The sequence below is a fragment of the Marmota flaviventris genome, chromosome 12 (genome assembly GCF_047511675.1).
Source record: "Marmota flaviventris isolate mMarFla1 chromosome 12, mMarFla1.hap1, whole genome shotgun sequence".
Classification (NCBI taxonomy): Eukaryota; Metazoa; Chordata; class Mammalia; order Rodentia; family Sciuridae; genus Marmota; species Marmota flaviventris.
The window spans coordinates 88,378,262-88,450,350 of NC_092509.1; positions in this window are offsets into that span (position 1 = coordinate 88,378,262).

A 72,089-nucleotide genomic window follows, 5' to 3' on the forward strand; every position below is an offset into this window, starting at 1 on the left:
AAAAGCTGAGTAGCCCCCTGCTTATGCATACTCAAAGAGATTTTTCATTTCTTCTTAAATATTTGGAGCTATCTATGACTAAAGGATCTCAATGTAATTTTTTATTAAAATTTTAATAGATATGGATTAATTATGTTATCAATACTCCCTTTGTGAGTTTTGGAGGTTTGTGTCTTTCAAGTTATAAAACTATATTAAATTTTGTTACTCTGTGCTCAGCTCTTCTGGAGTAGATAAGCTTTCAACACAAGGGAATTGTCTATTGAAGTCTCAGTTATGACATTGCTGGAAGCAATATAGTGTGCTACTAAAATGTCACATTAAAGAAAGTTTATATAATTTCAATCAATGACTAATATGTGTTGCTTTTATCCAAAAAATAAAATTAATATAGTTAGAAACCAATTCTATAAATGGAATTATTTCTATTTGTGAGATTTGAAGTTTAGTGCTTTTTGAAGTATTCAATTCATATAAATAATCACAGATTTGTTTATAGTATCCACTTATTATGTTTTTTATATCCATTAGATGACTAATATTAACACTGATAACCTCTGTTTTATGTTGGATATTGGTAATTTATGCTATGACTCTTCCTCTCTTCCCATTTTTTTCCAAAAAAACCCATCTTTTAATTTTTCTAACTTTACTATCCATTTTTGTCAATTTTGAATTCTCCATTTTTTATTTCATTTTTTTCTACCTGCCTTCATGTACATTTGCTGTTCTTCCTCAAATTTTATGTATGAAAGTTTATATTTTTATGTGAAAATTTTCTCAAAAATATGCATTATTTAAATTTTTATTTAGCTCTTTCTTTTATTGCAATACTTTTTAATTTTTTTTTTGTAGTCTGATTTTCATTTAGCTCAAAATGTTCTTTTCTATGATGACATTTTTTTGACCACATGAAAAGTACAAATGTGTCTTTTAGTTTCCTAATATTTGGGAATTTCCCCGCTATCTTTCTGTTATTTGATTTCAAGTTTAATTGCCTCATGATCTAAGGACATATTTTGCTTTTTCCATTACATTAGTTAGTGTGTGTTTTCCAGCTCAAATGTGGTCCATCTTGTTAAATGTGCCATGAGAGCTTGAGAAGAATGACACTGGATGGAAAACCCAATAAATGCCAGTTAGATCAAGTTGACTGAAAATGCTCCTCGGGACAAATATATCCTTATCAGTTTTCTGTGTGCTTTTCAGTTATTGAAAGAAGAGTGGCAAATTCTTCAATTACAATTGGAGATTTCTCCTTGCAGTTCTATCAGTTTCCCTCAAATATTTATATACAATGTCGTTATTGCCTACAAGTTTTCAATCTTTATATCCTAAATAGGGAGAATTGATTTCTTTATTCTTAAGTATTATCCCTCTTTATTCTTAATAAAGTTTCATTCCTTTGAATTCTGCTTTTTCTAAAATTATATATCTACTTCAGTTTCCTTTAATTAGAGTTAGCACTTCTAAATGTCAAAGCAACTGAGCATTTTCAAATTATTCTTTTGTAACTTGATATCTTACTTGACTCACTAGAAAATATATACACTGAAGGATTTCAAGCTTTGAATTGTGTTTTTTTTTTCTCTAATGTAACCAATTTTATGTTTTCTCTATATATCTTTGTTAAAGAAACTTTCCTTAAGTAATTTGTAATATTTGTTCACATTATTTTATATTGTTTTGTAAGTGATACTTTGCTTTATCTATAAAGCACTTTGCATTCTCTATAAAGTAGAAAAATAAATTAATTATTAAGATTGATTGCCTTAACTTTATATATTACCCACATATCTTTATCCACTATTTGACAAATGTTATATATTAATTGCTCACAATCATGAGGTTGTTCCTAATCTCAATATAATTTCATATTAAATTACTTTATTTATATAAATTATTTATATGCCTCTATACTTACAGGTAATTAGTAGAATGATTTCCATAATTCAAAATATTCTATTCCTAATTTGTTATATAGTGCATGAAATGTGTAATTTTTTATATTTAAGAATGCAGTCTCTCTTATCTTCATGCTATTTTATGACTTTCAAGAAAGTTTGGGCAATTTTAATTCAAGATTTTGAAATTATTCTCATTCAATTTTTGAATCTGTATCTATTTTATGTTCTATATTTATTGTTGGTATTTATATAAATACTGTGTTATATTGAAATGCTTTTAGGTCTTTTCTTAGTTCTACAGCTATTAATTGATGGCATTACATTTTATAAGATTACATGTTCTTGATTAGTCAAGTTCCTTACATGTATAGTTTATATTTTTTCCCTGTTCTTCCTTCATTATATCCTATTATATTAAGATGGCATCCTACCTGTCTCTTTGCTTTTTTTCTTTCCCCCCACCTTGGCATTGGGGATTGAACCCAGGGGCACTTAACAACTGCGCCACATCCCCAGAACTTTTTTTAAAAATATTTTTATTAGGGATAGAGTCTCACTGAGTTGCTTAGGGTCTTGCTAAGTTGCTTAGGATGTCTTTGAATTTAAGATCCTCATGCCTCAGCCTCCTGAGTTATTGCTGGGTTTACAGGTATATGTCACCATGCCTGGCTCTTTGCTTCATTCTTGATGATAGAAATACCACTTACTTTTGCATATAATCCTTTCTTCAAACTGTACAGTATATTCAGATGACTTAGCATTTTCCCCATTTTCTTTACAGTAAATGAGTTAGATGAAAGCAATGTATTGGCCGTCTGGGGGATCTTGGTTGATTTATTTCACATTTAAGGAGACAGCAGCCACCTTAAATGTGAGCGTATTTGTTGATGATTCTCACAACTGATCTATGCATCTTTCAATTATAAAGTGAGACAATCTGAGAGCAAAGATGGTCTTTCAGAAGTGGCAATACTGCAGTGCCTCGGTTCTCCAAAATAGCTGGCTTCTCCACCACCCAGCTCATACACAATGGAGAGCTGCTTCCATATCCAAGACTCACAGTGCACCATGGTCAGCACTACTAGATAGCTGCTGCCTCCCCAGAAAACCTCTTAGGTGGTGGAGTAACACCTCTAGTACACAGCTCCCCTGAACTCTAGAGGGCCTACATGTTAGCAAGATTTACTAGGCAAGCACTACAACAACATCTCTACTAACCCATAAGTCATAGCCATGTTCTCTCCAGCAGGCCTAGACTTCTGCCTTGGTGGGGAAAAGACAATTCTTCTTTGAGTGTTATCCCTACTCTTTGGGATTCTTATATTCTTTGGGGTTCTCTTATTTCTTAATAATTAATCCCTATTGTTTTATTCTTTTAAAAATATTATTATTATTATTATTATTATTATTATTATTATTATTATGTGTGTGTGTTGCTAGGAATTGAACCCAGGATCTTGTGCATGCAAGGCAAGCACTCTACCATTGAGCTATATCCCCAGCCCCTTGTTTTATTCTTTTTACTATATGTAATTATATTAAATTTTCCCTGTTCAAGTTACTATATGGCTCATATCTCCTGATTGTTGCATGTAAAATATGTTAATTTTGCTTTTTGATATTTATTTCCTTTTAATTTTAAACACTTCTACAATTATCTAGTTTTGTTCCTTTATGAATTTCTTGCTTTTAATTAGAGGTGGTCAAAATTATCCTGGAAATTTATTTTTATTCAGGAATTACAATCTTGTCTGCTATGAGAAAAGTTTTGCCTCATATTTCATTCCTGTTTACAGTGTCATGGCCCATGTTGCTGGCCATGACTCTATAATACTTAATTCCCCTCAACAAGTGCATTCATTTAAAAAAAAAATTGACCCAAGTCTCATTAGAGAAATGTATGTCCTGGAAATTATTAGTGACAAGAAAGGATTCCCAGTAGTCATAGCATTTAATTTTTTTGGTGTTCAGAAAGTGTTACTTTCAACATTTATTTCTGGTATAATGTCTATTTTTCTCTAAGTTCTTATAAGTGTTTTTGAAATATTGAGTGACTGTTGTATACCCATGTAATGTTTTCTCATATTCCCACTTTAAAAAAAATAAAATGCTTCCCAGTTAGGATTTTCACATACAATTTCTCATTTTAAACCATAAATGTCCGAACATCCTACTGAGCATTAGTCCTCTATTTAATGTCTACCTATTTGTTCTGTATGGCACACTCAAAAATGCCAATGAAAATTCATCACTTTCTCTTCAAAATATGTCTCTCATACTCCAGATTGACAAAATCACCCGAACTGGGAAATGTCTTAATATTACTCCCTTAATCTAACCACAGTGTCATATGTATTACACATTCTTTGCATTTTACATGTTGTCTATGATTTTCCTTCACCTGATTTAATTAATGTTCTCATTATTAATTGTATTACTCATCCTTCACTGTATCTCTAGTGATTCCAGGGCAGTATTTCCTAAAGTAAATGCAACCATGTGATTTTTCCTTCCCAAGGAGTTCTTGGGATAAAATTTGCAATTCTTAACAAATTAATTCAAATTGTGGTATCTGATTCCTTCTTTTGGCGAGTCTTCGTGTAGGTGTACTTATGGGGCACACTTTCATTTAGGAACACTAAGATTTTCTTAAAACAAATTCTCAGGATATGTTGCAATTTCTCAAGCCTCTTCATTATGCCATGCTCTGGCCTAACAGCCTTCTGAACCGTCTTGCTGTTCTTCAACTCTGCTACTGTGGAATGCTCTTAATGTTACACCCATCACAAATTCTATTCCTGCTCACCTCCTTTTTGAGATTTTTATATGTATTTTAAAGAGATAATATCACCTAGGGATAGGTCTATTGATGTACTTATCAAAGGATACTTATTACATTTTGCCATTTAAATGTCTCCCCACCTCCCTTTTGGATCATCTTTAAGGAGAACCAATTTTAATAGAAGTTGAAATGCTAGCATTTAACAAAATATATTCCACACAGTGTCATGTTTTAAAAATACTCTTTTGATGAATAATCTTAAAAGGCTTGGAGACATAATAACATAATACAACCTATCAAATGTATAGTAATATTTTCATCCTTTACACCAAAATAACTAGAAGTCTGTTTAAAGTGTCCTAATACATGCCCTCTACTATATTTAGTCACTATTAAACAGTTAGGCTTTAAAAATAATCCTCCATAGAGAAGATAAATAGGACTGTGGCAGACTCCTGTAGGGCACTAAGGTGCCATAAAATAGATTAAATGAGAGACAAACTTTCAAAGAACATAGAAGGTGAAGGACAGTACCAAGTTTTGAAGAGGAAAAAACTGTTTGTTTATTCCTTACAATGTGTTCCCCGGAGACAACAAACATCTCAAGCTTGATCTATATATTAGGGGAAAGAAACAGAAACTGCATGCTCAGGAGGATTTAGCCATAAGCAAATAAATTGGTGATGTCTATTTTAAAACACATTCTCTATCTCTTTGGTGGACTTTTGATTCCCTCTACGACATTACATGTGGTAGTTTACAACTTTTCAGTCACTGACCTCAAATTGCATGGCTCATGAGTATCAGAACAGAAAGAAAAAGCATTAGGGCATTGCTCTCTATAGCCTGATACTAAGTATAAACAAATATGTAAATCTGAAAAGCAAATATTTTTCTTTATATTTATCTCAAGTCACTGAGCTTTCTTACATGCCCCATATACTGGGTAATAGGAAAATAAACTAATCTTAGACCAACCATTTTAAATTCAGTGGAGACAGATGTAATCAGTTAAAATTATTCTCATACTTATTAGGGTTATATTTAGCTATAAAGGCAAACAAAAATACTATAAAAATATGTGAGTAAGGAACAGAGTAAGAGTTGCTTTCTTTTCCACCTGTAGTGTCAAGAGTTAAGCAGCGGCCTGGCTTGGAGGTGCTGGACCACTAGGAGCCCAGGCTTTTCCTTCAGGGCTGTTTGCTAAACTCAGTCATGTGGTCTTCTCAGGTAGAATGGATGAATGGAGCTTGTAGGAATTCTTTTTTTAACCTGTATTTTTTTTTTATTTTTTAAAATATTTTTGGACTAAACCAGGTGTAGTGACACATGCCTGTAATCCCAGAGATCGGGGAGGCTAAGGCAGGAGGATATGGAGTTCAAAGCCAGCCTCAGCAACTTAGCAAGGACCCAAGCAACTCAGTGAGACCCAGTCTCTAATAAAATATATTTAAAAAGAAAGGGCTGGAGATGTGACTTAGTGGTTAAGCACCCTTGGTTCAATCCCTGGAACCCCTTTTCCCAAAAATTTTGTTTGGACTATATGCAACACTATAAATCAGACTATTTTAAAGAAGGGGAGGATTGGTATTGAAGAACGAATTTTATTTAAATTCTCTTGAGTCAAAAAGTTCTTTCCCTTTGAATTCATACCTTCTTTTCCTTTATTCTAGAAAGTGGGTATTTGTTTGGTTATAGTGTGGGAAATCTAAGGTAACCTCATAGAAGAGAGGAATTTTCTGTGACTGCTGTAAAGATATTAGGTACCTTTATGAGATTTTGCTGAGACGTGGTTGTTATGGGTGATCTCCTGAACTGGTGATGGTGGGGGGCCAGGAGCATACTCTGTTAACATACTACACTGAATTTAAATCAGCTGTAATACTGAGCCTAGCTGCTAGAGTTTGGGCACAGTTTGAGTTTATATCAGTCATACTTCTTTGCCTGATTCCCTCAGGCTAGAGAGAGAGCAAGTTCACCTCTTTGCTTCTTATACTCTAGAAATATAATAAAAAGTAAACCAGTCCACAACCTCTATCAGATTCTAAGTTTCTGCTCTCATTAACTAATCCAAAGGACCATATTCCCTTTGTGTATTATGGATCATTTTCCCTATTTTTACCAATGTTTTTCAAAAACTCTAATTACTATCTTTAAGTAGTTGAATTTTATTCATAGACATCTATTTTGTCATTGAAGAAGCAAAGATTAGAATGTAACATTTTCGTCTTCAATTCCTTTTTTCCCTATTTCAAATTTTTACAAATATAAAAACATAGAAGGGCTATATACACATCATCAGAAAAGTAGTTACCTTTAGAAAACAGTTTGGAAAAGAATTTATACGTAGGTAAAATGTCACTTCTATTGTAATATTCTATGTCCCTCACAATAAAATAATGAAAAAAAAATTGAAGCAAATAGAGGTAAATGTTAACACTTATAAAATATGTTGATTGATAAATATGCATTATTTCCAAACAGTTAAAACAAACATAAAATGTCTTCTACTTATTATTTGTGACACTTTGTGTGTAGCACTGGCCTCTTTGCCCTTTATTTTTTAAAAAGAGTGTAGTATTTTACTGAATTACAGCCTTTATTATTACACACACACACACACACACACACATTAATTAGTGAGCTTGAAAGCCAACCTCATACACCATACAAAATGTTTCTTTGGAGACAGTCGTTATGCTTAAACTATTGATTTTTAGAATAATTATTGGTAACATATTTTATTTTCTATTTATCCCAATTTCTCCTGGCAACCTCCAACTTCTAAATTATCCTTTCCCTTGTTAAACTGAATATATTTTTCTTGCCTTTTTTTAACACTATCACTTTTTTTTTAGAGAGAGAGAGAGAGAATTTCAGTGTTACACAAAATTACATATAAGAGGTTGTGAGGGGAAAGAGGGGGGAAACAAGGGAGAAAATTGAACAACAGCAGATGAGGTAGAGAGCGAAGATGGGAGGGGAGGGGAGGGGGGATAGTAGGGGATAGGAAAAGTAGCAGAATACAACAGTCACTAATATGCCATTATGTAAAAATGTGAGTGTGTAACCGATGTGATTCTGCAATTTGTATTTGGGGTAAAAATGGGAGTTCATAACCCAATTGAGTCAAATGTATGAAAGATGATATATCATGAGCTTTGTAACGTTTTGAACAACCAATAAAAAAATATTTATTTTTTAGTTCTCGGCGGACAAAACATCTTTGTTTGTATGTGGTGCTGAGGATCGATCCCTGGCCGCACGCATGCCAGGCGAGGGCGCTACCACCTGAGCCACATCCCCAGCCCCCTTAACACTATCATTTATGAAATTACACATCTCACTTTATTTTGCTTGGACTATGCTTTTGTTTAAGTATTTTCTTTTCTAACATAGAGTATAATCAGTCTTTAATCAAACAATGCAAATAATATGTTATCTTTTTGCTTCTCCCATCTCCTCTCCCGTGTTCTCATAGGCTAATTTTTGTCTAAAATACCTAATTCCTGTTTAGATTTTTTAAATCAAAAACAAGACTTTGGGGAGTCTAGGGTTGTGGCCCAGTGGTAGAGTGCTTGCCTTGCATGTGTGAGGCACTGGGTTCCATCCTTAACACCACATAAAAAATAAATAAACAAAATAAAGGTATTGTGTCCATCTAGAACTAAAAAATATTTGTTTTTATAAAAACAAGACTTTAATAAAAGGAATCATTAATTTTAAGTGCCAATTCTTGATTTTTTAGCTATATACCTACTCCAAAAATTATCAAAGAGAAGATATCTAAATTTTAAAGTTTCTACTTTCTTGTTTATCTGAAAACATGCATCTCACTTTCAGTATGAGATTAATGCTTGATTCCAGACTACCCAAAAGCACTTCCTTCACTGTTTTTGAAAATTGTTTTATCATTGTCTTTTTTCAAATAGTTCTGCTGATGAGAAATGTTAAAAAGAGTCAATAGTCAGTTAAAGGAAAGTGGAAGATGCAGTAGATATATTCCTATTCCTCCAAGTGTAACTGAAGTTCCTATGTATAACATATAATGCAAACTTAAGACATTGAAAGATGGAATGTAGTCTGCAATTTGAAATCTTGTCATTTAAAGAACAGAATTTTGGTGAATACATTGGGGTTTTTTTAATGGACTCTTTTACATTTAGACTGATTGCTGGAAGAGCTGACAATGCTGATATATCAACAGAAATAGACTAAAAATAGCCCCAATAAATGATTTCTGCCTCTAGGCAAAATCTAGAAAAGGAATAACCTTAGCAGGACAGATTTTTTAAAATTAACTGTTTTACTACTATATCCAAATACCACAGAAAAGCACTGTGACCTTGTCCCACCCACAAAAAGCCCAGACCATGTGGTAAGTTCAGATTTCCACTCTAAATACTGTGTAGTAAGGCAGTTTTCTCTCTCAATCTATTGAAAATGGGATGATTGTGGAAGGCCAAATAAAATCCAAATAGTCTTATTTTTGATGGGTGACACCTATATATGACATGGTTGAGTCACATACATGTCATCCCTGAAGACTCCATTGACAGCTAGAATTCCCACTCCTACCTGGGAACAATGAAGGTGACCTTCTCTGAACCTTGAGTGTCAGTGGAGACTGAGTGGAGAACCTGGCTTCTCCTCTGCTTAGACCAACAAAGCAGCAGCATGTGTGCCTCTTCCCTGTTGCCTTGTTAGAGCACTAGCACAGGATCCAGCTAAAAAAGACTCACATTTCCATATTTCAATAAATGCGAATATTTACACCAAGATCCAGAAAGTTTTAAAAGTGAATGTAAAAAAATAATAATAATAAAAATTGTAACAGATGACAATACCAATGTTCTTAGAATTATTTGATGAGATACTAGAATTCTCTGATAAGTATTTTAAGTAGTTATTGTTGAGAGCCAGATGTTGAGAGCCACAGTTTAGTCTAAATAACACCTGGCATTTTGCTAGAGGGAATGGTTGAAAGGTGACCCTGCTCTGGGATTAGGGAGGCTCTGGGATTAGGGGGATTAGGGCGGATCCTGCTGGGATTAGGGCAGATCCTGCTGCCTCAGGCACTTGCTACTTTGGAGTTCCCATTGAGTTCTCCTGGGGTTTCAGGGAGAATTGGCGCACAGAGCCTGGTGGAGGGAGTGTGTTCCCGGGAAGTGAAGTGGGTGTAGAGTGCCTGTGAGAGTTCAGGAATAAAGAGTTGCTGTTTGAACCTACAAGGCTTTGTGGCGGCTCAGTGATTTGTGCCCAGCCACACTGCTGCAAGTTATCATGAAAATGTTTCAAGAAGCATTTACAAACAGGTTTGAAACAATAAAAAATTAGAGTTTTAGCCAATTGTCTTAGCAAAGAAATAGACATATAAGAGAAAATGGAGCATTTTACTGTTAAAAAATCTAAAAATGGAAATTGAAAACTACAACAGCTCAGTGGAAGGACTTAAAAGCATAATGGGTAGAACAGAGAGGTGATTCATAAACTTGCAACTAGAAAAATAAAAATTAGCCAATCTGAACAAAAGAGAGAAAATATGCTAAAAATAAGTAACACAGTCCCAGGAATCTGTGGGACTATAACAACAACAAAAAGACTTCCTGTTTCATTGTATTCACAGAAGAAAAATAAAAAGAAATATAGAGCTTAAATAGTACTTGAAGCAAGCAATAATAATAGTACTGATAATGTTCAAAATTTGGTAAAATATAAAACAACATATTTAAAGAGTTGCATAAATCTCAAATATAATGAACCCCCCAAATACACAATAAATTATAGTCAAACTTCTGATAACTAAGAAGAAACATCACTAACATAGCACTCTCAATAGGAAAGTATTTAAATGTCCCAGTATTCATTTTAAAGATTTAATTTATAAACTTAAGCTTCCCAGAAAGGAAATCTCTGGGCTAAGATGATTTCATTAGATCATCCTAATAAATACTTAGTAAAGAGTTGATATCAATTTTATTTTTCTCTTCCAGAAAATAGAAAAGGAAGGAATACTTCCCAATTCACTTTATAATGTATTACCCTGATAACAAAAGCAGATTAAGGTAATACAAAACAAATTATAAATCAATATCCTTGGTGAATAAATATTTAAACATCTTTATCAAAAATATCAAGTAGAATTTAGCAATGTTAAAAAATATATACACTGTAACTACATAGAATTTATTCTAAGAACGCAAAGTTGATTCAATACTTGTAAACCATTTCATGCAATCCACCATAAAAACAGGCCAAAGAGAAAAATCACATAATCATATGATTTTATGAGGAAGCATTTGACACAGTTTAAAATCCACTTTTAGTGAAAACTTTCAGAAAAAAAGTAGACTGAAATGTTCTTAATTTAATAAAGAACACCTACAAAAACTTAAATAAAACACAATATTTAATAGTTAAATACTGAATAAATTTGTTCCCTAATGTTGATGAACAAGGCAAGGATATCTACAATAATAGTTTTTGTTCAAAATAGTCCTAGAGACAAAGAAATAAAACATATATTGATAAGAAGAAAGCAACAAAAATTTCTGTACAGGACATAGAAAATCTTGAAAAATGTTTTTAAAAAACATTAAAAAATAAGGGGGGGGGACCCCATCTTAGAACCAATAAGTGATCTTAACAGAATCAGTATAAAACAACCATAGAAACATCAATTACATTTATCTATATTGACAGTAATCTCACAGACACTGAAATTTAAAAACATAATGCCTTTTTCAGCCACTCAAAAGTTAAAGGAAATGATTAGCTGTAATATAAAAGATATACACAAAATGCTTCTGAAGTTATAAAGCACTGGCTTAAAAAAATAAAAAAAAAACAACTAAGTAAATTGAGAGACCCCTATGTATAGATTGGAAGACTGAAAGCAATATAGATGAAAATTTTCCCCAAGTTGGTATATGAGTTTAACCCAATTTCTGTCAAGTTCTTATGATTTTTTATAGATACAGAGAAGATTATTCTAAAATGTGTATAGAAATAGAGAAAAGTAAAGTATCTAAAATAAGTTTGAAAAGAAGATTAAGATTTGAGGGGAAATCTAGCCAATTTCAAAACCTATTATACAACTAGAATCATAAAGACAAGATGGTGTTGGTAGAAGCATAAATACACAGATCACTGGCACAGAATAGGGAACCCACAAATAGACCCCCTACAAAAGGGCCCCACTTATTTGTGCCAAATTTGTAATGACAATTAGAAGAAAGGACAACATTTTCAATAAATAGTACTGGAGCAATGGGATAGTCATGAGAAAAAAATAAGTTATAGAAAGAAACAAAAAAAGAAAAAGAATCTTGATATAAGTTGCATATCTTACACAGAAATCAACTGAATTGACCACAAACTAAAATACAAACTATAAAACTTACAAAGAGAGAGAGAAAGAGAGAGAGAGAGAGAGAGAGAGAGAGAGAGAGAGAGAGAGAGAATATGCAGGGAATCTTCATTATCTAGAAAATGAAAGCACAAACTATAATAAAGATAATAAGTTGAACTTCATTAAAAGTAAATGCTTTTATGCTGCTTAAGACCCAGTTAAGAAGATGAAAAAATAAGCTGCATATAGGGAAAATATTTGCAATTGACATAACAAATACACTTTAGTGTCTGGAAGAAATAAACTCTGAAAGATCAAACCATTTTGTTAGAAAATGGGGCAAAGGCTTGAGGAGACATTACTATGTAAGATGTATAAAATGCAAATAAACACATGAAAACATGTTAGGAAATTATAACTTAAAATTATAAGACACCACTGTAAACTTGTTAGAATGTCTAAATAAGAAATTAGTACATAATTATTATGTATCTATTTTAACGATTATGTGAAATAATAGTGAAAAACCATACAACTCAAATGAATGGTTATACAATCTATGGTAGTTATCTACAACATAGTATCATGGAATATTGCTTTGTAAAAAAAAAATAGAAGCAAACTCTTAACAAATACAACCCCTTGCCTAAATCTCCAGGGAAGTGTACTCCTGTCACAAAAGTTACACCAAAAAAAAAAAAAAATAGGTTAAACAAGTCTATGCATTTTATAATCCTATTTTGTCATTCATTAAATAAGATATTATAGAAATAGAGAATAGATTAGTGTTGCCAGCAATTAAGAATGGGGTATAGGCCAAAGAGATGTTAATTTGGTTATTAAAAAAAAAAAGTAATGCAAACTCACTGGTAATGAAAATTTCCTGTTTTGTGATCGTATCAATGTCAATATACTGACTGTGATATTATACCATAGATTTATAAAATGTTACAGTTAGAGGAAACTGACTAAAGTGTACAAGGGATATCTCTTTATTGTTCTTTACTATGACAAATCAATCATCAATTATTTCAAAATAAAATGTTTAGTGAAAGGAAAAGAAAGCAAAATGAGGTTATGGAAGCTGAGAGGAGAAATTATTTATAATTGATCATGTGAGATGCTGTCAATAGTGTTAGAACCAGTAGAGAGAGGTCCTCATTTCACAGGCTGTTACCGAGGTCATTAACAATGTTAACAACAGTAGTTTTCATAAGATTGTTCCCAAGAGTGTAATTGCATTGAGAATAGTAGGATACAGAAGGAGAGGATAAGAAATTAGGTCTATGGTTAATTTGTGGAAGTTCGATTTAAGCAACAAGAAGTCATAGGTGAGAGAAGTGAGTTTAAGATAAATGTCTTTAAGATGAGAAAAGAAATGACCATTTATTTTTTCCAGCGGTTTTCTTTTAGAAGAGAATGAAAGATTGAAGATACAGGAGAGAGAATGGAAAATTGATTGAGAAATGTCCCAGAATAATTCAAAGAAAATGAGGTCTGGGAACAAGTGTCCTTATATGGATTGATGTCTTTGAATAGACCTGGAGAGTTCATTTATAAGTAGTTAGAAAAAGATCTGGGAAAGGGTGTGGGTGCAAATGTTTGTCAAAGAATACAACTAGTAAAAGCACCTATTTCAAAGTTCTCACTAGAAAACAGCATCAACATAGAGTGAAGATGGTGTGGAGAAAAACTGAGAAGAGATGGTGTGAAATAACTTTAGGAGAATAGGAGAGTAAATTGACTATGGAAATGTCAGATGTCTACAATGTAGAATATTAATATAATATTTTCAAGATCTGTCCTGATTGAGTTAATAACTTGCACTGTTATGAATTCTTCACCTGATTGAGCTTACCTCTCTTTCATGGTGTCCATTTTTCTCTAATATATGATGATTTTTTGATAGGCAGCCATTTGTGCATTTGAAATGAACTAGTAGGCTGCCTGAATTTTTATGGCAAATGTCCTTTGTGCACTGTAATAGCAGTAGAAGACGCCCTCTGGAGATAAGCCTTGGATCTTTTAAACTACTGAAAGAGATGTTAAGTCTTGCTCTGGGCAAAACTGTGTTTGAAATACAGTGTCACTCTGTCACAATTGTTAAAATGGTACATGCTTATGAGATGAAGAGACATTTTATGTTATTAGAAAACTGATAATGTACATTCTGCTAATGTCACCCCAGTACATGAAATAAATAGCATTTTAATTATTCAGGTAAAGCATTACCTTTGCTCTTAAGAATTCTAACAGCCATATTTTGCCGCACCGGTTTTGGCTTTACCCAGAAGAAATAGGTGAACCTAAGGAGATGAGCAAGGGAAAATATTTGAAGCAAAATCTTACCCTAACGTATTTTTAAATCAAAGATGTTAATCCGATGTATACATTAGTGCTGCAAATATTAGAGACATAACTCTATAGACACATTTTCTCATATACTGAGAGAAATACAATTTACATTGTATCTCATTTCTTTGCTTTAATAATAAATATAAAAATCTAACAATTATCATTATCTTAAGTAACAGCACATGGAAGATTAAGTTTCTCACAATCATTTGCCTAGTTGTCAACAAGAAATTTGAGGAAATTTCTAAAAAATTCCACTTTGCCTATAATTGTTTCTACAGATCTCAGTTCTTGGGGTAGGAATCGAATTGCATTGGTTTTGACTAGAGGACTAAAGAAATCTTGCAATTTTTGCTAATACTGCAATGAAAAATGCCTTTACCTATAGAAGAGACTCCTTCAAAAAGCAGAAAACAAAAACTACTTCCATAGAAACAAGTTTGGGCTATTATGCAGGTAGATAACTGAGATGCTTCAACAGATGGACAGCCAACTCCAGCTTCCAGAGGTGACTCAAGTCAGTTTAGATCTGAAAATCCCAGTTAAACTAAATGACTACAGATCCGTGAGCAAAATTGTTGGGATCATGTAATGCCTGCCCAGAGCAGGAAAAAACCAAGAGCTAAATATTTTTGTTTTGTTTTGTTTTAGTAGACTAAGTTGTGTATGGGTTGTGCAGCAATAAAAAATTGATATTCATTGAATTTATAAATTAAGTATGAATAAATATAAATATCAATATCTGTTTGCCACAAGTAGTCTGAGCTTTCATCAGAACAAAAATGAAAATGTTATTCATATTGATAGGCATATTAAAGGAAAAGGATAATATTAAAAGTTTACCTAACACAGTGTAAGTAAATGCCATTACAAATTTCTATAGCCATATAAAATCAAATGCATTTCCAAAATTTATGAAAATTAAAATAGTTTTCATGTGAATTGAAATTGAGGAAATTAATTGACAGCGAAAAACTACATTATCCATGTTAAGCTGTTTAGATCACTTGACTTTAAACAAAGAAACAAAAAATTATGGAAATTAAATAAAAACTAAAATACACATACCCTTATTTTAACTGCTTTTATGTTGTATTATTTTTATTTTCATTGCTCGAAAGCAAAATAAGTAGCAATGTACTATATTTATAGAATATGTATATGTAATGTCCTTGAGCTGACCTTGGTGGCTGAAGCTGACCTTGGAGACCAAGGCAGGAGGATCACAAGTTCAAGGTCATAGCAACTTAGCAAAATTAAAAAAAAGGGGGGTGGGCTGAGGATCTGGCTCAGTAGCAAAGCACCCGTAGGTTCAATCCTGAGTAACAAGAAAGAAAGAAAGAGAGAGAGAGAGAGAGGAAGGAAGGAAGGAAGGAAGGAAGGAAGGAAGGAAGGAAGGAAGGAAGGAAGGAAGGAAGGAAGGAAGGAAGGAAGGAAGGAAGAGAAAGAAAGAAAGAAAGAAAGAAGAGAGAAGAGAAGAAGAGAAAAAGAAAGAAAACATCTGTGGCCACAGTTTAAAAAAAATGAAAGGAGTAGGAAATTGGCACTATTTCCCAATTATAGTGTTAATAAGGAGAGAAAATAGAAGGCTCTTTGTCTTAAGTTTCATTATCAAAAAGGAAGGCAGGAAATCAGAAACAAAAATTGGACAGAACAATGGCAAAATGATCTAATTTATTTTAATTATTTTAAAATCTATATTTTTAATCACCACATAGTAATTGTACATATTTATGCAGTACAGTGTAACACTTCAATACATGTATACAACAAGGCAATTAGCCTACATACATATGTATATATCACCTTAAATATTTACTATTTTGAGAAGATTCTTAATTCTTTCTTTCTACTAGTTATTGTCAACCACTTATTTTATTTTGTTACAGAACATTAGAAATTATTTCTCCTATTGAACCGTCCTCCTGGACATGTTAACCATCTCTTCTTAAAATGATTTATTTTAATCCAAACACATAAAAAAATTATTCCTAAATGCAAATGGCTTAAAGGACATACATTATGTGATAGGATGAAAAAATCAAAAGTTACTATAAATTCATTTTTATTTTGCTGAACTATACATAATGTGGTGTACCATCTACAGACCAGTTGTACCAGGTTAGTGGGATAAGTTTCTTAGAAACAAACAAAAAAAAGACTCAGAAATAGGATGTAAGGAGGTTTATTGAGAAAAGTTTGTGGGGACGATCCAGTGGAATAGGCTGGACAAATGCTCTGGTGATGATGGGCTGCACAGCTGCACCTCCATTGCTCACAGTGCCTCTAGAGCTTCATCAGTGCCGCAGTCCAGCTGGGCAAAATAACCGGAAGGTGACAAGCAACTTGAAGATTGAAGCGGGAACTGCTTTATTGCGGAACAGCAGAGGTATATATACCTAACTGATTACACACAGCTTGACTCAATTAGCATCATCCAGATACAGCAATCAGCCAATAAGGAATCCCCACCATCTTAATGGCTCAGTGGCGTTGCCTCACAAACCACTCCTCCTGGCAAACTGCCAGGTGCCATCTTGACTTGATTGTGGCCTCCAACACATCAGAAAATTGTGCCTCTATTCTCCCAGGCCATTTCCCAGTGGTTTCTGGCTGCATGAGCACTTTCCTTTCCATGGTGCTCTGATTAGTTTTCACAGGGAGTGGGATTTAGAAATTAGGTTACAGAAAAAGCATCAGGTTGGCTCTCTTTGTCACATAGTATGACAACATTCCTAGGAACTTGGCATAACTGCAAGAAAGCCACTTACTAAAGATAACAGTAAGTGATGCTAATTCCCAGCACACAATGAAAGAAAGCCAGGGTCCTTCAAGGCAATGTTTTCTGGACAATCTTTCCCAGATTTGTTCTCATGATTCCCTAAACTTATAGGTACTCAGGAATCAAAAGGGGAACTTCGGGGACATGGTGTTTCAATATCGCCATTTTCTCCAAGGGTGGCACACATAACTTTTTAACCATTTTAACCATTTTTATGTGTAAAATTTAGTGATATTAATTTCACTTCTATCATTGTACAATCGTAACCACCATGAATCTCCAGAAATGTATTCATCTTCAAAACTAAAACTCCATACCAATTAAACATAACTCCCCATTCTCCCTGACAATACCATTCTAATTTTGTTCTATGTATTTACTGATTCATTTAGGTAGCTCATATTAATGGAATCATACATTATCACTGTTTCTGATGATCCTATTTTATTTAGTATAATGTCTTCAAATTTAATCCATGTAATATGCCTTGGAATTCCCTTCCATTTTAAGGTTGAATAATATTTTATTTCATGAAAATGCCACATGCCACATCTGTTTACATAATAATTCCTAAATGGACATTTGAGGGTTTGTTTTTTTTTTTACTTTTTTGCTATAATAAAGAATTTGGTTTTGAAACTGTGTGTGTAAATATTTGTTTGAGTCCTTGCTTTCAATTATTTTAAGTATACACCTAAAAGAGCAATTATTGAATCATATGGTAATCCTATGTTTATATTTTTGAGGATCTTCCATATTGTGTCACATACTAATGGCATCACTTTACATTTTCATCAGGTGGAACAAGCATCTCAGTTTCTCCTTATTGTTTCCAAACTTATTCATTGTTGTTTTATAATAATCCTTCTGATGTATATATCATGATATTACTTTATAGTTTTGACTTGTGTTACCCTAATTTTTGAATGTTGGCATATTTCAATGTGTGTATTGGACATTTATGCAAATGTCTGTTCAAATATTTTGTCCATATTTTAATAAAATTGTGTCCTTGTTGAGTTAGAAGAAATCTATATGTATTCTAAATATTAAAATTCTATCACATATGTAATTTGTAGCTTTTCCTCTATTGTGGGTTATTCTTTCACTCTACTGATAAGGATCTTTGATATACAGAAGTTTTAATTTCAAAGTCTGTTATCTATTTTTTTTTCTCTGTTGCCTGTGCTTTTGGTATCGTAGTTAAGAAACCACTGCTGAACTCAGTGTTATGAAACTTTATTCATTATATTTCAGGTCTCTCATACATTTTGAGTTGATATTTACATGTAAGGTAAGGGATCCATGTTGATTATTTTGCATTCATATACTCAGTTAACTCATGACCATGTAAAAATGATGGTCCATTTATGCATTGAACAGACTTGAAGTCCTTGCAAATATCACTTGAAAATATATGCATTGGTTTATTTCTGTGTATTTTATTTAATTGGTTCATATTTCTTTATGCTGGTACACACTGACTTGATTATTGTAGTCTAGTAATCAGAAAATTACTGTAGTTTGAAATCAGAAAGTATAAGAATGCCAATTTTGTTCTTTTTAGATATTGTTCTGGTTAGAAGTCAATTTTTAATTTACAGATATAGTTTTTTTTAAGGATAGAGAAAGAATTATCATACAAACATAACCAAAAGAATATGTTAGGTTACAGAAAAAGCATCAGGTTGGCTCTCTTTGTCACATAGTATGACAACATTCCTAGGATAGGAATAGCTGTATTACTATAAAAAAGTAGACTTCATAAAAAGAAATTAAGAGAGTGATATAACACAAATGAAAAGGAATCCATTGTCCAAAAAATATATATCAATCCTCTATATATACAGAAATAACATCAAAACTTCATAATACATGAAGCAAAATTACATAGAAATGATGACAGAGAAAAAATTAGAAAACTCCAAAACTTTGATTGAGAGACAAGTAGAAAATAATCAGTTGAGACACAGAAGACAAGAACAAAATTGAATTAACTAAATTTAGATGAGATTATTATAAAAGGGACCCCAAATCATAAGGAAAAAATAAACTTTCTTAGGTCCAGAAGGAACATTTATCAAGATAGGTTATATTCTGGGCCATGAATAAAATTTCCACAATATTAAATAGTTTAAATTATGCGAAGTATAATTTCAGATGAATGAAGAATTGAAAGTGTGTAAAGGTATATGTGATGTATACAAATATTTTAATAATGCAATACAATATGCTTTTAGATATTCCATGACTTAAAGAAGAAATCATAAAGAACATTATGAAGTATTTGGCATTAATTAAAAAGGAAGTATAACATATCGAAAATTTCAGGATGTAGTTATAGCAATATTTAAAAGGACATTTTAAAGAATAAATGCTTATATTTGAAAAAACTTAATATTTTAAGTCAATAATAATTTTTTACCTTGAAAAATAGGAAAAGGAGAAAATTTAGCTTAAAACAAGTAGATGAAATGGAATATTAAAAAATGAGAACACAAATGTGTGATGTTGTAAAAAAAAACATAATTATTACAGATATAAATATTTCAAGAGCTGGGGATGTGGCTCAAGGGGTAGCGTGCTGGCCTGGCATGCTCGGGGAGCTGGGTTCAATCCTCAGCACCACATAAAAATAAAATAAAGATGTTGTGTCCACCGAAAATGAAAAATAACTATTAAAAAATTCTCTCTCTCTCTTTAAAAAAATAATTCAATATACATCATCACTGACCTTACATACACTACAAACGTAATTACAGTAATTATCAACAAATATACCTCCAAAACTTGATGACTTAGATGAAATGGACAGATCTACTTAAAGACCAATATGACCTAATATTATTCACAAGAATAAGTCTGAATGGTACCATATTGATTAAGGCCATAATTAGAAACCTTTCAACAAGGAAAATCACAGACTCCAAATTGTTTCACTTGAAATTCTACCACTTACTTAAGAAGAAATTGTCAATTCTGCACACATTTATTCTTCTATAATAAATTAAAATGTTCTGAGTAATTTTAAGACTCACCCTGATATGAAAAGTAGAAACAAGATATATTAAGGAATAGTGAGAGTAAATAATCTTTATGGATAAAGATGCAAAAATCACTAACAAAATATTAGAAAATCAAACCAACAATACATGTAAAGGATAATATGTCATTGTCAGTGAAATTTATACTGGAAATGCAAAGCTGTCTTTGCATTTATTACTATGGTATATTACTATATAAAAATCAATTAATTTTGTGATTAATGTGTGAATGTCAATTAAAAAAACATAAAGCAGAAAAACCTATATCCCTCTCTAGAAGTAGAAATAGCAATTGATACAATTCAAAAACCACTAATGGATTAAAGAAAAATACAATTTCTAAAGCTAAATCCAAAGAATGTGTAGTCATCTAATGAAGATGGTCACAAAAAGAAAAATAGGAAAAAAAGTCTAAAACCACATTTAAGATCACACTTCCTGGATAGAATTGAATGCTTCTACTATAAGTGGAAATAAGACAAAGAAGCATGCCCTCATCCTATTCAACTTCATACTAGATGTTCTACACACTCAAGAAATAATTTGTATTCTGATGAGACAAAGGGCACAGTGGTGTAGGCCTATATCCCCAACCGCTGGGACTCTGAGGCAGGAGGATCATGAGTTCAAAACCAGACTCAGCAAACACAAGGAGCTATGAGACCCTGTCTTTAAATAAAATACAAAGTAGGGCTGGGAATGTGGCTCAGTGGTTGAGCCTCTAAGTTCAATCCCAGTACCAAAAGAAAAAAAAAAAAAAAAGACAAAGGGAAAGATTTTTGAAAAAACATGAAAATAATATTATTTTAGTTTGCAAACAAAATTACCATATATAAAAACAATTTCAAGAAATGTATGAAAATAGTAGAAACATAAATTTGCCATTTATCAAGTATAATGTTAATAACAAAATTAATTGATTTGTATATAGTAATATACCATAGCAATCAAATTATTAATGAGCTGTTACTTACAGTATCATCTTAAAAATGAAATAGTTGGATTTAAACACAACAAAATATATTATAATTTTATATATTTAAAACTAGAAAGCATTGATGAAAGAAATGGAAGATTTAAATAAGTGGAGATATACATTCCATTTATCAATAGATAAATTGATATATTAGTGTAGTTCAGTAGTCTCAATATCCTTAAGGTGTCAGTTCTCCTTAAAATGAGATCATTCAATACAGTTTCAATCTCAGATGGGTTTTCTTTTGCTCTTATAAGTTGACAAAGTCACTCAAATGTGTACATGGCAAGACTAAATAATTGGAAGAGTCACAGGAATTTTGAAAAGCAAAACAAATTTGAAGGACCCAGAATGCCCGATATCAAGTCTTACATGAAGCCCTGGCTATCAAGCCAATTGTTGAAATGAGAAAATATGCACAGATAGATACAACAGATTAGAGTTCAAATATAAACTCATAAATATGCAATTAAATTATTTTCTTTTAAAAATTGTGTAACCAATTCAATAAAGTAATAATAAAATTTTCAACAAACTATTCTAGAAAAATTGGACATCCATATGCAAAAATTAAACTTCCATCTCTAACACTTAACTATATTTAGTAATTAATTCCATGTAGAATTTAGACTTTGTGAAACCAAAAACTATAAAACACATAATAAAAATCCTAAGGAAAAATCTTCATTTTCAAGCTGCATAAAAATTATATTATATCTCATTAATGATCCATAAAAGGAAAAATTATGAATTTAATTTTCAAATCATCCAAATTCAGGATGTTTTCTTTCTGAGAACCATTGCTAGTTGAATGAAAAGGTAAACCACAGACTCAGAAAAAACCTTCTTAATTATTTTTTATTAATGAAATTCATAAAACAAATACAGAATATTTATTGAAATCTGTGTGATCAGTGTGTGCATTCAAGTATCTTTTGGATATAGTCTACTGAAATTATGCATATTTTTTTCAAAAATTTAAGAAAAAATGGTGAAATAATTGAAATTAATTTATGATCAATATTTTTTTATTTAAAAAAATTTCCAGTATTTCTGTAAGATTCATATTATATCTACTATGTTATATCTGTACTTTAGTTCCTAACAGTAAGACAGAAAAAAGAGGTTCTGCCTTGGCATCTTTATTTTATTCTGCTATAACAAAATATTGAAGACTGGGTAATTTATCAAGAAAAGAAATTTATTTCTATCACTTTTGGAGGCTGTGGAGTCCAATGTTAAGGTGTCATCACCTGGTGATGGCCATCTTGATATGTCATAACATGACAAGAAGCCATCACATGTTGAGAGAGCAGGTGAGAAGCAAAGGAACAGTAACAGGAAAGCAAGCACATATGAGAGAGCTTGAGTTTATAGGAAAGCCACTCTTCAGATAAGTAGCCCCCTGTCATAGTGATGGCATCAATAAATGAGTGTGGAGCTCTCCTAACTTAGTCACCTCTTCAAGGTCCCCAGCTACCAATGTTCAAGAGCTGGAATCTTTACATTGATGAGATTTGTGGGGATATGCAAACCATAGCATTCATCAAAAACAAAATAATTGCATTGCTATTTTTAAATCTTTAAATAATTAGTGATATCTATTGTATGGACCACAGTCTTTATTATTTTATTTTCTTGCTCTCACTCTGATTTTCACATTAGAGTAATATATGTGTGAATATATACATTCAAAATTACTTACACTGTAACTTGTAAAAGTAACTGTCCAAGATTGTTGATTTACCCATATAGAAATTCAAAAGGACATTATATGAATTTACATCATAACTTACAAGAGAATTGTTTTCAAATAGCTGTCTCTTTGTCATGAAGCATGAGGCAATGAGATAGAGCAGAGCTGCAGACTACTTACAGTGTCATCAATTGAGTAATAAATAAATTTAGGTATTTAGTTTTAAGCTAGTGAGAATTTAGTGTTTCTTGTTTTAACAAAAACAACATAATGTAGATTGAAAGAACAGGATTCCAAATGAAAAATTCACAATTAATGTTACATTTTGTACATTTTGTACCTGTGAAATATCACTGTACATTTTTTTTTCCTTTTCTAACATTGCTTAATTGGTTGTTTTATTAGGAACTATGAGGCAATCCTCAAATCATTTTAAATGTTTTAGCCATAAATAGCCATAAACTGTAGATAGCCTTATTCAAGAGAAATCTTATGATTTAGCAATGGGATTAAGATATATTCAGGAACTTATAATAATTTCTCTAGGGAATTTTGGAATATTGAATTCATATCTACCTGAATGACATTAGCTACATTGGCTATTATACATTTCCCATTTTACCAATTTACACATTCACTTCTTTAGTGAAATTTACTGAGAAAAACATTAAATAGTTAAGCAACTTATTACTTTCCACTAATAAAATTATTAGAATTATTATTATTTAAATTATGATGGGGACTTTCAAATGAAGGTTATTGTCCTTCTAGTTAATTAAAATCACGGGAAGTAATATATTCAAATTTATATAGACTTAAAACATACACGTGCATATACACATACACACATTTGCTTCAGAAAAAATGTAATTTTAAACAATTTGATTTTAAAGTTCTTGGGGAGATGAAAGCTCTTTGCTTTATTTCTATCATGCCTAAATTTTCAGGTGGATAAGGAAATATTAAATGACTGAAGATGTTTGGTTTGTTTAATACTAACTTTGAATGAATGTATGTTTCCATATGGTCTTGAGTAAATTATATTTTCCTTGTAACGGCCTAATAATAAATGAAATGATGTTTACCGAAGCACTTCCCATTCATTAAAGAATCTTGCTACAACATATATGCCATTTTTCATATATTGACACTCTCGCTGAATTACTGTGGCTGGGTCTCTTCTATACTTCATTCTTTCTTCCCTACTTCCTTTCTTTTATTTTCCTAGTTTAGTTCTTTTTTTTTTAATTACAATTTTGTTACCATCTTACCTTCTCTGTGGAATGAAAATAATCGAGTGCTACTAGCATGCTGAGGTCCATAAATTTGCAGTAGGCTAGAAAAGGAAATGGGGTTTCACACAGATCAGACCCAGTAGACAAAATTAATAACTCTGAGATGTTAGCATGTGACTTCATCTTCTTCATCTTTCAAAGAACTAATGAACTTTCTCCGACATAGTAGAGTGGTCTGTTGTTAAATGAGGCTGAAGAACAGATGTGTATGATGTGTGTCTAGGGTAAAACTCAAATTATGCAACTATGTTATTGGCTAAGATTTATCTCAATATTCTAAGTCAATTTTGAATATTCTTTAGTAGTAGTCCTAATTTCTTTTAGGGAAATACCAAAAGATCTTTATATTTTAAAGACATATTTGCAGTCCTTTTTACATGGCTGTATTTTTTATTTTTTAAATTATAGATGTTTTTCTGAACCAATTTATTTCCAGAACATACGTGTGTGTGTGTGTGTGTGTGTGTGTGTGTGTGTCCACATTTCTAGTCTTCACTATGATGAAAATCAAATAATACACCAACAGAATGTGGGCTCTATAGTACTTAGAAAATAGTCTTTCTGTAATGGCCTGTAGGTGTTAGGCAATCAAACACTGTAATCATGATTAATTGCTAGCCAACTAGCAAAGAGAGCCCCAGATGCATTTAAATACAGATTTCAGCTCAGCACGATGTACAAATTGAAAGCTCTCTTCTTTTTTATTAGTGTGTCTATTAAAATAACTGGCTATGCTTGTCTGAAAGCATTAAGTACCAACAAGAATACAAAAACAAGTTTTAATTCCATTAATAGAGCATTTATGTATTTCAAGATCTTTATCTTGCTAAGTGAACTCTGCTATTTGTCTGCTGTGTTAAGAAAAATAGTGTTATTAAGAGAAGGTAATAAAAATAAAGCAAAAACTTATTGACAGTTCACTTCTTTGGACCTTAAACCATCAAGGAAAAAAATTCCCCTTATCTATGGAAGGATGACAAAAGATACATTTCAGGAATGACCATAAAAGAATTTCTGTTTCATCAGTCTTCCACCAAGATTTGGACTCACTAAAAATTTGGCCTCCTAATATGGCAATTTTAGATTCTTAGCCTACGTGAAGAAAGGTAGAGATGCATAGAACTAGAATGATGAGCCACGTAAAGAGGATGGAAATGTAAACAACAGTCAATAGTCTTCTGTACATATGATGAAAACAAACTAACATGACTGAAGTTTCCGCTAGGTGTTCTCAACTTCTGGTCAACTTCACATTTTCACCATGGAGATCTATGAGTGATCTAAGAATGTTAGTTATCTCATGGAACACACTGCAGTATTTCTCTCCTAATATACTTAAGGTGTACCCCAGAGGTCATCACTACAAGAATTCTGGTATCTCTGGTATTAATTGTGTACAGGCGATGGATAAGCATTAATCCTGACCCTTTTTTTAATTAACTATCTTACGCTTTTATTTTAAGACTTTAAACAATCTACAGTTCAGGTAGAAAAGATACCAGAGGAAAAACCATTAAATTTTAGGAATATTCCCTTTGTACATATTAAGTGTGGGAAAATACTGATTGAAGACTTTGGAAACAATTTATTTTTCACAACTGAATCTGTATCAATAAGGAACTGGTAAAAAATGCTTATATGTATTCTAGATCCCATGAAGTAATAATACAAGTTTGATTTTAAGAAAATTTAGACAGTTATGAATACATTAAAATTCCTTTGACGAATTCTGTTCCTACAGGTTCAGGTTCTTTTTAGTCACTTGTCTTGTGAAAATTCAAATTATATCTGAAAAAGAGGAGATTTGTAATATAATACTAATGCTTCTGTAACATGGTACTGCAAGACCTGGCCTTTGCCCTCTTACAGTATAGCTTTATAAGTTACAATAAGGGGAGAAAGCAAGCATAAAGCTTTCATAAAATTTTATTGGCAACTACAGAAAGGCCATGAGCATCAAACAAGAAGAATATAACTCTGTAAAGAATCTATCATTTTTTGTTATCTTGGTTATAAGATAAGGGTCATGTTGCACTTCCCTGGAGAGACAGTGTGTTAGTTAGCATTTTGTTTCTGTGACCAAAATACCTGAGAGAAGAACAACTTTCTTGAGGAAAAGTTTATTGGGGGCTCACAGTTTCAGAGGTTCTGTCCTTGGCTAGCCAGCTCCCTTGCTCTGGGCCCAAGGTGAGGCAGAGCATCATGGTGGAAGGGTGTGGTGGAGGAAAACTGCTCACCTCATGGTAGCTGAGAGGTGCAGCGCCAGCTCAATCCAGGTACCAGGAATAAAATAGAAACTCCAAAGACATGCCCCTAGTGACTTGCTTCCTCCAGTCATGCCCCTCCTGCCTATAGTTACCACCCAGTTAGTCCATTCAAAAGATGAATCCCTCAGGTAGACTAATCCACTAGTTAGGTTACAGCTCTCATGATCTAATCTATGCACCTATGGACATTCTTGCACTAACACAGGAGCTTTTGTGGTTCACCTCATATCCAAACCACAACAGAGAGAAGATACATCAAGAACATGGCATGGGAAATATTAAGAATAAGAATGAAGTCCATTTCTTCCTCACTGAGGAAGAAAAGAACGTTGGGAGCACTAGACCTTCTTATCAAAGTGCTGATGGAACTTACTTAGAATTGATGGGGCTCCTAAAAATGTCTTAAGTGTCAAAGTCTGAGAAAATGATGTATGTTTTCTTATTAACACTTAATAACTATACACATTAATGCGGTACAGTGTGATATTTCAAAACAATGTATACTGTAGAAATCAGATTAATAATTAGTTTCATCTCTTTACCATTTCCTCCTTTTGGAGCCTTCAAGCTCCTCTCCTTTCCATCTTTACAGAATGGCTAATAGGATACTGTAAACTGGTCAGCCTATGGTACAGAAGAACACTAGAATTTACTCCTCCTATCTCATCATGTTTTGGTTCCTGTTATCCAACTTCACTCCAGCCCTCCTTCCCTCTACCCTGTCTTGTCTCTAGTAATTATTTGACTTTCAAATTGACGTCTTTAGGGGTAACTGATTTAGTCTGAAGAAATATTAAGGGAATTAAATGTGAAACATAAATATGAAATGGATTCTTTGCTATGACAGACACCATTGTTGAGACATTAGCCAACTTTTCAATAGAATCTGAGGATTAGATAGTAATAGATTTGGTCTTCTTTCAAACTTAAAGAGTATTGAAAATGAATTTAATAAGAAAAATGATGTGTTTTGGTGAATTATTGTAAACAAAATAGGATTTATGGATTTATAGGGAATTGAATTGATGGTAGGAAAAGGAGAATTAGTTACATGGGCATTTTTTCCTGTGTATTTAAAGAACATAAATTATGGAATCCCATTTTGAAACTGGTTACAATAAAATAGTGATTCTACACACTTTGTCAGAAATTCTGTTAATCCACCATGTGATTAGTACTGTAGTGAGGGGACACTTAGAAGCTACACCTCACAGATTCAAGCTCCTTCGTAAACTTATTGTATCTTGCCTACCTTATACCTATTTTTTATTAGTAGTAAAACTGGTGTTGTGCAAGACCTATGATTCACATGATTTTGATTTTAGTATGGTTTGGATCTGGGATGTGCTCCCAAAAGCTCATTTATTGAAAGTATGATCCCTCATGCACCAAGGTTCAGAAGTGAGGCTTTTAGGAAATAATTGGATTAAAGGCCTCTGCCTTCAGTCCATTGAATGGATTGATCCCTTGATAGTTGAATAGACAAATGAGAAGTGGGACCTAATAGGATAGGGGATTGCCCCGGATGGGTTTATCTTCTCCCTGTTCTCTCTCTCTATTTCTCTTTCTCTCTCTCTATTTCTCTCTCTCTCTCTCTCTCTCTCTCTCTCTCTCTCTCTCTCTCTCTCTCTCTCTCTCTCCTTGCATCATCCTGGCTGCTATTAACTAAGCAACTTTCCAACTTTTCTCCTTCTGCTGTGATATTTCTGCAAGGAAGTTGGCCAACCATAGACTGAGACTTCTGAATAAACTTTTCCTCCTCTTTTTCTGTCAGTTATTTTGACCACAGTGAGGATCTCAGACCTCTCACAAATACTGAATTCTGGAAGCGCCCAATTCCGTTATATAAAGGTTTAGTATTTGTTGATAACTCTCAGAGTTCTTCTCATGAACTTCAAATCATCACTAAATTGCTTGCAACAACTAATACAATGTAATTCCTATGTAAATAGTTGTTATACGATAAGTTTAATAAAATAATGAAAAGTAAAAAAGTCTACATAATTAGTACACATGGATTAATTTTCAAATATTTTTGGTCTGTAGTTGGTTGCATTGTGGATGAAGAGGGACAACTATAAGTTCATCTTGGAGGTGGGAGTATGAAAGGACTTTACAAAGAGAAATGAGCTTTTCAGATTCAGCCAGATATTGCTTGTAGTAATATAACACAACAAGGGTACCATGAACACGTCTTAGGGAATTTGCACACCAAAAGGAAATATGTTGAAATACTTTGTGTGGAGGATCGCCATATGGCTCTCTCACTTCCCTTCAAATATTGGATTTTTGCAGATAAATAAGGAATATCATCATAACTATGTTGTTGTTAATATCCAACAAATTGAAATAAGGAAGGTTTTAATCAGCATTGACAGTAGTATATGTTTATTGCCTAATCACATCTCATGTGTAAAACAAAGAATTTGTTAAAACCAATTTTAACATATCTAACTCCTAGAATTCAAATCTTTTATTCCTAGTCTTACAAAAGAAAACAAATAATCTATAGTTTTGAAAATAGAAGGGAATCTATAATGCATTTGTAACTCTTAGAATAAAATATTATTTAATAAAATGTTATTTAAATGTTATTTAAAATAAAATGTTATTTTAAACATGGTGGTGCATGCCTGTAATCCCAGTGGCTCAGGAGGCTCAGACAGGAAGATCTCAAGTTCAAAGTCAGACTCACCCAAAGCCAGGCCCAAAGCAACTCAGTGAGACCTTGTCTCTAAATGAAATACAAAACAGGGCTTGGGATGTGGCTCAGTGATTGAGTGCCCCTGAGTTCAATCCTGGTACCAAGAGAAAAAAAAATGTTATTTAAAAAAAAAGCACAGAAATAGACATATGTTTGTGCCCTCCTGCCCCCCCACACAATGTTGTACTTCCAAAGCTATAGATTATTTGCTGTGTTTTATCAGACCCTGAATGAAAATTTTGAATTAGAAATTATAAGTTAAAATAGATCTTTCAACAAGGAATTTGGTATAAATTGAATGGCATTCCAATTATATAATTTTCAAAGAAACACTATATACTGTTTCAGCCAGAATACTGAATATATAGTATTACTAATTTTTTTAAAAGTTAAACCCAAAATATTAAATTGACCAAATATAATGGGAAGAATTATACCCATTAATAATTTGATACTGTGTGTGACATATTTATGTATGTGTGTGTGTGTGTGTATATATACACATATATGTATATATATACATTCACATATAAGTACATATATATATATATATATATATATATAGTATTGAAATTGGTTATATTATTAATTGGTTATATTATTAATTATACAGGCTGAAAAGTTCCATGCTTTGCCACTTGCAAACTTGAGAACCAGAAAACCCAGTTGTATAATTCAGTATGGAATGGATGCTTGCCTAAAAAAAAAAAAAAAATTCTTTAACTGTAAGCCATATTGAAAAGAAAAATTCTAGTTAGAAAATCCCTTCCTTTTGTGTATAAAGTCTGGATCCCAAATTGTTCTCAATATGTGCGCTCAATACAAATTCTGCCCTCTAGAAGTTTAAGAGTAAATAAAGTGACTTCATATGCTAATCTCAGAGTACTTGTATTTCTTTTTCAGCTTCTAAGAAGCTTTAGAAATCTAAAAGAGAAGTTTTTAAAAATACATTATAGAATAAGACTGTGACCTCTGAAGTGTTTCATTTTCCCTCTCCCCATGAAGTGAAAGTCAAGCTAAGTAAAAGTCCAGTCCTACCTGCAACAGGCATTTAAGTTTCACCATGCTTTTGTATAAGTTTGCAAAACAAATCTCTAAATCCAAGTATTGTAAGTTATCATAAACTCTAAAATATTTAAAATGGAAATTTCCCTAAACAGAAAGCAGAAGGATGAAAATATGGACTGTAACACATGTTTTTTTTTAATAGTGTTTCCTATAGATTTTTACTATACATATTAAGTGTTTAGATCAAATGAGACAAATAATATAGTATGGTGGACTCAGGGACAGTAAAAGCATTCAAACACAATTTATGCATATGTGTGGCAAATTGCAAAACTTCTAGAAATATAGCATTTATTTTCTAATCACACATACACACCTTCACAGTGATTTCTGTCCAAACAATTCTAGGACTTTTTTGATGCTGTTCTTTCCTTACCCCTTAACCTGTTTATTTCACTTGGTCCACTGAACACTTAAAATAATTTTAAAAGAATTTTATCCTGTTAACACACATTATACGGTATGTTGTTTATATCTCTTCTAACTCCATTAAGTAAAAAATACTAATAAAAAGGGTTTATAATTATATATTATTTCCAATAAATTTTAGATTTTAGGCTGATGTCATGTTACTTCATATTTCATATCCTTTACGGTGTCAGAACATGTATCTTCCTCAACTGGGGCATGTATTTGAATGGTTATTTGCAGCCCCAACTCTAGTATTGCTTTCCATGAGACTGACTTCAGAAGTTTTCAATGAGTTATTGCTCCTTGCTATGGTTTAGATATGATTTGTCTCTCCCAAGCACTCATGTGTCAGAATTGCGGTCTCCAGAATAGTGGTATTAGGAGGTGGTGCAACTTTTAGGAGGTGGGACTTAGTACAAGGTCATTAGGTCATTGGGAATACTGCCCTTGAAAGGAATGAAGGTGGTTCTCTTGAGACCAAGATTACTTGCCACTGGAGTGATTTTTTTTATAAAATAGAAAGGACAGACCCTCCAGCTCTCTTCCTGCCTCACCATGTAACCTTGCACTCTTCTGTTTTTCCACAATGCCATCCATGGTAAAGTGATGTAGCCAAGAGGACTCTCACCAATGGCCAGACAAGGCTGTCTGATTTTACACATCCGGCCTCCAAAATATGCTGAAGTTTGATTATTGTTATAGCAATAGAAAATGTACTAATGCAATGCTCAGTTAAAATGTTTTTTTTTATACTCTGTGATTAACAAATCAATTTTAATCTACAAAGATAATCACGTTGGAAGAGTTCAGATTATTTTTCTTATTTTTTAATCTTAATATATACATTTTGCTATTATGCACAATCTTGCCTTTAAATGATTTTTTTATTTCCCATCTTCATTTGAAGATTAAAGTTTATGATTTTAACTAGTATTATCCCTTTTTAAAGCTTGATGGTAGTTACCTGAGTGAACTCTAATGAACAGAGATGTTTTTTTGGATTCTTTTGGAAGTCTTTTCATTTCCTAACAGGATATCTATTATCACTCCCCATCAGTCTGTTTGGATTGTGGCTGGTAATTTGGCCTGGATATGTATTAAAGGTTTGCAATTCTGTAATTCTGTTTGTCTCTCCTCAATAACTGTTGTACTGGGTTAACTCCCAGAGATGGCTTGGACATACTTACATTGTATATGTTGTTTCCAGCAATCTTAACCTGTAGCAGATCCGAATATTTCTGTATTTCAAAGATACTTATTTAAGATAAAAAAAAAGTCAGTTGACTTTTGTTTCACATTTGAGGAATAACAGTATTTTACTAATAAACCAAGCAGCTGTTCACTTTGAATTTTAATATTTCTTAAAAATACAGATGCTAAAGTATATGACTGAGATTGAGAACATATTTTGAATTGAAGTTCTTAGGTTAAATTCTTTGTTATGCTCTTGAAAAATAAATAAATTACTGTTAATTATGTTATGATTTTCCACTGGTGTATTGCAATAAATATTTGCTAAATATTTGATGAAGCCAAGTAATACCTACAACATGTTACATCTGCTCGTAGTGTCCCTTCATCACTAATTATTAAGAATTTAAGCTTCTTCAAAAACAAGAAATTTTTTTTCTGTATTTTACTTACATATGGATTTGCATTTATAGCTAGAATACAGATAATTTTCTTCCCATGGAATACTAACTATCCATGTGTTAATTGTTTTACATAAAAAAAAAACTTTTTGTAGATGCAGGCCCCCAGCAAAGTGGTATGTCTATTTTAACCCATAGCACTGTCAGAAGCCACATTATAACTATCATTACGCTTTTGTGAATAGATCTTTTTGGATGCTGGCTTTGCTTCAACATGTCACCTCTGTAAGCACATATACATCTTCTTATTGATATGAAGTGACCTTTTGGAGAGACACAATTATAATCACAAAAACAATACTCTTATGCCTGTGAACTCTTCAGTCCTCTAAATTGAAACAATTTCTTTTGGAGGTTAATCAATGGCTCTCGGAGGAGTTTTCAATAATTTTTGGAAAAGATAAAACAAACGGACAAGAGAAAATTAACTTTATATCAATATCTGTCTTTATGTTCAAACTTTTAAAAAATAACTAAATGTGAGACAGGTTCTAAGATTTATGAAAATTGTTATTTCCAAACATCAAGGGTTTTATTTTGAAAATTTTCACATTATATTGTGATATGATAATATACTTATTTACATTCTCCTCAAAATATTTTTAAAATGAGTTGTCTTATTAAACAAATGTTATGAAGACACTTGCCACATGCTGGGATCTCTTTGACACTTTTGGAGCATATGGCATAAATACATACATGCACACTCACACATATATATGTATATGTGTGTGTGTGTGTATATATATATAGTTTATTGTGAGAGACAGTCACAAAAATTAATAAAATCACAAATATAGATAGAACTTTTAAATTACAAAAGAAAAATAAAAAAGGACTTGAGTTCAGGAATCATGTCAAAAAGCAGCTACTTTCAATGTAATGATTACAAAGATCACTGAATAAGTTTACTAATTATACTGATACTGATAGAAAGGAAAAGATAGTCATAAAACAAGAGAAATTACTATAGTTAGGAAGTGTAGTTAGAAAAATCTATGACTCTACGATAAATTTTTTCTGGTGATGAAAAGATATATCCCTACTGGGGAGAAAACAGAATGTCATGAGATGAATTTGAAAAACAAATATGAGTATAAAATTATGCCATGTTTTTTAGAGTCATGTTAAGTCTTTTGGATTGTACTCTACTTTGAATTGTGTTCTTTGAGGTTAGCACCTATGAAATTGCTACAATTTGATCACTACTTGCTACAAAAATAGTAACTTATACATTCAACTAATTATTGGAATAAGAGGGCATGAGAAGAACTTCTGAGTGAAGAAGACTTATAATCTTTATCAAGGTGACTCTTTTATTGGATGGAAATATTATTAATTTGGAACAAGAAGTAAATGCAAAAGCATTCAAGAAGCTGTTGTAGAAGTCTATGTAAAAACCAGCAGATTGTATTAATCTGAGCTAGAAAAAAATGGGTATATATAATAAGTAAGTGTGCTTCAAAGACTATCAAGGACACAAGGGGAAAATTTCATTGTTATCCATAATACATTCTAAGACAGTTGTTGAAAACCAAGATGTGTATAGGACAATTATTTTAAAACAAGATGTATATTTTATGGTCCTAATGTAAATTTAAAAAAAAAAAAGAATATGGATGTGCTACCTTTATCCCAGATCAACTGACAATTTCTGTGGATAGGCTCAGCTTTGCAGATGTGCAAACACATATGTGTGTGTGTAGTCTGAAATCATAACTCATCATAATGTATAGTTCAGGTTAAAAGCCTTGAATCTTTAGAAAAGCATACAGTTAAGTGAATAATTACAATTCAATGTGGCAAATGCAATGACATAAGGAAACATAGAATTAAGGAAACTCATAAACAAATTAGCTAATTGAATAAATCATAATTACTGAGTGCTTTTTCCAATTTTTCAGCTGTGTACTTTGTTTCGAAAGTACATTTATCTTGAAAGTCATAAACAGCTCTTATGAAAATAAACACTAGTAAATCAACTGTGTTTGTTTAAGCTTTTTACCTTTTTAAATAATTTATGTTAGTATTTGGGCAAGGCCAAAATATTTCATTTGGATAGCACCATGGTATAAAAATTGTATGCTATGCTTTAATAATTTATATGTGACCCAGAATTTACAAAGAATTTGAACTTTCATCTTTCTGAGCATTGATTTCAGACAGGATAGAGAAATTAATATTGTGCTTATTTAGAAATTTATTCTTCTATTTGTGTTTTTCTTCCAGGGTTTAAATAACCACACTTTTTTTTCCTTTTAGGGTTAATAAACTTTCAATTAAAAATAAATATAATTCTAATGTGTAGCTAGCTTGTAATTTTTACACTATTGGTATTATTTACCAAACTAAGAAAAGGGCATGTTAAATTCTACTGTATTATTACTTGGTTGTAGGGATGTGCTAGAGCATTTTGATCAGTCTCCGACCAGGCAATGGTACTTCTCTTTCCAATTGCAGACTAAGTGAGATCACATTGGCACTGATGGATAATTCTTTATTGGCTTTTCATGTTTCTGTGTCTTATGAAGAGAAACACTGATTACCTTTTCTTCCTTTTTTGTGGATTATCTTTTCAAGGTTATTAATATTTTAAATAAACTTGCAAAATGCTTTCTTCCTTTTAAGCAAATGACAGGTTTATGCTTTGTGTAGTATAATACATATCATGTTCCCCCTGGGACATTGTAGCTTGCTCATTATTAAAGATTCTGGTACCCTAAACATACATGCAGGTGCTCCTTAGATGTCTTTGTTTTGCCCTGTGGGATTTGAGATGCGGGAGATGGAACAAATTCCGATACTCTGGCAACTGCTGTGACCATGAGTTATAATCTGTCTTTGTCTCTGAAGGAAGAGTCTCATATATTCTGCAGCGTATTTGAAAGTGAGACCTGCTAATGTGTTGCTTACAAGTAGGGTAACTAATGCCCTTCACAGTCCTTGCAATATAGAAGATTGAAATAGTCCAAGGTAGAAATATTTGTCCCCCCAAAATCATCATGTACTTCAAAATAGCGCTTCATTGTTTTTGTTTCTGAAGAGCTATCTGTTAAAAGCTTTGTCAACAAACCCTGTTGGTTGTTTATTGAACAGTGTCTGATTAACAATGCTCTCTGCCATGGTGTCTGAATAGCACACTGCTGCCTTCCAAACATTCATATTGGAAAAACTGAAAGCAACTGACACATGCCATCATTACCTTGTTTTAATGAAAAGACACAAACTTTGGGTTTCGGTAGGTTTGAGTATGGATCCGATTTGTGTCCTTTAGGATCTACCTGGGCATGGCTCTTCATTAAGCAGTTCTCATTTTAGTTTGTGATATCTAGAGGATAATTCTAGGTTCACAAATTTGTTTTGGATCTTTTTCTAAATAATGTGGAGTTTACAGTATGAAAATTATCTCATGCTTTAAAAGATGGTCTTTATATTGACATTTTCACTCCCATTTTTTGTGCTGTTGTGATTACTGACACAGAGTGAGACAGAAGGTTGGCGCACACTTTGGCCTCAGTGATTTGCTGCTGGGCACACATTTGCCAGCACATATTTGTCTTTTCATCAACAGAGTAGATTTTATAATGAGAGTTACAAATGAAAAGACAAATATCCTCTCAGGATTGGTCAGCCCTTTGAGGAAGAAAACCAAAAACATGAAAAAGAAGTCCCTGGTCCTTAGAATTCAACAAAAATAGTACACTTGTTTTGTTCTAAGACTTCATAAAACAGAAGGGCCAAATGCATACTTTAATATCCTCTCTGGCATCCTGAAACTTGTGTTGAATCAACAACAGGAAGACAACAGCAAGACTAAAGAAAGAATTAGAAATAGAGGCCACAGTTTAGATAGTCCCATCTGCAACCACCTGTACACATAGCTTAAACCTAAATCCACCTGACTTTCCCAAATGCTAGCTTTGATCATAAATAAACTACAAAGTGTAATTTTAACATCCTTGTCAGCATCATTCAGTGAAATTAAACCATAGTGATAGATAAATCATCTTAAACAGTGTTACCTGTCCCCAAAGAATGTTAATGTAAAATAGCCAATACTAAAAAAGGTCAAAATACTTCCTCCTTTATGATTTATAAACTGTGCAGTTAATGCCTCTAGTGGCCTTCTTTGACTTCTAGTTTTGGGTTTTCCAACTAATGAACTATTCTTTTGCATATACAATAAACGTTTTTAGTATCTAATCTAATATTAGTATTGACAGGCATTGTCATAATATTTAAAATGAAACAGCATCAAAAACAAAGCTTCCAATCAGGTTTGTTTTTTATATGTGAATACTTGGTTAAAATTTGTAAATATGTAGCTTGAAATGAAAATATCTGAACAAATTTAATATTAACATTCGATTTTTTATTTGTAAATATAAAAGCATTTTAAAATGTATCCATGCAAACTTCAGCAATCATTAATAACAATTGTGAAGATTGGTTATCATTAATATAAAATATTCAAGGAATTGTTGAATTAATTGAAAACTCCAGCTCTTCAAAGTAAACTATTAGAAGAATGAAAAAAAAAAAAAAACATACCAAGAAATGGTCTTTGTAAAATACTTATCCAATAATAAAAAAACAAACACCCCAATAAATAACTGCAAAAAATTCTGAGAAAGCTCCCTATCAAAGAAGATACATTCAATGGTATATAAGCATGAACAACAATTCTCAACACCATATGCCATTAAATAAGTAAAAATAGAAATAATAATTAGATACCACTATAAATTTCTCAAAATAGCTAAGATCTCAAACACTGAAACCACCAAATGTTGGTAAAGATGTGAGGCAAAAGGGACTCTTCTTCATTTCTGGTAAGAATGCAAAATGCTGCAGTGAGTTTGGAAATCTGTTAGGTGATCTCTTTTAAAAAGCTGCACATAATCTTAACCATATTATTCAACAATTGTGAAACTAGGTCCACACAAAATCCTACACGTGAATGTTTACAGCTTGTTAATTAATTAATTTATTTATAATTACTCAATTTGGAATCAACCAAAATAATTTTCAATTAACTGTGGTATATGCATACAATGGAGTGATAACAAGCAATAGATATATCCAGATATAAAAACATGTAAGAAACCTCAATGCCTACTGCTAAGTAAAAGAAGCCAATCACATTGTTTGATTACAACTCTATGACATTCTCAAAAAAGTAAACTATGGAGATAATAAAAAGAATAATGGGCTTGGCACGATGGCCCATGCCTGTAATCCTAGTAACTTCAGAGGCTGAGGCAGAAGGATAGCAAGTTCCAAGCCCACAGCTACCTAGAGAGACCCTGTCTCAAAATTAAAAAAAAATAAACATAAAAAGGGTTGGGGTGTGACTCAGCGATAAACCAAACCTGGATTAAATCCTCAGTATCAAAAATTTAAAAAATGAAATAAATTTTAAAAATTTAAAAAATTATAATAATGGTTGTAAGAACTTAGGTGTAGGAGTGGGAAAGAAGAAGGAATGGCTGAATAAGCAGAGCGTGGAATTTTTAGGGCAGTACATCTATTATATGATTCTACAATGGTGGATGCTTGCCATTATACATTGATCAAAACCCATAGAATGTACAACGCAAAAAGTAAACTCTTACGTAAAGTAGGGGCTTTTGTTGACGATGACATATCAATATTTACTCATCAATTGTGACAAATGCACCACACTACAGTAATTTATTAATATACCAAAGCAAGATGTTTCGAGAAGGGAAACAGGGAAAGATTAAGAAAATATGTGGAACTCTACTTTCTGCCCACTTTACTGTAAATCTGAAATTACTTTTAAACAGATGGTTCATTATTTATAATTATGAGGAGGAAATTAAGTGCAAAATAATACAATATTTCATTTTTCCAGTGCAGGCATAGATGTTTCCTCCTTTAAAATCCACCATGTTTTGTAGCTTAAAGAGCAAATTTTTATCTGTCATGTTAGTTCTCAAATCAATAAACTCTTTTTCACAATATACTACCATTTAATGGATTTAGCTTGTTTAATTCATTGTAGTTAATGTGTTCTCATCTACAATGGTTTGTTTCTGTGCTTTGATGCACAGCATACCTGAGATTCCTCAAATGGCTTAGGCTAATTAGTTATGGAACATTGAAATGTTTGAATATAGGAAACTCCTGTCCCTCATTTTAGATACACTGGACAACATTTTGATTGGTTATTTAATTTCTTGAAGATGTATGATATTTGTGGTATGTGGACTTTACAAAGTATTTTCTTATGCAAGTCAGTCATTTGCTATATGAAAGTATAGGTTTAAACAGTGTTAAAAAAAATCTGTGTTTTTTATCTTGTTATAATATATCATACAATATGTTAAATCAAGCTTTATTAAATTATTAAGCATTTAAATAACTAAAATCTCACATCTGTTTTTTTCTTTTTCTTTATTATTATGAGCTCATTTTTTTCTGACACCTATCCACATGACTTAACTATAATATTTTATATTATCTAGAAATAGGAAACTATCATTAGTAATTCATATGTTTTCAATAAGAAAAATTAATTCACATTAATGAATTATGTAACTAGTTGAGGCTAAATAAGAAGCCAAAGAAGCAAATGAGTATTAAGGTTTAGAATGCCATGAATTATTTAAGAAAGAAAAAAATTAAATAATAAAATTGTTAGGAAATCTGAGACAAAAAATGTGTTATTTCCCATTATTCATAAAAGTATGACATTCAAGAAAAAGACATATATATATATGTATATATATATAAAAAGACATATACATATATATATATATATATATAAAAGACACACACATATATATATTCTTTTCTAAAAAAAAGGTTGATTTGGCTAATAATTTTGAGAAATACTTCCTATTTCAAATTGACAAATATGAATTGACATAAACTTCAGTTTTGGGACACTAATACCCACAATTTAAGAGATAGAATATAACATCTGATTTTCTGTGTATTCCTCCTGGACAGAATTCTGGGGTGTAAGCAATTTTCAGAGTTTTGAGTGTATCACATTTTTACTCCTATTTTGCCTTAATGGCATTGTATGTTTCACTATATTGAGCATTTTTTAAATTTTTCTGTAATATATGTGCCCATATCAGTGAGCACAATTTTGTACTTCTGTGACTTGCTTTCATTTGACATGATGTGTATGGGTGGATCATCCATGTCAATACACTGAGCTATTTTTACACTATTTAGAACTTCTCAAAATATTCCACTGAGAATTACCACCCAGGTTCCTTTCAATTTTTATTGTTTTTTGCCATTACTAGCACCATTTCCATGAATATTCTTGAACACATTCAGTAGCATACATGTGCTGGTGTTTTTCTAGAATATGTATTCACCAGTGTGATTCCTTGTGTCCCATTTTCCGTTTAGTATTTACAATCCGAGATGTTAATGTTATTCCCTTGGTCCTTATTCTCATCCACTCTGGATATGGGCCAACTGTTTCTTCATTTATTTCTGGCACAATGCACTGCATTGTAGTTTGAATTTGTATTTTACAAATTCCAAATGAGGTTACAATTCTTTTCATATGTTAATTGACTACTTTTATTATTCTTTATAATGTGTGCTCATTATTTTGATTTATTATTTCACATTGAGTTATTTTTCTCTTAGTAAAAATTTCTTTGTATCCGAATAGCTAATTCTTCATATTTTGTTGTTGTTTTTCTATTGTCATGCAATGAATCACCACAAATTCAGCAGCTTAAATCAACAAAAATTCATCTAACAGTTTCTGTGAGTCATGACCAGCCCTTCTTGTTATGATCTCTGTACTGAATTCATATGATTGAAAGCAAGCAGTCAATATTGTATGACTTTACCTAGAGGCTGAACTTGGAATCTGCTCCAAGCTTTCTCAGATTGTTAGCAGAATTTATTCCTTTGGATGGCTAAGGTCTTTGTTTTCTTGTTAGTTGTTGGACAAGGCCCACTCGAATCTCCTAAAGTCATTTTCAGGCCATTGTCATAGTGTCTACTCCCTAGACCTTCTCTAGAAAACAGTGGTCAGTTCTTCAAGTCTAATGGAACAGTATCTCTCTGCAGCTTCATATTTGTTAGACCTCTTCTGTCTTTGAATTCTAGACCCTCTTTTAGAAGAGTTTACCTGGTTAGGTAAGGCTTATCTATACTCAAGGGAGGAAACTTTTTTTTTCTTTTTAAAAAAATTATTCAATTTTTATTCATTCTTTCATCAGCAGAATGAATTACAGTTCATATTACACATATAGAGCACCATTTTTCATATCTCTGATTGTATAAAAGGTATATTCACACCATACGTGTCTTCATACATGTACTTAAGGTAATGATGAAAATTTTACAAGACAGGAAAGTCAGGTTCAATTTTAGAGCTTTACCTACTCAGTTACATACATTGCAAATATTTGCTCCCAATTTGTGCCTTGTCTTTAAATCCTATGGCTGCTGCTTTTACGGGGACGAAGGGGGGTATCTTAATTTATTTTTTGACTATGTTTTGACTTTTGTATTTCTATAAGTAAATCCCTCCTTATATAAAAATATTTCTTGTGATTGATTTTTTTTAATGTGATTAAGTGGTGTTAAATTCATGTTAAACTCTTTACAAGTTTGAGGTAAGTTGCCAAATTACCAACCTTTTCCCATCTGATAAACAGATCTCTCACTTCTGTTTCCAAATTATTTACTTAGAGCTCCATAATATCACATTTCAATAATAAGATTTATTTTTCTGGAATAACAATTTTGTTTGGTCTCTTTGATCTTTCATTTTCCTTTTCTGAATACCACTTTCAACACTTGCAATAAATTCTATGTTTAGTATTTCTCATTGATTTGTTTGTTTTATATTTTAAAATACTTCTTTGAATCACAAGCTCTTTAGAACTGCTTTCCCATTTTTAACTCTAGTGTTTCTGCTATTGATTGTTTACTAATTTGATTATAATGAAAAATTGAATTTTGTATGTTCTATCAGGTAGTAAGAAAAATTACTGTATATTAAAATCTCCTAGATATTAGAGAATTTGTCAATTAATCTTTGCATTGCATAAATGATTTTCTTTTAAGATACATTTTAAATGAATGTAATTAAATTATTGAAAGATAAAATTAATGCATTTCCCTTGCAAATTAGATCATTAGGCTATGTTTCTGAGATTAATAGAATCTTTTCTTGGGTTAATATTTGTTTATTTTATGATTTCATTTATTTTCATTGCTTTATCCATGTTTTTATATATATATATATATATATATATATATATATATATATATATATATATATATATATATATATACTTCTTTAATTTAGCAGAGCACATAGCTGCTTTTATTTTGTAATTTTTAATTATAGTGAAACACTTTAATGTGACCAATTAATATGTCAGCATATAAAGTTACACATAATGAAATAATCTTTTTAGACATTTATCATGTTTTTGTTTTATTCTCTAGTCTTAGATTTTTAAATAATTTTTCATTAGATAATTCTCTTTCACTAATTTTGAGTCACATACTCCTTCAGTTTTCAGGCATTAATATGAACATATCTTTAAGAATATTTAATTTGACAAAGTTAAAAATTGATAAATACCCAACAGTCTTCTGCCAAACAATATAGGACAGCAGAATTCTTTATTGCTGTTCTGCTATTATTATCCACCATTTTATTTTCATCTTATTGCTTTAATGTCTCAAATTACTGTTATCATTATTATGTAAAATTGATGTGTGTTTAGATATGTGTCCCCCATGTTTATAGTTTTATTAGACTGTGATTCTTGGTTAAATCACATTTTCTTTAAATTTTCTATTCTCTTGACTTACTTTCAAAGTTCCTTAGTGAAGAACTATTATTATTAAACTATGTCAATTGAAATTATCTAGAATCATAGAGCCAATAAATTGGGTTACTTTTAATATTCATTATTCCTATTAAGTAACCTGCTGATAGACTGCCTGCCATTCCCTTGAGGGAATCTGCATGTTATCATTGACTTTTCAAGATATTCCCCTCTCTTTTTGTAATTTCAACACTATATTTATACAACTATCCAACTGGAAACTGGTTTGGATTCTTACATATAATTATTAATTTTCTAATTGATTATTTGAATTGTATATTAGTATCTTTATAACATTGTTTCACCCTTGGAAATCCACTGGGATTTATCTTCGTTATTTTCATGTTATTTTAAAGCCTCTTAACTATTTGTTCCTATTTTCCATTTCTTTACCTCCCTGTAGTCCATTCTGAGTAATTTCAAATGATTTATCCCTACTTTAATAAAAACTACTCTCAGTTCTACTTACCAACTGTATTATAGGTATTACAATAATTCTCACATTTAGAAATTTTATTTCCTTCTGTCTGCAAATCTTCCAAGTCATTGGGATGTCTTTGCACTTTCTTCATGCTTTTGACATCCTATTTTTATTAAACATCATATATGTGTGAATATATCGTATTTTACACTCGGTTATGCCCATTTCCATTGGCATTCTGATCCTTCAGTTACAGTTGATTATTATGATTGATAGAGTATTTATTCATATTTTTTTCCTGATTTTTGAATGTGAATTATGATTTCAGAATTTTATTTGGGGAAGAGTTAGAACCCTGATTAGAAAAATTGTCCTACTAGACATAATCTTCAGAAGACATGTTTGAAGTAAACACAAATCTGAGACTATCATGTTTTGCATCTTTGTTTTCAGATTATTTCCGTCATATAAGTGACACAATGACAACATGTAGGTAAGAATTTGATTTTTCCCTCCTCAATCTGTAGTTCAGGTTAAAGTACAAAGGACCAAATTGAACAAACCTACAACATTACAACATGCTTATGCTCTTTTTTCTTGCTATTCATGTAAGATTTTTTTTTTTTTGGAGTTGTCCTCTATGATAATAAATTTGTAGCACTATTTTGCACTTTGTGCAGCTCTCTGGCTGGGTTTGTGCAGTCCTGTGGCTGGGTGTCCTCTGTCCTTGCAGCTCATTAAGCTTTCTTGTCCAATAGTGAAAAATACATGTTCTTCTAATAAATATTACCATGAGTGATCACTCACATGATGGAAATACTTTTCACCACAATATACCTTCAAGGACATCCATTATTATTATTATTATTATTATTATTATTATTATTATTATTAATATACTTAAACTGTATGTTTAATATTTTAAAAAAACAAACAAGTTTTTTTTTTAACATTTTCAATTGTTCTCTAGTTGGGAGTATTGTCCAGACAATCATTTAGTGCATTTCGTGTTATTGTTAAACAAAAATGTTGTTGTTGGTGGTGGTGGTGTCTTTGTTTTTAAAGAGCCAAGGCATTTTCTGCATGAGAAAAAGCAACCATAAAGCATTAATTTGTTTGAAGCACTATTATTCTAACATTTAGAAGAATTCTTCCTGCCATTTCTAAAACATTACAACAAAGAAAAATGTATAAACTATGAAACTGTCATTTGTTACTACACTTTTAGGAACAAACTGTGGATATTCAGAGGTTTTAAAGTTAGAACTATATTTATTTTGGTACTTTCCTAAGATTTCTGTAATCCTATCAGAATGAAAATATAAACAATTCCATCTTAGATAAGCTGACATATAATCTAGATTTTCAATAAATTGATTTTTGTTTGCAAATAATTCCTTTGCTTTCTGAAAAAATGAATTGAAAACCAGTCCCCTAGGCACCTAGCTGATTTTTCCTTGTAAAGCTAATCTTCCTTGTGACATCCAAAATGTTTCTAAATTCATATGTTTACTTAGGTTTTATCTTTTTTGGTACCTGGCATCTTTTTCTAAAATGACTTGCTTTGAAGCATTTTATGGCCAGCACTAAAACCTTATTGTTCTGTCACCAAAATACATGTATTTGGTCTATTAACCTTCTTAAAAATGTGTATTACTTATTAGTCTTTTGATATAATTTGGAGTATTGTTAAATATGTCATCTCTTGAGAGATGATGGATTCAGTTTATACAATTAACCTAGTTTACTCTTTTGAAGACAGGGATGGCTATTATTTATATGCCATTTCACAGCAAACTGTGGAAAATTATTTTACTTGACTAATGATAAAACCAGAATTGATAAGTCATTATCATACTGGTAATATTTCAATGCTTTCAGTGCCTTCCTATTTTAATCAAAATTCCTTACATTTAATGCAAAAAGAAGTGTTAATTTATAAATAGTGCATTGAAGAAACAAATTCCAATTATAAATATTCTTATCAAAATCTTAGCCAATTATTTTTATTTTTGCATTGCAACTATATTTCATATACTTCATATTAACATCATTATTTGGGGACATTATTCAGGACTTCGAATCCTTTCAGTGAAAGGAAATTCTGCTGCTGCTTTTGCTTCTAAGATCAAAATTGTCACCATGTGAATATTATCATTAACATTCAGTCTTTCCACAGATGGTCTCTGACTTTTTTCCAGAAGGTCAATTTATATGGTCCAGTCAAAATGTTTTCATGGCATGTATTTTAATGGTTTTATTATGTGGGAACCTTGCAAATGAGCTTCCTTTCATGGACCTTAAATAAAGTTATTCATGTATTACAACAATGTAATGATATGAAATTTCCGCATAAAACTACATGTTTAGAAAGTTCCAACAAGATTCTTTTGAGTATTCTTATAGAACAAGATCAATTAGATACATAAATAGACTGATTATTGGTCAAATTTACTAAAGAAAGTTTAAAACAATAGTAAAAACATTGTCAAAGATGGCAAAGTATCACAGTGGACTATAATTATTAACTCAAATTGTATTTATAAGAGGACAGGGGAAGGTAACAGATTGAAGAAAACAAAACCACAAGTTTTAGATATGGAAAATTAGAATATATGGTAAAGTCATACTTTAAAACAATTTGGGAAAGTGTAAGAAGCTTGTAATAAAAACAAAACTAAAAAGTGTATTTCAGGTGTTATATATACATATATCAATTTATATAAGGAATTGAATATAATGCAGGGAAATGTACATGTATATAGGGTAGTAATGTCTGTCTCATTCTACCATTCTTCCCATCCCCACCACCCCAGCCCTTTCCTCACTCCCCTCTGCACAATCCAAAGTTCCTTCATTCTTTCCTACCCCCAACCCCAATATGGATCAGCATTCACTTATCAGAGAAAACATTCAGTATTTGGTTTTTATGGACTGGCTTATTTCACTTAGCATGATATTTTCAAATCCAGCTATTTACCTGCAAATGCCATAATTTGATAGTTCTTCAAGGCTTAGTAATATCCCATTGTGTATATGTAGCTCATTTTCTTTATCCATTCATCTGTTGAAGGGCATCTAGGTTAGCTCCAAAAATCAGCATACTATAGTGATGCATCCACATCAATGTTTATAGCAGCTCAATTCACAATAGCTAAACTATGGAATCATGATAATTTTTAAAGAACTTATTTGAAAGGCATTTTATATAACTGTGGCAAGATTCAAAATGGAATACAGTTTGGGGACACATTTATAATACAAAAGTAAATATACAGATGATACAAAGAATTCCATAAAATAAGAGACACAAATCAGTAATACTTAAGCAAATGTTATGAATTAGCTAATTATAATTGCTAATAAATTAGGAAGAGATACATATTTTTAAAAGTTTATTCAAGTAAATTTTTAGCAAAACAAAAATTTTGCAACCCAGAATCAAGTTGTGGAAATTTGAATACTTCTTCAGTAAGTATGTATGGTGGTGTTATTTTTCAGAATTTTAAAAACAGAATATCAGATGTTTTCATTTATATAATATTAAAATGATTTCTTTAGTCTCTACAATTATGTCTTATTTGATTACTATTCATTGTACATATTTGTATGGTGAGATTTAAAAAAAATAATATAGTGAGAAAGATATTATAGTCATCTTATGTTTATAAGTAAAATCAAACATATCTCATTCTAAAAATTACCAGGAAAATCTAATAATAATGGAATAATTTTATTTTAAAATGATTTTACATGAATTAGTCATTTCTATTTTAAAAAATTTGAGAAATGCCACTGAGACCCTGACTGTAATCTCCAGCACCACATACACACACACACACAAAAAAAAAAAAAAAAGAAGTGATATAATGGGCAAAAAAAATTTACTTTCATTTTTTAAATTTCAGTTGACTTTAAGCAAATAATCAAATTTTTCATTTTATAGTTCTTGTTTATAAAATAATAAAATTTAAGTTAAATAGAAGAAAAACATTTTGCTGTCATTTTTATTCTTACTTTTGCTATTTCTTAAATTTCTGTCAGTTTTATTGTTATACCAAAGATTATTAAATGTCACTCCACCTTCAACTTTATACAATGTCAATATGTTTTTATATTTGATTGCATATAAAAGAACTTAAACATCTGAGTAAGCAATTAAATTACAGTTGGCCCTCCATATCCTGTGGTTTTATATCCATAAACTAAACCAAACTTAGGTTGAAATAATTTTTTAAAATGTACTTTACTGAAGATGTATTTCTCATTGTACAGTGTAATTACTTATTGTCCTTGTAATTACTCTCTTAAGAATACATACAATATAATACTTCTTATACAACATTTACATTATTTTAGGTATTGTAAGTAATGTACAGAAAATTTAAAGTACATACGTAGATTTGTGTAGATTATATGAAATGCTTTGCCACTTTATATAAGAGACCTGAACATCTGCAATTTTTTTTAATCAACAAACCAATCTTCCATGGATATTGGAAAACTACTATAATAAATGTATGATTTTCCAAAACTTATTTTGTGGGAAAATAAAAACTATCTTAAAAATCATTTTATCTATCTCTCTAATCTATCATCTGTCCATGAAAATATAATCCATGGTAGAATGAATTATTGCAGTGAACTTCATTAGAATATGCACTAAATTGTGTTTTTCCACATGTGATAATGAGTTATATCTGGTCTTTCTGTTTTCACTAGTTCAGATTTTCATCCTACTGTGCTCATGTAAACCCATCTAAAGTTAGCATAAAATATAGTCTTAGTAAATAAAATACTTATAATTAATTTTGGCACAAGAAGTTGCACACTAATATGAAAATGAATTTTACCTAAGTGTAAAGAAGAAAAAAGGGTTGGAGCTTTTCTTAAGTTAAATTTAACTTCTACAACATTTGAAGATACAAAACAAAATGACAAGAAGAACATTTTATGACAAGCAGAAAAATACAATGAGAGAACAAAACGTAGCTAATAATATTATAGCAAAACATAATTAAGAAGATTGTGTCTTTTCAAAGGGCCTTGCTTCTGTAAAAGACATTTTAATTTTAATTCCTCCTATCTCATTAACTGTCAAAATAGACGAATAAAAGAAATACTGTATTTAAAATTAGATATTCTTTTTTTTTACTTTTTCCTCAATAATTTCTGAAGCAAATATATGGTAGAGTCAAAAAATATTACCACTTGGCTGGCATGTGTGAGGCACTGGGTTCAATCCTTAGCACCACATAAAAATAAAACAAAGTTATTGTGTTTAGCTACAACTAAAAACATAAATTAAATATCTTAGATTACAATCTTGAAATTTAGGTATGCTTGAGAATATTTTTGAAAAGGACACTCAACTATTTTAACTTTATTTTACTTATATATATATTTTCATTTAGAATATTGATAAGACACATTCTATTAGAAGAATCTCTTATATTTGAAAATATTCTTTATTTTCTTCAGTAATTTTTACTGAGCCATGATGAGTTCTTCATTAAAAGTAAAATTGGCATCAAATTCCTGTGTTTAATTTAGGATTTTATACTTATAGTAATGTAGAATATAGGCAAATTATTGATACACTTCCTATTTTATGTAGTTTTAGCAATCAATTGCATTAATAAGCATAGATTTGGATATTGTATCAAAATATTTCAGCTTACCATCTGCATCTATAGTATTATATATATACTTGGGATTAAACTGATGATTTCCTGTAGTCTGTTTTGGGTTATTTTAGACCATCCCAGAATGTGAATCACTTTATTATTCCTCATAAAAGGTGAATATTTGTATTGTTTTTAATTTTTGTAACTATTTATTATTTTACATTTTTTGCTTAGTAGTCTAAATCATTAATATAAATTTTATTCTTCACTGACTAATGATTTAGGAATATTTATTTATTAAAGTTTTGATGTGAATATAACAGGAATTGGATGCTATTTTAGTACAAAAATCAATTTCTGACTGAAATTTTTAAAATTCTAAAGGGTTCAACACTTTAAATTTTTGTTCACTCATCCTGTATTACATCTTATTTTTCTAGGTTCATAGAAATATTTTCAAATAATTTTCCACATATCTCTCCATTATTATCAATTAAAATTTTCATGCAGACTAATTTGAAAAATTTATTGCATTAATACTTTATTATATACTTAAAATGTTTGATTTTTTGTTCATTGTTCTATAGTTGATTATAGGTCAATTAGTCAGGTTGATTAATAAGGTAGCATAAATTTTAAACACTTCAAATTTTAAATCTTTTTTATTTTGAGATGAAATTAAGAGGAAAAGAAGATAAAATGTGGCCTTATTCTGCCATCTTGAACTAATGTTAGAATAATTATAGATAGACCTGATGGATTCATTCCTCATAGTAGAAAAAACTTGATGCAAATACCATTTTAACTAGTGGAGGGTATTTGACACAGGTCTGGCCAATAAGCAAATGTTTCTCCAAAGCATTTTTTTAATGTAACCTACTTGTGAAACTGTGACATTTTTGTCTATTGTCTTTCATTTTCCCCAATCTTTATGCCATATTCTATGGAAAGCCTGAAAGAGAGAACACACACACACAAACACACACACACACACATACCCACAAATATATATACACATTCATGGTTATAGATATTTGCATGTAAATTATAATTTATTATCAACTCATATATTAATTCATCCTAAAGAAAGGACTGACTACCTGAAACAAAATAAGACAACAATGGAGTGCTGATTTGAGACACTCCTGACTTGCCTGACCTGGTCACCCTGTAAATCAGCTAGTGAACTGTGCCAATTATGTGTGTTAACATTATGGTCTCTGTAATATGGCTGTTGATGATACCAAATAAATGAGATACTAATTTAAAAAAGTACCTTTTCTTGTGCTTCCAGAATCACAGTGAGGAGAGCAAGTCCCAGAAACATGCATCAGTGACAGTAATGGATGGAAAGGGAGACACCAAACCTGTGGGAGCGCTGACTCGTTAAGGTTCTTCTCTGTTCTTATTTTCAGTCTTCTAACAATTCACTCGATAAAATCATAAGAATGAGGAAAAAGCCGCTCATGTTTTAAATTTGAGGAAAGAGAATAAAGTACAAAATAATTATCCAAGTAAAAGGAGAGAAAAGGGAACAGATTAAATATGCCACAGTTGTGTCCTTAAAATCCTACCTGAAATTAGTTATCAAGTAAATTAGTTATCATGGTTCTAGGTTTATTTGCAATTGATTCTCTTTTGGTAGTTTTAAAAACAAACAAACAAACAAACAAAAAAACCCAGAATAAACCAAACTGAAGATTACTGATCACAAAAATATAAATTTAAAAAGTATCTATAAAGAACAACAAAAAGACAAGATGGAAAGTGGCAGAGACTACTAGAGCCGTAGAGGATACTGGGAGCTCTAATATCCAGTTTTGTCAGAATTTAGGAAATGAAAAAGAATAGTTGAGAATGAAGTTGGAGAACTCAGAAGGACTTTTCCTGATTTTGCCGAGTAGTGGTTCTTTGTAAAGGGCTACACAACAGTCAGGTATTGTAATAATCATAATCTACTTTATCCTTCTCAGTTTAGGGTGGGTACTATTTCTGTTGTGAAATTATGCACTATCCCCAGTCACAGGGATGTTTCCAAGAAATCGTGTCACAGATATAAAGGACAGTAGTTGCTATCTCGCCTTTTCTCCTTCTCCAAATAAATAAATAAATAAATAAATAAATAAACAAATACTACCTTGGATAAACTGGGTTAAAATATCTGAAAGCCTCCTTTCTTTAAGAAATGTGTTTTCCACTGTATAGTTCATGGTCATACAAACCATTTAGGTACTTTTTATAGGGAGACTGCTCAGAAAACACCCAAAGACCACATTTGAAACAAATTAGAGAGCTTTATTATCTGGCCAGGGACTGTTTCCCATAGAGACTGAAGCTCTGTGGGAGAACAGCAATTTCCTGGCTTGTGTCTTGGGAATTTAAGGACGAAAACCACAGCTCAGGGACTTCCCTTAGCGTCATAAAAGCAAGCCAATCATAGAAGCTACAACAGCAGTTAGCAGAGCAACTCAGACAACCACATCTTGGGTTTAAGCAGGTGTTAGACAACCATATACTGTGTTCGAGCAGGTGGTTAGCTGGGGCAAGAATCTACTTCAAAATCTTAGGTCACCAAGATCACTATATCCTGGGTTGAGAACATTTTGTGGGTACAAAGTAAAGAAGACTATATATATTTTAAATTTAGCAGAAAACAGCTTTCATTTTGTTTTCTCAGAAGCTGTCTCTTCACAGGGGCAACAATGGAAAAATTAAGGTGGAGTCTAGACCAGCTGAGGTAGAGTCCCTACGGCCATACCTGTGTGCTCATATAACCACAGTGACTCCATTCTTGCTACTCCAGCAAGGAGGGAACTCTTACAAGTGATCAGGTAGTTTTACCATAGCAATTGCTTTACACAACCAGTATTAGTAGCTTATTGATTGTATTGATCAGTTCACACCACAACATACTCATGTAAACAATCACCACCATGCCGGGCTTGATGCAGCACGCCTGTAATCCCAGTGACTTGGGAGACTGAGGCTGGAGGATCGTAAATTCAAAGCCAAGCCAGCCTCTGCAATTTAGTGAGCCCCTGAGCAACTTGATGAGACCTTTTCTCAAAACATAAAAAGGGCTGGGGATGTGGCTCAGTGTTTAAGCACCCTGGTTCAAGCCCCAGTACCAAAAAACAATCAAAATACCCCTCCATCACTCAAAAAATTAAGCAAACACTCCCTCCCTTCTATGATCTACTGATCATTGCCATTATACTTAAAACCTCATGTCAGCTTAGATCCATGAAAAGCAACATATGCATTTATAAAATGGGTGGTATTTAATAGTTTGTACTGACAAATGCATTTTGAAAGTATCTTAAAAACCCTAAAATTATTCTAGAATGATATAATGAAAATTATCATTCTTATTCTAAAATTTGACATTTCTGAAGAACTAACATGGTTTTGCCATGACATTAATCATCAGCTTTCTACCACTGTAACCAATACATCATCACCAGAAGTTATTATTGCATTATTTTGATCCCAAGCCACTCAGCTCATCCTGCTGGGTAATACCTTGCAGAGCAAAGCTACTGACCTCAAGGCTGGAAGTGAAAGTGAAAGAGGAAGTTTCTGGGGCTCTCCTATCCCTTTCAAGGACACATCCACAGTGATCAGAGGACTCACCATTAGGACCCACCGCTTGAATGTTCCCACCAGCACCTCCAACTAGCACCATGGATTGGGGAGTATATCTCTAACCACATGAGCATCTGGGGTACGTTTAAGATCTAAACTATGCAGTCTCTATGATCATAGCCAACATCCAAATGAAAATTTTGCACTTAAATCAGCTGTGTGTAAAGCCTAGGGAATAAAAGAACTTTTCCCATGATCTCTCTTCAAAGGGACATGCTTTGCTTTCAAGAATGGCTTTAACAGTTTTATATTTGTAGCTTCACTTCTAATTGAAAGGCTAGAAAAACTGCAAGCTAAACAGCCAGTAGTTAATGACAACTGAAGATGAAGATGTGAAGACAGCCACACCCTGGGGAGGAGAGAAGTGGGGCTCTCAACTGAAAGCACTGTACTGTGGTCTCTGTTACCCTTCTACTTTTAATTATTTGTGGAAATTTTGAAAAAAGCACTTAAGCTTTAAGTTTTGATCTTATAATTCTAGGGTGAGACTAGAAGTAAATTGTCATTGTGAAGAGAGATCACAGTTTCTGGAGTTCTTTTTCAATTGTAAGAGCTATAGATTCATGAAGCACTGCCAAAATAAGGGTTACACCCTTCAGAATGTGTGGGAGAAGTGGAATGCTCCTGCGAACACAACTCTGATTCAACACTGGCTGGTTGGGCAATCTTTGAGAACCTTACTTCATATATCTGTACCTTGTCTTCCTTATTTTTCAATGGGTAAGGTATAGTAAAAAACAATGTTTTTTTAAACTCTTCTTATCTAGGCAAAATGTTCCTAGTATTAACAAAAACAGATATTTCAGTTCTAATACTTGAAATTTTTAAAGTGAAGTTGATCTGGAAAAGTGGAATGGAAGTCCAATGACTCAGCCCTTCCCATCCATAGGTAGATGATAATCCTAATGGATGACTAGAATCAAATAGTGTACATAATTTCACTACTTTCAAAGCTGATTTGCATATTATTTCCTCAGCTCCATTTTGTTATACCAAAAAAGATAAGTCTTTATTCAACTCTGGTATCCTGAATGAAGTTTTCATGAGTAGAAATTCAGGACCTTTTATAACTAGTCTGAGAAATCACTAGAAAGTTATACATATCTCAACAAACACTTTCATGTTCTACCTAGAAAGTGCCAAGGGGCACTCTAGGACCTCTCTAGGATTCAACTCTTTTTCTTTCTAAGAAACAGTGGCCCTTCTTCTTGTGTATATACTTTTTTCCTCAAGAGATTTATGACCATTCGCTCTTCCCAGAAGGTCAAAGCTGAAATGGAAAGGTCCCCAGAGGAGACACTACAATCTAATTAGACAGGTGTTTTTGTCCTTGGGATAAATACCTTTGAGATATTCAGATTATTTATTTTGAGGCAGGGTAGGTTTTCTGCTGTGGCTATGGTTATCAGTCTATCAAAATAACTCCTAATCACATTCTCTAGTGAATGACAGCCATTCTTGACACATCTCTTCTCTCACCTTGAGGCCTTTTGCTATCCCACATCTCAAGGAAATTGATTCTGTGCAATCTACAACTAGGAGGCTCCAGAAATTATGAAAAAAAATCGTGATTAAAATTTGACTGTAATTTTTCAAAACAGTCTGGTGATCATCATTAGTTATAATAATTAAAAACTGACTATATGTCATTAACTAGACATATTAATTCAAAGATCAAACTAGTATTTAGATGGATACAGAATATATAAACTTCAAAAGAAATTTTAAATCTCAAATGTAATAACTATTTAAAAAAAGGTATAAAATCAGGCCTCAATTTTTAATAGAATTTTAATTAATATAATATTCCAATCTTACTTCAGAAAAAATAGGTTTATGTTCATATGAATACTTTTTTTAAAGCACAAGTTGACAATTTATTTAGTATTTAAGTGGTCATTAAGAGCAAAGAAAAGATTATCATTACTAAAATGTACTTTGACTTCACTGATTTTTTAAAAGATTTTTAGAGAAAGTTCAGGTTAAATAGAAGATAAAATGTTAGTAGTAAGTTAATGCATTTATATTTTGGAGATTGATCTTTCTGCTAATATCTGCATAAGCAATATTATGTGCTCTGAAGCACATATATATTATTGTGTGTGTATATATGTATATATGTATACACATATGTAAATATATATATATATATACACACACATATATATGTATATATATATAATATATATGTAAACATTTTATATTGGGGAAAAGAAGTAAAGTCCTCCTGGATGACATTGGATGATCTTAGTTTAATAATGAAATACCTCTCCAGCAATAAATAATAATATCTACTAATTATACTTAACTTAGATATCCTACACTTCAAATAAATATTTAGAATTTTTAAATCAAAAATAAATGAATTTAAAAGACAAACTTTTAAGTCAATAGGATATTATTCTGTGTATGCACAGATTCACTTTAAGAAGAAATATCATCATAACTATCAGAGTTATAGTCATTTACTTTATGGATGCTTTTTTATCTGAGAAGTTTTTACCTGAAACTTTCCGTTCAATTTTAGTTTCATCTTTATATTGCTAAATATCACTGTGTAAAAAATCAAAGTTGATTGGATTGAGAAATTTACAAATGAAATTGTTCCAGTAACATGTAATGTCTCTCCTGAGTCATCAATTGAATTAAGCAATGTTTGTCAAACAACATGCAAACTACTTTGTGCTGTGACATAAATTTTGGGACTTGCAGGATGAATGAATAGATAAGTTATTTACTGTTTCTTGGATGATACTTTACTTTGCAGTTATTTTTTTTTACTTATGTTATACATACTTGTTTGGAAACAAGATGCTAAGTAGATACAGAAAAGGACATTAGGATTTAATACTAAACAATGTTTTCCCCATTGTTGTCTGAATATTGGAAGTATTCTATGGTAAATAGGTCATATAACCACTGAGTTGGAGGTGCATGTACCAAGTTCATTTGTGTTTTTAAAGTATCCTGAATCTGAGCACGTACCCTACTGATCAACATATCAAATTTTCTTTCATTATTATCGGACAGAAATTATAACTAAGCCAATTTGAGCCCTAGATCTCCAATTTAGGGGAAGAAAAATGAAAGGCAAGTAGATGAAAACAAGCAACAATTTTGGGTGTATTTGAAAAACATATGTAAGAAAATAAATATTCTCCTGTGGTCAGAAGATGGGAGCAGTCAATAAAGAATGGAGCTTTTCAAAGTGTAGGGCACATACCGATGTTTACCTTCAAAGTCCTGATGAGGTAAGTAGATTCCACAATTCACTTTCGTTTGCTAAACATGAAATCTCAAACAATATTCAGGTATTGTTTGTGTAAGGAATAGGGGACAGTGGATTTGTGGATGCAAATAGCAGACTGCTATACTATGCAAGTATGGGAGATCTATATATTTCCACGGTTAGGTGGATGTTCTAGGAGTGAATGTTTATGTGAACACAATAGCCCTCTGCACAACACAGTGGAGTAAACATGCATAGGCCTCAGCAGTCACATTTGGTAAAATACTTTCAATGTAAAACTTCTTTAAAAAGTTTCTCATAAGGATTTTCAAAGAGGGGATTGAGGGGTTTGATCCCCAACTCTGCAAAATATTAAATAAATAAAATTAAAAAGTGATTTGAAGAACTATTTCTGGGACTATGAGTATAACTCAGTATAGAATGATGCATGTTCAGCATGAGTAAGGTCTTGGGTTTTATTGCTAGCAGTAAAATAAATAAACAAACAATCAAACAAACAAATAAATAGACCTGAATGACCTATGTGATTTCAATGTACTGGCAACACTCAACCATGGGCATAAATGCTGGTGATAGAGATAAGAGTTACTGACAATCTTGTGAGGAGTATGTTTCAAGAAATTTGGAGATTCAGAGAAAATATTTGTTAACTAGATGCACTCATTTTGTTATTGATATCCTAATTGTATGATCAATGTTTGAGATATATGGGCAGTAATATGTTGAAATAATGACACATACCATACAATTACTATAAATTAATTTTTAGACAATCACATAGATGTGTGTTCCTCACATATGAGGCTTAGGCTGCCTGATGGTGACTGAAGCTGTCCTTGCAGTGATATCTCATTCAAGAAACTGACAATAATCTACAGGGAGTCGAAAATGTTGAAATACTTTAAGGATAGATTTTCAAACACAAAAATCCAAAACTTCTTTTTTTACTGATTGGATATTAATATTTAAATTGAGAGACTCTTGTCTTTATCTAAAACTTTAGCTTTCACACAGGAAAACAAAATATAAAGTCTTGTGAAATGAAGTTATAATTGTCTTTATCTTTTAATCTTAAAATGCCAGAGGGATTAAAGCCATAACACTGATGAATATGAAATTAATTTACATAAATACAAACACAAACGTACACATATATTCAAGCATATATTTTACTTTTGTGACTAGCAACATAAATTTAATTGTCATAGTTCTCCTAATGCCAAAGCATCTTCTAGTTTTTCTTTATAACTACAAAACTAAATGCAATCTATCATTACATATCATACTTGTCATATTATGCACTCTTTTAATTTCTTTCTTCATTTTACTTGTTTATCAGTAATATACAGACCATTATATATATATATTTATATATATATATATATAAATATATATATAAGCTATATATATATATATATAAATGTATATATATATACAAAATACATATATATAAATATATACAAAAGATCTAAGATATTTTTATGATGGTTTTATTTGCTTCTAAAACTATCTTTTGAACATTTGAGTTCTTTCATTAGACATTTTGATCCATTTGCAAGTTTTTTTTCAATTTGAAAAACTGAATCTGAAATTTCATAGTGTTCTCTCAGAACTAACTTGCAATTTATTTTGTTTTAAAAGTTTTTAAAGTAACTTATAGCAGCTCAATTCTTTCCTCATAGGGGATTATGAAAGATACACTAACTTTACTTTTTTAACACTATATATAAATACCCTTCAAAATTTCAAACCTCTTTTGTTTTTTATCAAAAAATATCGTTGTGTTTTCAAGTAACAAAGGTTAGATCAATAATGAGATGGAGCAGCGGTACTTCTAAGATATTCCTTACCAAAGGCCCTGATGGAGCAGAAGGGTGATGACATACTGCTGTCAAGACATGAGCTTTTACATCTCATCAGTGTGCACTGGGCACATTGTGTTGTGAGGTTTCATATGATCACTCATATTGAACTCTGATGCAAACCCAGGGTAAAGGAAAGCTCATATTCCCTGAAAAAAATTGTGCTGCTCTTGCTGATTGTTTGCATCAGAGGTCAATGCTCGTGATCACTTGAAACCTCACAACGCGGTGTGCCCGGTGCACACTCGATGGGACGCGAAAGCTACTAGTGTATAAATACACAAATTGTTTTTTCTAAATATATATACACATAAATATACCTACTTATATACATATACAAATGGTATCTCATATTCTAATTTGCAAACTATGTTTAAACACCGCTTTGAAGTCAGTTGGAATTAGTGTAGGTTGCTTCATCAGTTCACCCACTGAGCAATTTTTTTACCTGTTGAGGATATAGGAGGTCCAACTAACTGCCTGAGGCAACCGACAGAAGCACCACTATCTGGGCAACAGGAATATTTAAGAGGGATGAAAAAGTCACCCTATTTCATAAACTTTTATAAACTTGACATTTGCTTACTGAGAGAAATATAGATCAATATGATTAGAAGACTTTTGTGCATGTGGAAAACTGAGTTAAAGACAATAAACTCCCATCTTTGCAAACACTACATAACACCTTTCATGTGTTGATGGAGATCAATATATAAACTGAACATGAAAATGAATAGGTATATTCCCTTCTTGACAAAGAAGGCTAATGGAACTTACCCAACTAAAACTTTTCACATTAAATTGAAATTATACCTCTAAATCTTGGAGGTAGTGAAAGCTAGGCATACCTCTCCTATGTAAAGACACTGCAGATATATTGGCCAAAGCAAAGATTTATAAGATGTCATTGAAAGCATTCACTCTAACAATAAAGAAGACAGCAGGATGGTGAAATGATGGTTGGGATTTAAAATAAATCACATGGGCCTGTAATAATTCCATAGCAGTTAGATCTCCTGTACCACACTACATCTGGCATCCCAGCATGTTGTATTTTAAGAGAATAATTGTTTTTTCATAGGTATAGCAGTTCAATGTTCAGAGTTCAAAGTTATAAGGAAATAATATCGGGAAAAATTTCACTAAAAAAAAAAAAACAGGAAAGATTTAGTGTGGTAAATATATTATAAGTTTTAGAGAAGGTTGACATTTTGCCAGCATACTATTTAGAAGTTAAAAGAGTCACAAGCAAATCATAAAGAGTATGATTTTTTAATTTTTTTGCCTATGAAAATCTAGTGAATAAAACTATTATTAATCCAATCTTGCTTGGTTACAATTAGCATGGAATTTTCTTTCAATTATTACTATCCTGACTTTCATTTTTTTTTTCTTCAGAAGGTGAAATAAAACCACAATGACAAAAATCCCTTTCACTACATGGAATCTGTTTATTGTATGCCTTATTCTAGTTCATTCGTCTTTACTATGAATCAGTTATAGGTAGTCTTAAAACTTCATGAGAAAAAAAATATAATTTAAAAAACATTTAAATGCAGGTTACCAGTCTTACCTCTAGACTCAACTGCATTGTACTGATATTTGACTTTTGGCTAACTCTATTTGCATCACTGTAATAGACTGAATAGTCTAAATCCCAAACCAAATCCATGTCCACCTTGAAATTCAAAATGTGATTTTATTTGAAACAGACTATTCACACATATAATTTGCTAAAGATCTTGAGATAAAGTCATCTTGCATTTAAGGTGATTTCTAAATTCAGAAACTATTATCTTTATAATAAGAAGAAACAAACTTGGAGAGAAGACCCGATAAAGGCAGATGAAAAGTGAGGTGACCTAACTACAAGGCAAGGGCACACAAATTGCCAACAGCTACCTGAAACTACAAGAAAAATCAGGCAGGTTCTGACTCAGAGCCTTCAAAAGAAACCAACCATGTAGGCTCCTTGATTTCCAATTTTTGGTCTCCAAAACTAAGATAATAAGTTTACATTGTTTTAAGCTGCCCAATGCATGGTATTTTGCTGTAGTTGCCCTGAGGAAATAATACAGATCATTAAGAGAAAAAAATGGTTAGGCATTTACTCATAACTGGTACTTGATACAAGATAAATGAAAATTTGGCCAATACTACACACTGAGCCATGTAGCTATAATTTTCGAGATCTTCATGGAATAATAACTAGTTAAAAGAAACAGCTCATATGAAGAATAGTGTCTAATTACATGCATATAGGGTATCATTGAGTTAACTAGGTAAGAAAGAAACAGGGAGGCTCAGACTTGACTTCACTGGACTGATTTTATATATATATATATATATATATATATATATATATATATATATATATACACACACATACATATACAACTAGGCTTAAAACAATTCAAGAATATTCACTGTGGGGGGTGGGGCGTGTTCTAGCTAGTGAAATAAGAAAAGAAAAATTAACTGAAATCTAAAAATTAAAAAGGCGAGCGTATATCTGTCAATTTTCAGAGAAGATATGAATGTCTACTCGGAATATCCAAAAAGTATTCCCAGGTGAACTACAGTATATATGCATATTTAACAAGATAAGTATATTTGAGGTAAAAGATTGACTGTAATTTTAAATTCAACAATATTTCTGCTTCTATGGAATTATATTATAGGAAGTGCCCCCCACCCCCACCGACCCCTTTCCTAAATTCAAGTTCTTTATCTTTGGTTTAGGGGATTGTTCTCCTTATCAATTCCTTCCTTTATGAAAATAAAACAACAGGCATTTCAAAATAATGCCCAAACGACTCAGCCTCAGGAGAGGAGGGTACAGAAACATGGTGATCTCAGAAACCTGGTCCTGGATGCTCCCTTTAGATATTTAATGAGAACAAACTTACAAGCAGTTAGACGCTCCTTTTTTTGGTTTACCAGAGCAGGGGCTCTGATGTTCTTCCTCCTGTACCATTCGGATTTGCATTCTTTCACAGTAGACTCAAGTTCTCCTCATCTATAATGAAAAGTTTTCAAATACTCATTAATTTAGGAAAAAAGCAAAAAGGATGTCTTTGTTTTTCAGTATATATGATAGGGGTGCTTCTGTACCTGGCAGTACTCCTTGTACTTATGGGAATACTGCTATGGAGTAAATGCTAGGCTCTCCAGACCTGGATCTTATATGTCTGCCACCTAAGACAACTTGTCAAAATCTCCCAGGACACCTTCAGTCTGATGCTCTGTGATGCTTGGTGTATCTCCCTTTGTTGAGTGCAATGATATCACTGAAGATTTTCTCCCACCACAAATATCAATTTTGAATTGATAAGAGAGAAATACAGGATAAATAACAGGGTTTTTTTTTTTTTTTTTTTTTTTTGTATTGGTGAAAGAAGAAATACTTTCTCAAGTACAAATGCCCTTGAAATTTAAGAACTTTTTTAAAAATATTTTTTAGTTGTCAATGGGCCTTTATTTCTTTATATGCAGTGCTGAGAAATGAACCCAGTACCTCACACATGCTAGGCAAGCGCAGCCCTCAATGAAATTTTTTAATGCTTATTTCATCAATGACCTCATAACATAATGGTAATATTATTTTCTGAAGTAAGAGAATCATTTAAACTCATTGCTGACTATAATATTTTGCACACTTTAAAATATAACTTTGTATAACATGTATAACAATTTTGTGAGACATTTATTTCAGTATCATCGCCACCATAAAATTGGAAAATGAGACATAGAAAAAAATGTTACCCAAAATTTGGTCAGCGGTTCTGTGAGCATTTATTGAACATGTACGGTTTGCTAGGTATGGTTGTTGGTGTTGCAAATATAGAGTTGAACAATCAGAATTAGCCTCTCCTGGCATGGTTTTCAGCTTCAACATGTGACATTTCAGAAGCTGAGTAAAGGTAGTTGTTAATTCCAAGCCTGGTGGCTACTGTGAGTTCCCTTCTATATTGCTACATTCCCTGATCCTCTATTATGAGGAATAAAAAATGCAGAGTCAACAGAGAATTCTGATGGCCACATAATCAAGTTAACCAACAAAGAAAATTCTTCCATACAAGGATTCTGGAGTCTCTTGGAAAACTATGGCAAGGTTAAGAATTGGATTATCAAGTTCTTTGTCTTGCTATGAGACAAAGAAAATATCTGCTAATGAGACATATAATTGGACAAACTATATCAATCTTGTAAGGTTTATTTTACCATTTTGGAAAAGAGTTTAGCATAGCCTACCTACCTTGTGTTTTGTTCTTTTGGATAACAGAGTTTCAGACGTGGTTTGTATGAATGAATATGGATCTCATCTCATGTACCTCTCCCTAGTTTTATCTTAAATTTATTTAAATTTAAAGGATAACATAAATTAAAATTTTGGTTGATTTTTCAAGCAAAATTAAGCATATTTCTAAGATTGAGTAATTTGGAAAGATTCTTTCAACAAATCTAAAATAGTTTAGAAGAAGAATAATGACAAAATATTCTCAGATTTTAAGGCATATTTTATATATGAGAGTAAATCTTGCGGCATAAAAGAGGATAGTGTCTATCGGCTCATTTTTTGCACATAAAAATTCAGTTACTGATAATTCATTAGGAATGAAGCTTTGGTTAAATGGAGCCATCCGTTGTTAATAGCCTGTGGTGCAGTAAGACTCACTGTGAACAGGTGATGATTACAGTACTTAGCACTTCTGGAGAATAAAAGTGTAGCGACTGTAATCATTTTAAAAATTACTTCATATGTGTCACACTGTTAATTACAGTTCAAAGAATTAGCATCTGGTTGAAGTTATAGGTGTAGCTTTGAGGAATTGGTATTACAGGAAATGCATTTAAAGAACCCTTAATCACAACATAAAATGTTCTCTGCCTGGCTCTGGATACCCTTGTACAGTGTCACACCTGGTGTTTACTAAAAGTACCAAAGTAGAAAAAGCAATTGACACCACATATTCTGCTATGGTACATGAAAAACAGTATCATTTTACCTCTTAGATATTATGGTTCCTAAGAGAAACTAAAATCGTGGGACCTTTAGTGAGTTTTTAAGTTCTAGTAACGTTGAAGGTATAACTCAATTATAATAGTTTAGTTGGATTTAGAATAAATATATAAATGAGATGTGAAATTACCAAGAAAAATCAAATAACATTAACTTTTTTTTTTTTAAATCTAGACTGTTGAGGTTAATGTTTTTGGGAAGAAGCAGTGAAAACCATTTCACATATGCAGATCCATTGACAAGGAGGAATTTTCAGAAATGTTCTGAAATCATTCAAATTATCTTGATTTCTTTTCTTTCAATGTACTGGGAATTGAGCCATGGAGCACATTACAACTGAGCTACCACCACCCTGGACCTTTTTACTTTTTATTTTGAACCAGCGGCTTACTAAGTTGCTAAGACTGGCCTGGAACTTGCAATCTTCACTGGGATTACATGTGTGTGATACCAAGCCCCATTTGACTTTTTGATTTTTAAGTTAGTAATTAAAAAAATTCAATGGAGAAAAAGTCTATAAATGATCTCAAAGATCTGATCAAACATATAATAAATGTGGCATTTAAAATCATCTTGAAAGAAGTGTTTTTTCCTTAATAATGTCAAGGCTAAGAGTTGGGGGTGCCGCAGTCTGGCTGCGAACAATTCAGGAGCCACTTGTCAAAAGAAACGAACTTTATTTTTAGAACCACACACTCCAAACAGCTCCTCTACAGCTTCTGCAATAGCCATCACTGAACTGCTTGCAGAACTTGCCTGGACTATGTATCACTTGTATGCATTGTGAACTCACCTGTATGCATTGTGAACTATCTGTTGGTGCAGTGACTTGTGGTAGTGTTGGGGTATTTTTGCTGATGATGTCATTGGTGGTACAATTTTTCCAAAAGGAGCAGTCAATTGACTTGGTGTATCTTCCTCCCTTCTGCTTGTCATGATCGTTCAGCTAAAATTTGGGGGCCAACAGAGGTGAGGCAAAGAACCTCACCCCCCCCCCCCCCCCGCTGGTACAAAGACCTCTCCACAAGTGTGGCTGTATACTGGACCGGTAGTCAGTGATGGGTAAGATCCAATTACAATGGTACCAACCTAAGACAAGAGGCTGATGTCTTGAGGTCAGCTCATCCGATAACGGTAAGGACCATATGTACTATTGGACAACCTAAGGCAGGCACGGTCCCTAAGCCACATGCTTGTTGTTTAAACAGAGAAGGGGGAGATGTTGAGAGCCACAGCCGAAGGGGCCCCAGCAAACTTTCAGACTGCCAGCTGATGATTGGCTCACAGCGCCCCAGCAACATCTAGCTGATTGGCTCCTCTGCGGTGATGCTCATTGGGCTGTTTCCCTGCCCTTTCAGACCACGGAGCTGCTCATTGGGGGACTTGTTTGGCTCTGCCCACGCGACCCAGCCAATTGGCCTCAAGAACAGAAGGATTGTGGGAGGTGGAGAGGCTTGTGGTTGAGAGAGAGGCTTGTGGGAAGCCGGTGGTGGCAGTTGGGCTCTGAGGGTTTTTCCTGAGGAGCGGTTTTGTTTGGCGTGTGTGGTTCTAAAAATAAAATTCATTTCTTTTGACAAGTGGCTCCTGAATTTTGCCCATCCAGACTGCGGCATGGGGGGAAAATATAAACATGTTAAAACATAAACATTCAATCATAAAAATAAAATAAAAATAAGTAAAATAGTTTTTTAAAGGTTTAAGCATGTTTTATTTTTTAAATGCTGCCAAATTTGGAATTAACAAATTAAGTGGACAAATATCTAACTTCATACAACCTATAATTTCTATTATACCATGTTATAATAAAAATAAATGAAAAAGTTGGGAATATAGTTCAGTGGTAGACTGCCTAAACATGTGTAAGGCCTTGGGATGAATCTTCAGCACAGTTAAAAATAAATGAATGAATAAATAATGAAAAACTGATAATGATACAAATGATCTTTCCAAACTTAGAAACGTTATAACCTAAGTAGACTAAAACATGTTCATCAAGGGTCTGAGCACCTGGTCTTGGGCCTTATGTCAGGAAGGGCTGATGTGCACTGCTATGTTGGTTCAACAGTGTGCCCAGATGAGAGACTGAGACTCTCCTGTCTGTCCTGTACTTGAAGGTTGGAGATGAAAATGGCTGACAGGTACCCACAGCCTCATAGTAACTTAAACCTCTGAGAAGCATATAAAAGAACTAAAGAAGGCATACAGCCAAGGATCTGACATTGTGATTGGCTCACTAATAATTCCAGGACAAAGTTAGAGATTCCTACTCAAGCTGGAGTCCTAAGACTGCCACAATCATGTTCAATATAAAGATTTGGGCCGAGTACCATTGTGGGAAAGGGCGTCAGAGTCCCAGATCATTTCCTTAAAATTGAATTTGATCTTCTTTTCACTGTTCTTAGCAAATAGTCCATTTCTTGGAAATTGGCAAAGATGATTATGCCAGAAAAAGGAGCAAGAGAAAAACCAAAAATATTAAGAAGATATTGCAAAAGCTAAGGGATTTTAAAAGAACCGAAAGAATGAACAAGCTCTGTAACCGGATAAAAATTATTTGGAAAATCATTAGCTTTTGAAGAGACACTAAGGTGACTTCTTTGGCTTTCATGACAATACTATTGAGTTTACGAGGTCTGACCATTTGGAAAAATTGTGTTAGTGCTGACTTCACTACTGTGGTAGTATTTAGACTTTTGTACAGAAGTCTGTTGTCTTAAGAAGTCTGTTGTGGTAGTATTTATACTTTTGTACAGAAATCTGTTGTACAGTTATTAAAAATTAGTTTTATTGTGTTACAAATTTCTTATAACTGATTTAGTTTTCTTCTAACTGATTTAGTTGTTTGCCATTTTGCAGTTTATGCACTCAGATAAGATTATGAACTTATTATTATTCAAATAATAGTTATAATGGGTCCTATTCGGGACAAAGAAAATTAAGAATGTAAAAGTCAGAATTTTTCTCTCTGAATTGAAAAGTATGCTTTAGCTTAAATGAGATTCAATATACTAATCTCACCATTTTTTTTGTTTATTTCTTGGAATATAGTTATTTCTGGTTTTCTCAAAGAAAATAATATTAATTCATGAGTACTTCAAATTTCTGTAGTTTTTTCTATTTTACCTTAGTAGTAACTACTAATTACCAAGAAAGTTTGCTTTTTAACCTGATTTTATAAAGAGTTTTCATTATCTTGACTATGTAGAATATCATCTATTGGATATAGATAATAATTTTTGTATGTATAAAACACTGTCATTTTTTAGAGGTGGCTTGCTCATAAGAGTAACACTGTAATTTAAGACTAAGCAATAGCAAAGTATTTGGGAACCAGTTTATTTTTATTTATGCTTTATAAATTTACATAGAGTATACATATACATAGAGTAGTATATTTTTGATCAAATAAAATAACTAAAATGTCTCATCAGATAATTTTCTATTTATATATACACTATTTCTATATTTCATTCCATTCTTCACTTCAATTCAAGTCTGTTTTTTTCTGACAAAGAATTAAAATTTGAAAAATTTTAAAATAACTTCTAAAAAGTATTTCATAAATGGAAAAGAATAAAATTTGGGGAAAGTGTCTGTGCGCATGGTGATAATTACATAACAAAAGTAAATTTTGTTAAAATGAGTATATTCTTCCATTAGAAATAAGAGCTGAAATATATTTCCTTCAGTTAAGTAGTATAGTTAAAATTTATTATTATTAAACATAGTTTTGTAAATAAATGTTCCAGTACCTTTTTTCATTGTCAGTATTTAATAGCAGTAATTAATATTATCTTAACCTCTGATAATAAATTTTATTTTAGAAGAATTTTAAGCATTTCTAATTTAAAACAAGTCATATTGAAATAAATTGGGTATCTTTTTATAAAGGGAAATTTGTTCATCTCTATGAAGAGCTCTTTGCTTCAAAACAATATGGAAAAATGAAATGAAATAGAATTGTTGAAGAATGAATATAAACATTCGGTTAGCAAATGATAGAACCTAGACCAATATTAAATTGCAGCTATATTGAACTACATTAAAATGTAAGTTTTTAGAAGTAATGTTGAAAATTGTTAGACAATTTAGATTTTAGGTATGATGAAGTGGGGCTTTTGGAAGGAAATAAGTTCATGCAATGACTATCAAACTATTTGCAATAAATAATAATAAATGGGTTTATAATTAGTACTATTTATCAAATCTGAAAATATCCGGGTAGTATTTACATTAAACTTATGTCTATATTATATGGTAGTATGAAATCATTAAAAACATACTTATATATGATAATAGTTATGGAAAATATTAATGTACACACAAAAGAGGAAATCTGCACACAAAGGATGGACAGAAAAATATTATCAAGAGCTTTCTATAGAGTAGTATATTTTTTGATCAAACAACAAGTTTTTAAAAGTTGTCAGAATTTATCATTTATCCTAACAGCTTTGCCTCTACAGTGGTAACCACTGTTCTAAATTTGCTATTATTCTTCCTGATATTTCTTTTTTTTACATCCATATAGTTTTGTCCAGTAGCAATATGTAGTAGTTGTGTTTCTCTCATGTAATTTGTTAAATCATCCAATAGTTTATTTTTTGAGCAATTATATTTCATTTACGAAAATTTGAAGTAAAAAAAACATAAAGGAAAAATATTGCCATTGTATATGCCTTAAATCTTAGTAAATTGAAAATACAAGCTAAAATGTTAAAAATATTTATATAGGTAGTATTAAGACTACAGAAAAGGAATAGGAATGTGAGGGATTGGAGTTTGCAGTGCTGGGTTTTGTGGACCTATGTGCCCATGCATACACTTGCATGAGCATTCTCTTTTAAATACAGGGGTAAAGCAAGACTTCACTGAATAAAGATTCCTGAGCTTCACCTTGAAGGAAAAGGGGAAAAACTTTTGCAACAATTGTAGTTTGAATTTATAGTGTCCCCCCCCCCCCCAAATTTCATGTGTTAGGCAATGCAGCAAAGTTCAGAGGTGAAATGATTAGATTATTAGAACTATAATCCCAATGGTTATAGTTCTAAATTGATCCATTTGAGGGATTAACAATTCGAATGGCATACTGGATGGTAACTGTAGATAAGTAGGCATGTTTTGAGTAAGTTGGTCATTTGGGCATGGTCTGGACTCTATCTGGCCCCAGCTGCTGCTTCTTTCTCTCTGACAACTTCCTTGCTGTCCCATGATGAGCAGCTTTCCTCCACCGTTCCCTTCCACATGATATTTTATCCTTACAGCCATCATCTATAGACTGAAACTTCTGAATCCATGCACCAAAATCAATTTTTTCTCCTCTAAGTTGTTTCTAATCAGTTATTTTGGTGACAGCAACTAAAAGCTGACTAATACAGTGACCATCTCATGGGAGAATAACTTAAAATTGTATAGTGGTTTGTGAAAATTTCCAAGGTTGATTCATGCTTGGTTTCAATGCATCAAGGAGATCACTATGGATGATGAGGAATAAATCTGGGTAAAAGCAGTCATAGATTATGTCAAGAGAGATTAATAATTTATTGAATAGATGGTTATAGTCATTTAACAGAAAGTATTGAGTAAAGGGGGTAATGTGACATGAATGTTAACTTCAATGATGTTTAAACTATTAAAAATCAATAATACAAATGTGTCTATGAATGTATTCAGGTATAGATAGGTGTTGGGTGAATGGATTGTGAATGCATAAGCTTGGTAAGGATATATTTTTGAAAAGTTAATTTTGAGATGCCTATTATACAACCAAATGGAGAAATCAAATAGGAAACTGCAGATCCAGGCTGAAATTCAGGGGGTTTTAGCTATCAGACAGGAAATACAATTTGGAAAATTTCACTATATAGATACTTATTTCAATACGTCTAAAAATACACAGAATGTATTTAAGGCAGAAGAGTTCCAAGAACTGAGTACTGGATCATTCCAACATTTAAATTCAACATTTCAGCATTCAAAAAACAAGAAAGATAAGAGGCACATATAAGACAAATAGATATTCGATGAATATGTTGTCCATAATTTCCCCATTCTCCATTTCTCCATTTCACTCTTTCTTCATTTATATTTGGACACACATGCACAGGCACTCACTTTCAAAAAAGAAGAGAATGGTCAACTATATCAAAGGTTAATATTGCATCATACTAATTAAATATTAATTTTGGATTTAGCAGAGCTGATATAATTGAAGATTTTAAAAAGAATGACATCAGTAAAGCTACATGATCAACCGTCTAATTAAAGAGAGTTTCAGAAATCGGAGGAATTCTTTCAAACAATTCAGCGAGCTGAGAACTCTTAGAGACATTCCTGCAAAAGAAAAATGCCATCTCAAAAAGAATAGGGGAAAGGGAAGATCATGAGAGTCCCCTCCTTCATCCAAAAAAAAAAAAAAAAAAAGCCATTTAAAACAAACACACAAATAAAGATCTTGAGTTTGGGCCAGACCACGGAATGTTGGGCCAATTTGCCATTGGAAGGAAGGGATTAGGCTACCCTGAGAGTATATGCTGTTTATTACTGTACCTTACTAGACCTATAGTCAATAATAAGCTGACAGAAGAAATGACAGGGACTCCTGTGTGGTGACTGGAATCTTGTGGTTGGATTGACCAAAGTGATGATACATTCTGGCTCTCAGAAGTACTACCATGTCTTCCCATAGGGATGATAGTTCTAGTTGAGAAACACAGTATTCCCTAAAATTAGTACTGAACAATTAACTTTCACCAAAGATAACAAGCAGATGTTATAACAAACCATCATGAGAATTAACTGGAATATCATATAACACAGGTATCAGGGACTATTACAGATATTAAAATCTTCAGATATAGCCTAAATGGTAGTCTTAAAATATTTAAGTTTTTTGAAGTATATTTAAACAAAAGATTCTAGAAATAAGCAAGAATACATAAAATGGATACAAATTGGACTTCTGTAAGTAACAAAAAAATATAATTGTTGATTTCACACATTCAGTAAAAAAATAAACCAGCAGATTGCTCACAGCTGAAAAGAGAAAGAATAAAGTAGAAGATACAGCTGAAGAAATTACACCGAAGTCATTCCAAATATTAATGAAAAGAGATTGACAAGGAGAGCCTTAATAAATATTCTCCTTTGTTTGACTAAAATTTAGATAGGTTTCTCCTTAACTATAGACTTCTGATCTGCCATTTCTTAGAGTATTTGCTTTTTAGAAAAATTGTAATTGCGAACCCTTTCCTCTGCCTTTTGAGATGTAAATCTTCTCCCAGCTCTAGTGAGTTTTACAACACCAGAATGTAATTCTCAATTGCCTGGGAGCCATTCCTTTGAAATGTAATCAAGAAAACTAAGGTCCTTATTTCCCAGTCTCTGTGAGAGGCTGGAAGCCTAACTTCACTAAGTACCAATTAGAAAATACAGATGGCCTAGTCCTGAACAGCATCACCTCACCCATTTATTCCTCTAGCTACCCTCCAGGTTAAAAATTTTCCTGCCTTTTGTTACAGTCTCCCTCCCCTATTGGAATAGTTTGAGCCTTGCAAGAATCTTGAACAAAATCTTCAGAATAACTCTGTCTAGTGCAAGATATGGATAATAAAAGAAAACTTCTAAAATATGTGTAGAAGCCCATTTAAAAAATAGAATGGAGACAAAAAGGTTGATTTTCATAGAAAATACTTCTGAATCTAAAAAAAAGACATTAATTTACAAACCGGAAAATCACATATCCCAAACAATTATAAAAAGAAATATTACACACACACACACACAGGTACACACACACACACATATACATACATATGATTTAAATTATATTTTCAAATTTTTATCACTGGAGATATTTAGTTTAATATGTGCCCTATAGATTATGTGCAAAACAGTCATTCTTTTTTCTAAATATCTATTAAAAATAGATACCACTTGAAAGAAATCAGTATTTGTGTCCAAAATACAGACTGATGAAGTGAATTTCAAAAATTTATGAATGTTTCATATTTTATTTTAATTTTTATTAAATTAGTTATTGAGAAGGATTTAATTTTCTTTTTGAAAAGTATGGACATGTTGAATATTTTATTGCCAACTCATTATATTAACATTTTTTTTCCACCTATACATTTTGGTGGATTTAACAATCAATTGTGTGCAGAATTGCTGTTGGATATAAATGGTAATGGATCCTAGTTCTTCATAATCAACGTAAGTTTCTCAGCAAAATTTATCTGTATTTTTCTCTTGGAAATGGACACACTGTATATTATTTATATTATACCTATATAAAACACTAAGTAATATTCTTAATGTTTTACTCAGCTTTTATGTAGTTATGACTAAAGGACCCAATCAGCACAATTGTAGAGGAGGAAAAGTTTATTTCAGGGCTTACAGTTTCAGAGGTGTTAGTCCATAGAAAACCAGTTCATTCCCCTGGGGCTCAAGGTGAGGCTCAACATCATGGCAGAAGAGTGTGGCAGAGGGAAGCAGCTCACACTGTGATCAGAAAGCAGAGAGAGACTCTGCTCTCCAGATACAAATATATACCCATAACTATTCGCCCAATGGAATTAAATTCTCCAGCCACACCCCACCTGCCTCCAATTACCATTCAGTTACTGCCATCAGGGATCAATTAAGACTATACTATAACCCACTCATTTCCCTACCAAAACTTCTTGCATTGTCTCATACATAAACTTTTGTGGACACTACATCTAAACCATAATATTAAATTTTAAGATTTTTTTTCATATGATTTTCTGTTTCAACTGCACTTTCTTGTACATATGGCTAAGAAGTCTATTTTTGAGATCTGACAATATTCAGAATGCAAGTAATTTGTTTGATGTAGGGGTGAATGTATATAACTTGCCATAATTTCAGAGACAGGAGCATATTTAAATTATGACATAATTATAATGGATTAATATTTATGAATTATGCATTCAACACTTAATTACATCATTAGTTATATCATCCAATTTTAATATTTATTTTAATTAGTAGCACATTAAATATTTCTGAGAGTATATGTATATAGTTTTATATTTCAATACTTTGAAAGTTAATGTGGGACAAATATGTTCACACTTATATTTAAGAATGTGTTACTTAAGAGATATTAGTCAAATTCATATTTTAACCAATGCTATTTTATCTAATTGCATTCCTGGAACTACTTTGAGCAATCGATTCTGGTGAGGAAGCCAACAGTTAAGATAACAATGATTAAATTAAACATGATAATGATAACTCATATTCAAGTATTTGAACATTATCTTGTGTTGGTTATTCTAAAGCAACGTACATGTTAATCACATAGTCCTACATTTTGCAAATTGATTAAAAGATTTCTCTCATCTCTTTGGAGAAAGTGCAGTAAAGATTGGTGTCTAGATATATAAACTACCTTATTGTAAATTTCAATTATTTTTGTTTGATGTTTAAAAATGTGATTGTCTTAAAATAGAACCAATAGAATCATAATAATGAAGAAAGCAGAAAAATAGAAACTCATCCAAAGTGTCTGCAAGTAATGTATTAATTCTTTATTTCTTGAAAAATATGTAATCTATATACTTGATCAACACAACATAATATCAATTATTTCAATAAAACTCTACATCATAAAATGTTCTCTAGATAAACTCATATGTGTGGAATGTACTCATATGGCATCTGTACTACATATAAGAGTGTAACCTTGTTGGGAGAAAAGCATCACACACAAAATATTAGATGCAGAAAACAGTGTACATTTATCTAATTTAAGATAAATATGTTAGGGAGCAGTTTGGCATGAGCATTGGGTCGAGAATTTAAAAAATTATTTAGTACAGAACAAACTAGTTAATCAACAGCCCTGCTTCACTGGTGCCTCAGGTCTGACAAGATAACTATCTCTGGACCCTTGCCTGATCTCAGTCCTTTAAACTATTCCTTTTACAATATGAGGAAAATAAATACATTCAGGAGAGGAAAAGATATGTTTGCTCAGGAGGGCCTAATTGCTAAAATACATTAAGGAAACACAGGAGAGAGATTGCCAGACCTAGGAAAGCAGGATCACTGAAACTGAAGACCACCCATCATAAATTTTGCAAAG